Source organism: Lolium perenne, chromosome 2 (assembly GCF_019359855.2).
Source record: "Lolium perenne isolate Kyuss_39 chromosome 2, Kyuss_2.0, whole genome shotgun sequence".
Lineage (NCBI taxonomy): Eukaryota > Viridiplantae > Streptophyta > Magnoliopsida > Poales > Poaceae > Lolium > Lolium perenne.
The window spans coordinates 303,192,160-303,262,538 of record NC_067245.2 but is presented as its reverse complement, the minus strand read 5'-3'; the positions used below and the strand labels follow the sequence as shown (position 1 = coordinate 303,262,538).

Sequence of the window (70,379 nt, the reverse complement as noted above, 5' to 3'; positions counted from 1 at the left end):
TCCACTTAAGGGAAAACTTGCTGCTGTCCTACAAACCTCTGCTCTTGGAGGCCCAACACTGTCTAGAGGAAAAGGAGGGGGGCGTAGACATCAAGCTATTTTCTGGCGCCGTTGCCGGGAAGGAAAGGTAAAAGGTACTCACACTCCGGATCTCGGCTACTAAGCTATTTTCGCCGTTGTAAGTACTCGAAGCTATTTCCTTTAGATCCTGCAATTGCATCATTTTGTTTCTTGTTTACACTAGTAAGGCATAATGGAAAACATCTGTGAGCTTTTTATTCTATTTCCTGAGTCAAGACATGAATGGTTTAATGCGAAAATTAAAAAACCTATGGAATCTTATTTGCATGCTAGTAGCAATGATATTAGTATGAACGCTTTGAACACCATTGTTGCTAATGATATGGAAAATTCTAAGCTTGGGGAAGCTGGCTTTGATGAGCATGATCTTTTTAGTCCCCCAAGCATTGAGGAGAAAATTTACTTTGATGATACTTTGCCTCCTATTTATGATGATTATAATGATATTGGTCTTTTAGTACCGCCTGTTATGGAGGATAAATTTGATTATGATTACAATATGCCTCCTATATTTGATGATGAGAATAATAATGATAGCTACTTTGTTGAATTTGCTCCCACTACAACTAATAAAATTGATTATGCCTATGTGGAGAGTAATAATTTTATGCATGAGACTCATGATAAGAATGCTTTATGTGATAGTTATATTGTTGAGTTTGCTCATGTTGCTACTGAAAGTTATTATGAGAGAGGAAAATATGGTTGTAGAAATTTTCATGTTACTAAAACACCTCTCTATGTGCTGAAATTTTTGAAGCTACACTTGTTTTATCTTCCTATGCTTGTTACTTTGCTCTTCATGAACTTGTTTATTTACAAGATTCCTATGCATAGGAAGCATGTTAGACTTAAATGTGTTTTGAATTTGCCTCTTGATGCTCTCTTTTGCTTCAAATATTATTTCTTGAGTGCATCATCAAAACTGCTGAGCCCATCTTAATGGCTATAAAGAAAAGAACTTCTTGGGAGATAACCCATGTGTTTATTTTGCTACAATACCTTTGTTTTATATTTGAGTCTTGGAAGTTGTTACTACTGTAGCAACCTCTCCTTATCTTATTTTATTGCATTGTTGTGCCAAGTAAAGTCTTTGATAGCAAGGTTGATACTAGATTTGGATTACTGCGCAGAAACAGATTTCTTGCTGTAATGAATCTGGGCCTAATTCTCTGTAGGTAACTTAGAAAATTATGCCAATTTACATGAGTGATCCTCAGATATGTACGCAACTTTCATTCAATTTGGGCATTTTCATCTGAGCAAGTCTGGTGCCATTTTAAAATTCGTCTTTACGGACTGTTCTGTTCTGACAGATTCTGCCTTTTATTTCGCATTGCTTCTTTCGCTGTGTTGGGTGGATTTCTTTGTTCCATTACCTTCCAGTAGCTTTGGGCAATGTCCAGAAGTGTTAAGAATGATTGTGTCACCTCTGAACATGTGAGTTTTTGATTATGCACTAACCCTCTAATGAGTTTGCTTTGAGTTTGGTGTGGAGGAAGTTTTCAAGGGTCAAGAGAGGAGGATGATATACTATGATCAAGAAGAGTGAAAGCTCTAAGCTTGGGGATGCCCCGGTGGTTCACCCCTGCATATTTCAAGAAGACTCAAGCATTTAAGCTTGGGGATGCCCAAGGCATCCCCTTCTTCATCGACAAATTATCAGGTTCCTCCCCTGAAACTATATTTTTATTCGGTCACATCTTATGTACTTTACTTGGAGCGTCTGTTTGTTTTTGTTTTTGTTTGAATAAATGCTTGAGTGGGAGAGAGACACGCTCCGCTGGTTCGTATGAACACATGTGTTCTTAGCTTTTAGTATTCATGGCGAAGTTTCTTCTTCGTTAAATTGTTATATGGTTGGAATTGGAAAATGATACATGTAGTAATTGCTATAATGTCTTGGGTAATGTGATACTTGGCAATTGTTGTGCTCATGTTTAAGCTCTTGCATCATATACTTTGCACCTATTAATGAAGAAATACATAGAGCATGCTAAAATTTGGTTTTCATATTTGGTCTCTCTAAGGTCTAGATAATTTCTAGTATTGAGTTTGAACAACAAGGAAGACAGTGTAGAGTCTTATAATGTTTTCAATATGTCTTTTATGTGAGCTTTGCTGCACCGGTTCATCCTTGTGTTTGTTTCAAATAACCTTGCTAGCCTAAAACTTGTATCGAGAGGGAATACTTCTCATGCATCCAAATACTTGAGCCAACCACTATGCCATTTGTGTCCACCATACCTACCTACTACATGGTATTTCTCCGCCATTCCAAAGTAAATTGCTTGAGTGCTACCTTTAAATTTCCATTCTTCACCTTTACAATATATAGCTCATGGGACAAATAGCCTAAAAACTATTGTGGTATTGAATATGTACTTACATGATTGAGATTCATATGATGATGCTTGTAATCTAGATGTCGTTATGCTAGTCAAGTGAATTTTACTTATGTGATCTCCGGAGACTCCTTGTCCCACGTGTGTAAAGGTGACAGTGTGTGCACCGTGTGGGTCTCTTAGGCTATATTTCACAGAATACTTATTCACTGTTATGAGTGGCATAGTGAAGTGCTTATTTATATCTCTTTATGATTGCAATGTGTTTTGTATCACAATTTATCTATGTGCTACTCTAGTGATGTTATTAAAGTTTATTCCTCCTGCACGGTGTAATGGTGACAGTGTGTGCATCCGTGTTAGTACTTAGCGTAGGCTATGATTATGATCTCTTGTAGATTATGAAGTTAACTATTGCTATGATGGTATTGATGTGATCTATTCCTCCTACATAGTGTGAAGGTGACAGTGTGCATGCTATGTTAGTACTTGGTTTAGTCGTATTGATCTTTCATGCACTCTAAGGTTATTTAAATATGAACATTAAATTGTGGAGCTTGTTAACTCCGGCATTGAGGGTTCGTGTAATCCTACGCAATGGTGTTCATCATCCAACAAAAGGGTGTAGAGTATGCATTTATCTATTTTGTTATGTGATCAAAGTTGAGAGTGTCCACTAGTGAAAGTGTAATCCCTAGGCCTTGTTCCTAAATACTGCTATCGCTGCTTGTTTACTGTTTTACTGCGTTACTACTGCTGCGTTACTACTGCTTGTTTACTGTCCTGGGCAAAGCATTTTTCTGGTGCCGTTGCCACTTTGCTCATATATATTTATACCACCTGTATTTCACTATCTCTTCGCCGAACTAGTGCACCTATTAGGTGTGTTGGGGACACAAGAGACTTCTTGCTTTGTGGTTGCGGGGTTGCATGAGAGGGATATCTTTGACCTCTTCCTCCCCGAGTTCAATAAACCTTGGGTGATCCACTTAAGGGAAAACTTGCTTTGTCCTACAAACCTCTGCTCTTGGAGGCCCAACACTGTCTACAGGAAAAGGAGGGGGGCGTAGACATCAGTCACCACAGCAAATTGTCAATGAATCTCATCAGAAAGTTGAAGTAAACTTGGAGGATGCTTCTTTAGATAGGCGAAAGAATTGTAATGTCGTGAGTGATATAACGAAAAGTGAGAGAGTGAATTCCTTAGTCTCTTTAGCCACCAAAGAAGACATGAGAGAATTTAGTGAGGATCCTTCGGCCATGCCTCTTGTGCTTTTGTACAGGGGTACGATTTTGGTTTCTAACGACATGACCCCTCTTCCTCTTGGTGTTTCTAATGTTTTGCAAGAATTTGGCGACGTGTTCCCGGATGAGGTACCCGCAGGACTTCCACCATTGCAAGGTATTGAGCATCAAATCGACTTGATTCCCGGAGCTTCGCTACCCAATCGGGCACCATATAGAACGAACCCCGAAGAGACGAAGGAGATACAGAAGCAAGTACAAGCGCTACTCGACAAAGGTTATATCCGCATAAGCCTTAGTCCTTGTGCTGTTCCTGTTATTCTTGTTCCTAAGAAAGATGGTACATGGCGTATGTGCGTAGATTGTAGAGCTATAAACAACATTACTATTCGATATCGTCATCCTAGCTATTCCCCGCTTAGAGGATATGCTAGATGAATTGAGTGGTGCTGCTGTGAAAATTGATTTGCGTAGTGGTTATCATCAAATTAGGATGAAAGAAGGGGATGAATGGAAAATAGCCTTTAAAACAAAATTTGGTTTATATGAGTGGTTAGTAATGCCTTTTGGTTTGACTAATGCACCTAGCACTTTCATGATACTGATGAACCATGTTTTGCGTGAATTTATTGGCAAGTTTGTGGTTGTGTACTTTGATGACATATTAATCTACAGCCGCAATGAATCTGATCATACTATACATATTCGACATGTTTTGCAAGTGTTGCGTGATAATAAACTCTATGGTAATCTTGCGAAGTGCACATTTTGCAAAGATAAGGTCATATTTCTGGGTTATGTTGTCTCTCAGGATGGAGTAGAAGTAGATGTGTCTAAAATTGAAGCTATTCAAAATTGGCCTACTCCCATGAATGTGAGTCAAGTTAGAAGTTTTCATGGTCTAGCTGGGTTTTATAGAAGATTTGTGCCCAACTTTAGTACTATTGCTGCACCTTTAAATGACTTAACTAAAAAGGGTGTAATATTTGAGTGGGGCGCAGCTCAAGATCATGCTTTTGATGAACTGAAGAGATTGTTAACTTCTGCACCATTGCTTGCACTTCCTGATTTCAATAAACAAGTTGAGATTGAATGTGATGCTAGTGGTATTGGAATTGGTGGTGTGTTGATCCAAGAGGGTCGCCCAATTGCATATTTTTCTGAGAAACTGTCTGGTGCTAAGTTGAACTATCCTATCTATGATAAAGAATTGTATGCTTTAATTAGAGTTCTTGAGGTTTGGCAACATTACTTGTGGCCAAAAGAATTTATCATACATTCTGATCATGAAGCTTTAAAATACCTGAAAGCTCAGTCTACTTTGCATAAGCGTCTTGCTAAGTGGGTTGAGTTCATTGAGTCTTTTCCATACATTATTAAGCATGAGAAGGGAAAAGATAATATTGTTGCTGATGCTCTATCTAGGAAGAATATGCTATTAACTCAACTTGATGTTAAAATTCCTGGATTAGAAGTACTAGGTGATTTGTATGCCACTGATCATGATTTTGCTGAACCATATCGCTTATGTGCTATTGGTAAAGCATGGGAAAAATATCACATACATGATGGGTTCTTGTTTAGAGCTAACAAACTATGTGTTCCAGAATCGTACGTGCGTTTGCTCTTATTGCAGGAATCACATGCTGGAGGTTTGATGGGTTACTTTGGGCGTGAGAATATGCTACTCATGCTCGTTGATCATTTATATTGGCCGGGATGTGGACAGGTTTGTGAAGAGGTGCATTACTTGCAACAAGTCCAAGTCCAAGTCGAAGCCTCACGGTTTGTATACTCCTTTACCGGCACCTACTACACCTTGGGAGGATATTAGTATGGATTTTGTGTTGGGTTTGCCGCGTACTAAGAGAGGCCATGATTCTATATTTGTGGTAGTGGACAGATTCTCTAAAATGTCACAGTTTATTGCCCGCCACAAGAGCGACGATGCGTCACATATTGCTAACCTGTTTTTCAGGGAGGTTGTGCGACTACATGGACTCCCGAAGACTATTGTTTCTGATCGTGACGTGAAGTTTATGAGCTACTTCTGGAAGACGCTGTGGAGAAAGCTAGGGACGAAGCTACTTTTCAGTACTACTTGTCATCCCCAAACTGATGGACAAACTGAAGTGGTGAATAGAACATTGTCACAACTGTTGAGATCCATGATCAAGAAGAACCTGAAGGAGTGGGAAGATTGTTTGCCGCATGTGGAGTTTGCTTACAACAGGGAGGTACATTCTACCACGGAGCTGTGTCCTTTTGAGGTGGTGTATGGTTTCAAACCCATTACTGCACTTGACTTGTTGCCTTTGCCCATACACGAGAGAGTTAATATGGAGGCATCCAAGAGGGCAGATTTTGTGCGAAAGATCCATGTGAAGACTAAAGAGTTGATAGAGAAGAAAGGCAAGAGCAATGCTGCAAGGATGAACAAGAAGCGCAAGGAGATGTTGTTCAAGCCTGGTGATATGGTCTGGGTACATTTTCGCAAGGATAGGTTTCCGAAGCTACGAAAGTCCAAGTTGCTTCCTTGCGGTGCTAGTCCTTACAAAGTGCTTGCCAAGATCAATGATAATGCATACTCGATAGATCTTCCACTTGATGAGTTTGGTGTCAGTAATTCTTTCAATGTTGCTGATTTGATACCATATGACGGAGAAGACCTTGGAGCGTCAAGGTTGACGCCTTTTGAAGGGGGGGGAGATGATGAGGACATCCCTACCTCACTACCACCTCCGTCATTACCAATCAAGATGAACCTGTGAAGCTCAAGACCAATGAAGTTCGGATTGGACCTATTACAAGAGCTCGTGCGAAGCTACTTAAACAATAGGTGAACTTGTTCCAAAACGATACTTTGATTGATCAGAACTTTATACTACCTAAGTCCTATTATTTATGTATCATCAGGTATGAAGAGGAGACAAGCATCGCACGAGGAGGAGAGGAGCAGCTGGACGTGAAGATGGACGTGGAGCTGGATAAGGAGCTGGACATGAAGATATCTCATGGACGCGCGAGGAAGGAGCGGGAGGCATGCGCGAGAGGAGAAGATGAAGTCCAGGGCGGCCCCGGCACCGGTCGGACCGGCCGCCATGCCGGCGCGCCCGGTCCCGGGCCCGCTCCGACCAGGCGGGAGGCCGGATCCACCCCGGTGCCCCCCGGGCGCCACGCTGATCCAACCCGGACGGATTACTGCGCCACACCGCCCGCCCCCGGAGGGAACCCGGGCCCTGGCCCGGTTTGAACCGGCTAGCCCGGTCCCGAGCCCGGTCGACCGGCCCCAGACCGGCCGTGTCCGAGTCTGTCTCGACCGGATCTATTCGGGTCGGTTATTTTCGTGCTTTTTCGACTGAGGTCGTCCCGGACGCCTATATAAGTGCCCGTGACGCCCTCTTAGCTGCTTTAGACCACGTTTAAGATAAACCCTAGTTCTTAGTTGTTTGCTCTGCCAAAACTATTGAATCCCCTACACCATATTGCTTGATATTGTGTAGATCTGAAAAGTCTTGTGTGATCTGCTGTTCCATTGGGAATTAGACGGTTGCAACTTACCGCTTCGTGGTCGGCGGCTACGTGCGCAAGTGTGTGGAGTTGCGAATATCTTGCAGGGTTGAGAGCTGTTGCATTGGCGACAGGGACCAATCGAGAGATCTCGTTGCGTCATACAAGTTATAAACCACTTCATCCAAGTTACCTCCGCTGCAATCACCCCGTGATCATCATCACCACCGTTGCTTCGAGAAGATCGGGCCACCCCTTATCATGCCCTCTACTTCCATGAAAACCCTAGTCTACAATGTAGGCATTGACAAGTCGATACCTTGTCAATTGGCGCCGACCGTGGGGATTAGAGGTGTCAAGGAGCTGATCTCGATGGCACGTTCAACATCGTCGACATCTTCGGTGGCAAGCAATGCGATGGATGGAGGTAAACAGATCAAAACTGGTCCCGTTGATTTTGTTCCTCACCCTCCCGCCCGTTTGGATGCATATGCCTATCTGGAAGAGCCAATGGAGATGAAGTTCGGGAGCTTCTACTTTTGCGTCGGGAAAGAGGGATCACATCGTATGGCAGAACCGATTCGTTCGGGACCGCTACCGTGTGGTTCCGATTCCTCGAGATCATCATCCTCAACTAAGTCGAGCGACGGGGAAACTTTGTCCACAAGCAGCATCAAGCCCGCCGCCGGCGGAGATCTCGCCGATCTGTTCGGTGGGATGTCTTTCGGGTCGTTCACGGATTCCGATCTGGACAACGACTCGGAAAGTATTGACAACCTAAGCTTCATCGACAAATCTACCCTTATTCAGAAGGTCTTCGCCGATCTTTACGACGGTGTCACCGACCCAGAGGACGATCAATCAAAGCCAACGTACCATCAAGTCTACGTGATTGGCGAGTCAAGTCACCCGAGGATCAAACATTAGAGGCTTTCCATGATTTTGGAAATCCATACATCGATCCCGCTGATCTTACGCGAGGTTTAGGCAGCAAATATGTCGGGCCTACACCGCGTCACAGGGTGCAACTCTCGCAAGCAGCATGGGATAGAGCGACAATAGCCTTGAACGGTACAGATCCGTTGTCCACCGCCGCGACGGTGGAGGAGTTGCAAGCATTCCAATACAGGCTCGCGCGTGCTCGCCGAGAAATAGAGAAAGAAAGGGAGATACCTGAAAAGAGAAAAGTGGCAGCCTCCGAGTCGAGCAGGCGAAGAGCGGAGCTGAGTCGGCAATCAGGTACTTCGGGAGGAGATAGTCACAGAGCAGCTCGCAATAGGGCAAAGTCGCGGATGCAGCATATACCTGAAGGCGAGAGGGAGAATCTGGTCCAAAACCTCGACATGTCCTTTATGTCGATAGACACAAGGGGAAATATTATTCCCAAGACACCAGAAGTTGGATATATGGTGACCCAGGCTTTCATCCTGGCATCCAGGCCACCTCCCGGAGATCCACGAGAAGCATTGTACAATATGACCATGGCAGGAGTCGAAGCCATGGGAACAACGTTCGCGGGTACAAGTACACCTCCCGAAGGCACTCCAAGGCAAAATAGTCCACGACTTACTATAGTAGTGCAAGATCCTCCGAGAACGAGTGGTGCGAGAGATACAGCGACACAAGCAAGGGTCAACAGAGCGCGGCAAGAAAGAAGAGAACATCGACACTCACCAGAGGTCGATGAGGAGGATATGTGCAGGCTCCCCTGTTTCACCCGACGAGTTCGTAAAACTTGGGTCCCATCTGGGTTTAAATTACCAGACAACTACAAGAAGTTCGACGGCCTGCAAGATCCTGAGGACTGGTTAGTCGATTACTGCTGGCGTGTAGTTGACGTGGGAGTTAGAAATCTTTGTGGTGTAGCTTTTCTTCAGTTCCCCGGCAACGGCGCCAGAAAAAATGCTTGATGGCGTGTACAGCACACGTCCGTTGGGAACCCCGAGAGGAAGGTATGATGCGCACAGTAGCAAGTTTTCCCTCAGAAAGAAACCAAGGTTTATCGAACCAGGAGGAGCCAAGAAGCACGTTGAAGGTTGTTGGTGGCGGGATGTAGTGCGGCGCAACACCAGAGATTCCGGCGCCAACGTGGAACCTGCACAACACAACCAAAGTACTTTGCCCCAACGAAACAGTGAGGTTGTCAATCTCACCGGCTTGCTGTAACAAAGGATTAACCGTATTGTGTGGAAGATGGTTGTTTGCAGAAAACAGTAAAACAAGTATTGCAGTAGATTGTATGCGATGTAAAGAATAGGACCGGGGTCCACAGTTCACTAGAGGTGTCTCTCCCATAAGATAAATAGCATGTTGGGTGAACAAATTACAGTCGGGCAATTGACAAATAGAGAGGGCATGACAATGCACATACATGATATGATAAATATAGTGAGATTTAATTGGGCATTACGACAAAGTACATAGACCGCTATCCAGCATGCATCTATGCCTAAAAAGTCCACCTTCAGGTTATCATCCGAACCCCTTCCGGTATTAAGTTGCAAACAACAGACAATTGCATTAAGTATGGTGCGTAATGTAATCAATAACTACATCCTCGGACATAGCATCAATGTTTTATCCCTAGTGGCAACAGCACATCCACAACCTTAGAACTTTCTGTCACTGTCCCAGATTTAATGGAGGCATGAACCCACTATCGAGCATAAATACTCCCTCTTGGAGTTAAGAGTAAAAACTTGGCCAGAGCCTCTACTAATAACGGAGAGCATGAAAGATCATAAACAACACATAGGTAATAGATTGATAATTAACATAACATAGTATTCTCTATCCATCGGATCCCGACAAACACAACATATAGCATTACAGATAGATGATCTTGATCATGTTAGGCAGCTCACAAGATCCAACAATGAAGCACATAAGGAGAAGACGACCATCTAGCTACTGCTATGGACCCATAGTCCAGGGGTGAACTACTCACTCATCACTCCGGAGGCGACCATGGCGGTGAAGAGTCCTCCGGGAGATGATTCCCCTCTCCGGCAGGGTGCCGGAGGCGATCTCCAGAATCCCCCGAGATGGGATTGGCGGCGGCGGCGTCTCAGTAAGGTTTTCCGTATCGTGGCTCTCGGTACTGGGGGTTTCACGACGAAGGCTTTAAGTAGGCGGAAGGGCAACGCGGGGGGCCACACGAGGGCGCCACACGCTAGGGCCGCGCGGCCAAGACCTGGGCCGCGCCGCCCTAGTGTGGCGGCGCGTCGTGGCCCCACTTCCTTTCCCCCTCGGTCTTCTGGAAGCTTCGTGCAAAAATAGGACCCTGGGCGTTGATTTCGTCCAATTCCGAGAATATTTCCTTTGTAGGATTTCTGAAACCAAAAACAGCAGAAAACAGCAACTGGCTCTTCGGCATCTCGTTAATAGGTTAGTGCCGGAAAATGCATAAATACGACATATAATGTGTATAAAACATGTATATATCATCAATAATGTGGCATGGAACATAAGAAATTATCGATACGTCGGAGACGTATCAGCATCCCCAAGCTTAGTTCCTGCTCGTCCCGAGCAGGTAAACGATAACAAAGATAATTTCTGGAGTGACATGCCATCAGAACCTTGATCATACTATTGTAAGCATATGTAATGAATGGAGTGATCAAAACAATGGTAATGACATGAGTAAACAAATGAATCATAAAGCAAAGACTTTTCATGAATAGTACTTCAAGACAAGCATCAATAAGTCTTGCATAAGAGTTAACTCATAAAGCAATAAATCAAAGTAAAGGTATTGAAGCAACACAAAGGAAGATTAAGTTTCAGCGGTTGCTTTCAACTTATAACATGTATATCTCATGGATAGTGTCAACATAGAGTAATATAACAAGTGCAATATGCAAGTATGTAGGAATCAATGCACAGTTCACACAAGTGTTTGCTTCTTAAGGTGGAGAGAGATAGGTGAACTGACTCAACATAAAAGTAAAAGAAAGGTCCTTCAAAGAGGAAAGCATCGATTGCTATATTTGGGCTAGAGCTTTGGTTTTGAAAACATGAAACAATTTTGTCAACGGTAGTAATAAAGCATATGTATCATGTAAATTATATCTTACAAGTTGCAAGCCTCATGCATAGTGTACTAATAGTGCCCGCACCTTGTCCTAATTAGCTTGGGTTAACACATATTATCATTGCATAACATATGTTTCAACCAAGTGTCACAAAGGGGTACCTCTATGCCGCCTGTACAAGGGTCTAAGGAGAAAGTTCGCATTGGATTTCTCGCTTTTGATCATTCTTCAACTTAGACACCCATACCGGAACAACATAGACAACAGATAATGGACTCCTCTTTTAATGCTTAAGCATTCAACAACAGTTAATATTCTCATAAGAGATTGAGGTTTTATGTCCAAACTGAAACTTCCACCATGATTCATGGCTTTAGTTAGCGGCCCAATGTTCTTCTCTAACAGTATGCATACTCAAACCATTTGATTGTGAAAACCGCCCTTACTTCAAACAAGACGAACATGCATAGCAACTCACATGATATTCAACAAAGAGTTGATGGCGTCCCCAGAAAACATGGTTATCGCACAACAAGCAACTTAATAAGAGATAAAGTGCATAAGTACATATTCAATACCACAATAGTTTTTAAGGCTATTTTGTCCCATGAGCTATATATTGTAAAGGCGAATGATGGAAATTTAAAGGTAGCACTCAAGCAATTTACTTTGGAATGGCGGAGAAATACCATGTAGTAGGTAGGTATGGTGGACACGAATGGCATAGTGGTTGGCTCAAGGATTTTGAATGCAAGAGAAGTATTCCCTCTCGATACAAGGTTTAGGCTAGCAAGGTTTATTTGAAACAAACACAAGGATGAACCGGTGCAGCAAAACTCACATAAAAGACATATTGTAAACATTATAAGACTCTACACCGTCTTCCTTGTTGTTCAAAACTCAATACTAGAAATTATCTAGACTTTAGAGAGACCAAATATGCAAACCAAATTTTAGCAAGCTCTATGTATTTCTTCATTAATGGGTGCAAAGTATATCATGCAAGAGCTTAAACATGAGCACAACAATTGCCAAGTATCAAATTATTCAAGACATTTTAGAATTACTACATGTAACATTTCCCGATTCCAACCATATAACAATTTAACGAAGAAGATTCAACCTTCGCCATGAATACTATGAGTAAAGCCTAAGGACATATTTGTCCATATGCAACAATGAGCGTGTCTCTCTCCCACACAGTGAATGCTAGGATCCATTTTATTCAAACAAAAACAAAAACAAAAACAAACAGATGCTCCAAGCAAAGTACATAAGATGTGACTGAATAAAAATATAGTTTCAGGGGAGGAACTTGATGATGTTGTCGATGAAGAAGGGGATGCCTTGGGCATCCCCAAGCTTAGACGCTTGATTCTTCTTAAAATATGCAGGGGTGAACCACCGGGGCATCCCCAAGCTTAGAGCTTTCACTCCTCTTGATCATAGTATATCATACTCCTCTCTTGACCCTTGAAAACTTCCTTCACACCAAACTTCAAGCAAACTCATTAGAGGGTTAGTGCACAATCAAAAATTCACATGTTCAGAGGTGACACAATCATTCTTAACACTTCTGGACATTGCACAAAGCTACTGGACATTAATGGATCAAAGAAATTCATCCAACATAGCAAAAGAGGCAATGCGAAATAAAAGGCAGAATCTGTCAAAAATAGAACAGTCCGTAAAGACGAACCTGGAAGGGGCACTTAACTTGCTCAAACGGAAAAACTCAAAACTAATGAAAGTTGCGTACATATCTGAGGATCACGCACGTAAATTTGCAGATTTTTTTGATTTTTTTACAGAGACTTCTGCGCGAATTCGTGACAGACAGCAATGCTGTTTCTGTGCAGCAATCCAAATCTAGCATCAACTTTACCATAGAGACTTTACTTGGCACAAAAACATGATAAGGAGAGGTTGCTACAGTAGTAAACAACTTCCAAGACTCAAATATAAAACAAAGTACTATAGTAAAAACATGGGTTGTCTCCCATAAGCGCTTTTCTTTAACGCCTTTCAGCTAGGCGCAGAAAGTGTGAATCAAGTAACATCAAGAGACGAAGCATCAACAGCATAGCTTGTTCTAATAATAGAATCATAAGGTAACTTCATTCTCTTTCTAGGGAAGTGTTCTATACCTTTCTTGAGAGGAAATTGATATTTAATATTACCTTCCTTCATATCAATAGTAGCACCAACGGTTCGAAGAAAAGGTCTTCCCAATATAATGGGACAAGATGCATTGCATTCAATATCCAAGACAACAAAATCAACGGGGACAAGGTTATTGTTAACCATAATACGAACATTATCAACTCTCCCCAAAGGTTTCTTTTTAGCATTATCAGCAAGATTAACATCCAAATAACAATTTTTCAATGGTGGCAAGTCAAGCATATCATAGACTTTCTTAGGCATAACAGAAATACTTGCACCAAGATCACATAAAGCATTACAATCAAAATCATTGACCCTCATCTTAATGATAGGCTCCCAACCATCTTATAACTTTCTAGGAATAGAGGTTTCAAGTTTTAGTTTCTCCTCTCTAGCTTTTATGAGAGCATTTGTAATATGTTTTGTAAAGGCCAAATTTATAGCACTAGCGTTGGGACTCTTAGCAAGTTTTTGTAAGAACTTTATAACTTCAGAGATGTGACAATCATCAAAATCTAAATCATTATGAGCTACAGCAATGGGATCATCATCCCCAATGTTGGAAAAAATTTCAGCAGTTTTATCACGAGCGGTTTCGTAGTTTTAGCAATTTCAGGCAGGTTTGTACGCTTTGCACTAGGAGTAGAAACATTGCCAACACCAATTATTTTACCATTGATAGTAGGAGGTGTAGCAACATGTGAATCATTATCATTACTAGTGGTGGTAATAGTCTAAACTTTAGCTACATTATTCTCTTTAGCTAGTTTTTCATTTTCTTCTCTATCCCACCTAGCACGCAATTCAGCCATTAATCTTATATTCTCATTAATTCTAACTTGGATGGCATTTGCTGTACTAACAATTTTATTTTCAATATCCTTATTAGGCATAACTTTCAATTTTAAAAGATCAACATCAGAGGCAAGTCTATCAACCTTAGAAGCAAGAATATCAATTTTATCAAGCTTTTCCTCAACAGATTTGTTAAAAGCAGTTTGTGTACTAATAAATTCTTTAAGCATGGCTTCAAGACCAGGGGGTACACTCCTATTATTGTTGTAAGAATTCCCATAAGAATTACCATAACCATTACCATTAGCAGAAGGATATGGCCTATAGTTATTACCAGAATTGTTCCTATAAGCATTGTTGTTGAAATTATTATTTTTAATGAAATTCACATCAACATTTTCTTCTTGAGCAACCAATGAAGCTAAAGGAACATTATTAGGATCAACATTAGATCTACCATTCACAAGCATAGACATAATAGCATCAATCTTATCACTCAAGGAGGAGGTTTCTTCGAGAGAATTTACCTTCTTACCTTGTGGAGCTCTTTCCGTGTGCCATTCAGAGTAATTTATCATCATATTATCAACAAGCTTTGTAGCCGCCCCCAAAGTGATGGACATAAAGGTACCTCCAGCAGCTGAATCCAATAGGTTCCGCGAAGAAAAATTTAGTCCTGCATAGAAGGTTTGGATGATCATCCAAGTAGTCAGTCCATGGGTTGGGCAATTCTTTACCAAAGATTTCATTCTCTCCCATGCTTGAGCAACATGTTCATTATCTAATTGCTTCAAATTCATTATGCTACTTCTCAAAGATATAATTTTAGCAGGGGGATAATATCTACCAATAAAAGCATCCTTACATTTAGTCCATGAATCAATACTATTCTTAGGCAAAGATAGCAACCAATCTTTAGCTCTTCCTCTTAATGAGAAAGGAAACAATTTCAATTTTATAATATCACCATCTACATCCTTATACTTTTGCATTTCACATAGTTCAACAAAATTATTAAGATGGGCAGCAGCATCATCAGAACTAACACCAGAAAATTGTTCTCTCATAACAAGATTCAGTAAAGCAGGTTTAATTTCAAAGAATTCTGCTGTAGTAGCAGGTGGAGCAATGGGTGTGCATAAGAAATCATTATTATTTGTGGTTGTGAAGTCACACAACTTAGTATTTTCAGGGGTATTCATTTTAGCAGTAGTAAATAAAACAAACTAGATAAAGTAAATGCAAGTAACTAATTTTTTTGTGTTTTTGATATAGAATGCAAGACAGTAAATAAAGCAAGACAAAACCAAAGTAAAGAGATTGGATTGTGGAGACTCCCCTTGCAGCGTGTCTTGATCTCCCCAGCAACGGCGCCAGAAAAAATGCTGCTGGCGTGTAGTTGACGTGGGAGTTAGAAATCTTTGTGGTGTAGCTTTTCTTCAGTTCCCCGGCAACGGCGCCAGAAAAAATGCTTGATGGCGTGTACAGCACACGTCCGTTGGGAACCCCAAGAGGAAGGTATGATGCGCACAGTAGCAAGTTTTCCCTCAGAAAGAAACCAAGGTTTATCGAACCAGGAGGAGCCAAGAAGCACGTTGAAGGTTGTTGGTGGCGGGATGTAGTGCGGCGCAACACCAGAGATTCCGGCGCCAACGTGGAACCTGCACAACACAACCAAAGTACTTTGCCCCAACGAAACAGTGAGGTTGTCAATCTCACCGGCTTGCTGTAACAAAGGATTAACCGTATTGTGTGGAAGATGATTGTTTGCAGAAAACAGTAAAACAAGTATTGCAGTAGATTGTATGCGATGTAAAGAATAGGACCGGGGTCCACAGTTCACTAGAGGTGTCTCTCCCATAAGATAAATAACATGTTGGGTGAACAAATTACAGTCGGGCAATTGACAAATAGAGAGGGCATGACAATGCACATACATGATATGATAAATATAGTGAGATTTAATTGGGCATTACGATAAAGTACATAGACCGCTATCCAGCATGCATCTATGCCTAAAAAGTCCACCTTCAGGTTATCATCTGAACCCCTTCCGGTATTAAGTTGCAAACAACAGACAATTGCATTAAGTATGGTGCGTAATGTAATCAATAACTACATCCTCGGACATAGCATCAATGTTTTATCCCTAGTGGCAACAGCACATCCACAACCTTAGAACTTTCTATCACTGCCCCAGATTTAATGGAGGCATGAACCCACTATCGAGCATAAATACTCCCTCTTGGAGTTAAGAGTAAAAACTTGGCCAGAACCTCTACTAATAACGGAGAGCATGCAAGATCATAAACAACGCATAGGTAATAGATTGATAATTAACATAACATAGTATTCTCTATCCATCGGATCCTGACAAACACAACATATAGCATTACAGATAGATGATCTTGATCATGTTAGGCAGCTCACAAGATCCAACAATGAAGCACATAAGGAGAAGACGACCATCTAGCTACTGCTATGGACCCATAGTCCAGGGGTGAACTACTCACTCATCACTCCGGAGGCGACCATGGCGGTGAAGAGTCCTCCGGGAGATGATTCCCCTCTCCGGCAGGGTGCCGGAGGCGATCTCCAGAATCCCCCGAGATGGGATTGGCGGCGGCGGCGTCTCAGTAAGGTTTTCCGTATCGTGGCTCTCGGTACTGGGGGTTTCGCGACGAAGGCTTTAAGTAGGCGGAAGGGCAACGCGGGGGGCTACACGAGGGCCCCACACGCTAGGGCCGCGCGGCCAAGACCTGGGCCGCGCCGCCCTAGTGTGGCGGCGCCTCGTGGCCCCACTTCCTTTCCCCCTCGGTCTTCTGGAAGCTTCGTGCAAAAATAGGACCCTGGGCGTTGATTTCGTCCAATTCCGAGAATATTTCCTTTGTAGGATTTCTGAAACCAAAAACAGCAGAAAACAGCAACTGGCTCTTCGGCATCTCGTTAATAGGTTAGTGCCGGAAAATGCATAAATACGACATATAATGTGTATAAAACATGTAGATATCATCAATAATGTGGCATGGAACATAAGAAATTATCGATACGTCGGAGACGTATCAATTACCTGGAGACGGTGAAATTGACGGGTGGAACTAAAGCAACGGCCATGCAGATCATACAGGTGCACTTGAGTGGAGCGGCACGGTCATGGATAAAAAAGCTACCACCTGGATCCATCGACAGCTGGGAAACTTTCGAGGACATATTTGTGAAGAATTTCCTATCCACATGTAAGAAACCCGCGTCATTAGAGCAACTGAGGGCCTGCAGACAAAAGTATGATGAACCAATGATCACGTATATCTAGAGGTGGAACATCATCAAAAACTCGGCAGAAAACATATTTGACGAAAGAGCAATAAATACGTTTGTTGCTGGAATCTGAAGAATGGACTTAGTCGAGGATTTAGGAAGGACCAATCCGAAGACAATAGCAGCACTTATGGAAATAGCGAATCGCTGGGCAGATGGAGAAGATGTTGTTCACAACAAGCAATATAGGTCGCCTGAGGACGAGCGCAGCCGAAATAATCAAAATAGACGACGATTCTCTCGAAAATTTTCCGATTACGACGGTCCTGGCCAAGTATCGGCTGGCTTCCGAGCGACTGGTGGAAATAATAATCGAGACGATTACCAGAGAAGCAACGAGAAGCGGAGCGATCAACGGGACGCTCCCCGTCCAAGCAGGCAAAATAATGGGCCTAGGTTCCAGAGGCCATATGTATCACCCAAGGATCTCCTAAACGGACCATGCCAAATGCATTTTTTCCTCGACAATAATGGGAAAAGGCAGTCGGGGCACTTGCAGAAGGAGTGTTGAACTTTCCTAGCACTGCACAGATACGCAGGGCATACCAACACGCATGCAGTAAACAGGAACCCCCAGGGGCCAAGGAGTGAGATTCACCTTCCACCTCCACCCGCAATTACGGACGAAAACCGACACCAGTTGCAATTGGCGGAACCTCCAAGCAATGGTCCTTATATCGATACCAATGGTGCGGTCTCGATGATTCAGAAGGGCATGCCCTCCAATAGAGCTCAGAAAGTGATTTCGCGACAAGTCTTTATGGCAGAAAAGATGCCTCCACCAACAATCGAGTACCTGAATTGGTCGGGGCAGGACATCGGATTGACCAGAGCGAACCACCCGCAGCAAGTTCCACGACTAGGGAAATCTGCCTTGATCTTACCAGCAGTAATCGCAGGATTCGATGTTTCACGAGTGTTCATAGATGGAGGCAGCAGTTTAAACCTCATGTATGCAGACACATTGAGAAAGATGCACATATCATTGGAAAATCTAATACCAACTGATACGCATTTCCATGGTATCACACCAGATAAGCCGAGTTACCCACTGGGAAAGATCAATCTCGACGTTCAGTTTGGAACCCGAGAAAACTACAGAAGAGAGAAGCTGGAGTTTGAAGTCGTGGATTTCCCGTCACAGTATCATGCTTTGTTAGGGCGACCCGCTTATGCCAGGTTTATGGCAGTGCCACACTACACATATCTATTGTGGAGACTCCCTGGACCCAAGGGCCCAATCACAGTAAAAGGCAGTTTTGCGTTAGCTGATAAATGCGACAAGTATTTTCATCGGCTGTCAGAAACCTTCGGGATGCAAGCAGAATATATGGCGTCAAGGCTAACAACTGATTATGATGTGTTGCCTGACGGAGGAAGACCACTGAAGGAGCCAACCTTTGATACCACCAAAAACTCAAAGGAAGTACAGATCCACCCGGCAGATCCTAAGAAGACAACAGCCATCGCAACAAACATGGACCTCGCATAGAAAAGCGCGCTCGTCGAGTTCCTCCGTGAGCGCTGGAAAATCTTCGCTTGGTTTCCAACTGACATGCCAGGAGTACCCAGGGAACTTGCCGAGCACCCTCTCAACTTGGATCCAATGGCTAGACCAATCAAGCAACCTTTGCGGCGTTTTTCAGAACGAAACCGCAAAGCTATGCTGTCAGAAATTAATCGACTCAGAGAAGCAGGATTTATCAAAAAGTTACACACAGAAGCCACATGGGTAGGTAACCCAGTGTTGGTCCCGAAGAAAAACACAGAGGTCCTTCGCATGTGCGTCGACTTCACGTGTCTCAACAAACACTGTCCAAAGGATCACTTTCCCCTCCCGAGGATCGATCAAATTATCGACTCCACGACAGGTTGTGAACGTCTTTCCTTCCTGGACTCATACTCTGGTTATAACCAGATCCGACTAAAAGAAGAAGATGAAGTCAAAACAGCTATCATAACACCCTATGGCGTGTTCTGCTATAGAACGATGCCTTTTGGGTTGAAAAACGCGGGAGCAACATATCAGCGGATGATGCAGAAGTGCCTTGCCACACAGATTGGCAAGAACGTTCAAGTGTATATCGACGATGTCATCATAACAACAAAGCAGGGATCAACCTTGATTGAGGATCTGAAGGAAACTTTCGACAACCTCGACAAATTCTGCCTCAAACTGAACCCGACGAAGTGCTCTTTTGGCGTCCCTGCAGGGGAACTTCTCGGGTTTCTGGTGTCAGCAAGAGAAATCGAGGCTAATCCAGAGAAAATTCAAGCCATCGTAACAATGTGGAAGCCAACCAAGCTAAAGGAAATACAACAGCTAACTGGGCGAGTCGTGGCTTTGAGAATATTCGCGCCAGGCTGGGAGAAAAGGCGTTGCCATTTTATGGCTTGATCAAGCAAGGGGAAAAGTTCGAGTGGAACGAAGAAGCAGACAGAGCCTTTGAGGACCTCAAGCGCACAATCTCGACACCACCGATACTGATGGCGCCTAAAGAAAAGGAACCTCTCATGTTGTATATTGCAGCCACGCCTCAGGTGGTTAGCACGATATATACTTGTGGTCGAAAGAGAAGAAGAAGGAAAACTTCATGGAGTACAGAGGCCGGTATATTTCATTAGTGAAGTTTTATCACCTTCCAAACAGCGGTACCCGCAGTATCAGAAGTTAGCATATGGAGTGTTCACAGCCGCAAGAAAATTGCGACACTATTTTTCGGCGCATCCGATAATAGTGGTCAATTAGGCGCCTTTATCAAATATATTAAACAACCCAGAGGCTACGGCTCGTGTATCCCTTTGGGGAATAGAACTTTCCCCTCGGGACATCACGTACGAGAAAAGAAAAGCAATAAAGTCGCAGATCTTACCAGACTTTGTCGCAGAGTGGATGGAGCTGCAAAATACGGGACCCCCAGATTTATCGAGAACCTGGACCATGAACTTCGACGGGTCCAAAAGGCTAGAAGGAGCTGGAGCAGGCGTGATATTGGTATCACCTCAAGGAGACAAGTTGAAATACGTGCTACGGATGACGTTTCCCAACGCATCCAATAACGAGGCGGAGTATGAAGCACTCATACATGGGATGAAGATGGCAAAGGCCTGCGGAGCAACTCGATTAAAAAATTTCGGTGATTCACAACTGGTGGCTCAACAGGTGATGAACCAGTGCGACACAGTCAATGACAGTATGATAGCATACAAAGAGGTATACAATGAACTCGAGAAACTCTTTGACGGGTGTGAAATAAATCATATCAGCGGACTCAACAACGATGAAGCCGATGTTTTGGCAAACATCGGGTCGCAATGTTTAGCAATACCACCCGGCGTATTTTGGGAAGAAATAACTGAAAGGTCAACCAAGGCGAAGAAACAGCCAAAGAAGAAGGAAAAGCCTGAGAAAGACTCGGGGGCTCCAGCAGGATCAGAAGTAAATACATCGGGAGATGAGGAAGAATCACATGAGGTAATGGTAGTGCAAATTCCTTGGATGCAGGCTTACGTAGCATATATCCTAAGGAAAGAACTACCTGAAGACCCGGTAGAAGCCAGGCGAGTTATTCGACGATCCAAAGCTTTTACTGTGGTAAAAGGAGAGCAGTATAAGCGAAGTATATCTGGAGTATTGCAGAGATGTGTTACACCCGAAGAAGGAAGAGTTATTCTGAAATATGTACACGAGGGAGTATGCGGACACCACGCAAGCAGTCGAGCAATAGCAGCCAAGGTTTTTAGAGTGGGATTTTACTGGTTAACGACAATAGAAGATGCAAAGGACATAGTACGCACTTGCGATGCGTGCCAAAGATTTGCGGCGAAACCTAATTCTCCGGCAGCAGAGCTGATGCCAATACCCTTGTCATGGCCTTTCGCTCAATGGGGTCTCGATATGGTGGAAAACTACATAAGGCGTGGCCAGGAGGGTACGAATATATGCTCGTGACTGTCGACAAGTTTACCAAGTGGATTGAGGCAAAACCAATAAATTCGCCAGATGCAGCATCGGCGGTAAGCTTCGTCAAAGGTATCGTTTTTCGATTTGGCGTCCCTCATAGCATTGTCACGGACAACGGCAACAATTTCACCTCCAAGGAATTCAAAGCATATTGCGCAGAGGTAGGCATCAAACTACACTTTGCGTCGGTTGCGCATCCGCAAACCAATGGTCAAGTCGAAAAAGCAAACGGTGTCATTTGCAATGGCATCAAGAAACAATTGATAATACCTCTGGAGAAAGCTCGACACACTTGGCCAGAAGAGTTTCCTAGCGTCTTATGGAGTATACAGACAACACCCATTACAGCAACACAGGAAACCCTGTTCTTCTTGGTACATGGAGCCGAGGCAGTGCTCCCGATAGAAATAGAACACAATTCTCCAAGAGTGGCGGAATATGATGAAGAAACTTCGAGAAAAGCACTAGAAGACGATGTCGACGCACTCGATGATGCTAGAGATGAGGTGCTGTCAAGAGTCACTAAGTACCAGCAAGACCTGAAAAAATACCATAGTCGACGTTTGCGTCCAAGGTCTTTTCAAGTTGGCGACCAAGTTCTTCGGCTTACCCATGACAGCCATGAAAAGTTCGACTCGCCATGGGTAGGACCATACATTGTCACAGAGGTGATCGCAGGAGGAGCGTACAGAATAAAGAACAAAAAGATAGGGGTCGCAGAGCCAAATCCATGGAACGTGGCGCAACTTCGGCGTTTCTACGAGTAGAAGTCAAAATAGAAATATGCATGTAAACATACATAGTACTAAAAAAAGCTCGCGAGTTTTCAGACGCACTCTTTTCCTTTCAGGGCATCGAGTGGGGCTGAAAGGTTTTTAATGAGGCGGGCTCGCGACGCTACAATATAGTAAAGATATTGGTGATATACATATTTTTCTTCGACGGGCTTGGAGGTTTATAACTCATAAAATAGACAACATAAATTTGATCTTTACAATATACGAACACAAATTATTTGCCTTCGTTACAACACCGCGCGAGTAATAAGCGTACATACGCCTATCAAAATACTCGGGGCTAGAGAAGGAAGAAAAAATAAATACACATAGTTCTCGCAATATACATACTTCTCGCAATATATAAGATATTCCTTTGTTACAGGAAAAATCGGCAGAAGGAAAAATTTCATTCATCTCCTATAAGATCTATGTGTACCCTTTCGCCTCCCGCAGGAGCACCCATGGAATCAACATAATGGTTTTCGGAGAAGTATTCCGCATCCATCCGAAAAAGATCCTCAATCATATTTTCGTCTATAGGCGTCACCTCGTCGTTGATCCTGTTGACGTTTCTCCTTCGTTTCTTTAATCTGGCATTGCAAAGTTCAACAGTGTTGGACATGTCCAACTTCGGGTGGCATATTTGTAGCATGATCATAGCGAATCTAGCACCAGCAAGTAACTGGGCCTTCACAAAACCATGGATTCGATCCACACTTTTGAACTTATCCATCAAGTCAGGGAGAGTTTTTCGCTGAGCGTTCCGAGGAAACATGACATTATAAACCATGGCCAGTGTCTTTGTGCAGAAGTCGAGATATTCACGGACCTGACCAGCACGGTCCTGAAACCGCACGATTTGGCGGGTTCGATCTGGGGTAGCCCAAAAATTGGCATTGTTTTGCAGAGCAAGCCGAATGAGAACCTCGGATCTCGCGTCAACACGCCGATCTTCGGCAGCAGCATCCAAAAAAGAGCCTAACCATGTGGAGAGATAGTAAGTTTTGCAAAAAGTTGGCTATGGATAGCAATAGAGGAATATAAGAGGTGAAACTTACCCGTCATATCCAGGCTTGCGTCATTCAGTAGTTCAAGCATATAATTTTCTTGGGAAGTAGCTTGTAAAGCTTCAGCAACTGCGGAATCTTTTAAGGCTAAGGCTTCCTGAACCTGTTGAAGAGCTATTTTTCTCGTTCGAAAGATTTGCGGGATGAGTCCATGACAATGAGGGACTGTTTCTTCATGGCTTGGAGTTGCTGCCGAAGTTCAGACAATTCCAGGAGTTCAGAATTAACGCACGAGGAGTCATCTAATAAAATGTTGTCAGCTATCCGTTTGGAGCGGGCCGTAGCAGGGGAAGCAGGTGATGGTCCAGTATTCTTAGAATAATTATGAAACACCAACTGGAAGGGAAAAAAAGAGTCGACATCAATTACCACATTGGCTCATTACTTTTCATTGATAAATCGGGATATTTACAAAAGTAGGGGTCCAACACAAAACATCGACTTCTAGTAAGTCGACAAAAGCAGTCGCACATCATAAGGATGTCGACATCTACCAAAAGAGAAAAAAGTGGAGGAGTAAGTTGGTCTACTTGACCTCCGGCTTGGCAGTACTGGAGGAGGCAGCTGGTTTGTATCCGAGGAAGGAGAGAATTTTCTTTGAGTGCGGCTTGGCGGCCTTAATCAAACACTTCCACTTCTCCTTGTTTCTCCCCTTCGTCTCAGCAGCTTTCTCCCAGTCGACGTTTTGCTGGCTTTCGGTAACCAGGGCTATGGTACCTTCAACTCCAATCTTCAAGTTTTCCTGCCGAAAAGTCAACCCAAGATCCTCCTCAGGAATGAAGTGCTTGGCAAGATCAGAGAAGGTATCTGGTTGATTTTGCTTTGGGAAGAAGTAGGGGAAGAAGCGCGTAAATGCGGTCCGCGCATCAAAAATACTGCAGCGCGTCAGATCCCCATGAATTTCAAGGAGGGAGAGGGCGTCGAGAAGACGATCCTCTTCAGCTTCCTGAAGCACAAAATCTTGACCCATTTTTCCTGCTGAAACAAAGTTCGGGTTATCAACAAGTATGAGGAGAGCTAATCTTAAAAGAGACTCGAGCAAAGTGATCAACGAACTTACTGACAAAACGCCGATTTTGCGATTCTAGGGGGCCTATGATGTCCTCTTCACGTGCAATCTGTTGGGTTGTCTTCTCGCTTAAAGCAGTTTCAGCTTGATGGAGTCTCTTTCGAAGATCTCCAACAGAGGCAGCGTCTTGTTCAGCTTTCTCACGAGCCTTTTCGCTTTGCTCAAGATTGACGGCGAGATCATCGGCGCGTTAGTTGGCTTTGGCGAGAGCCTCTAACAGAAGGAAACAAGGCAGGAGCGTCAAGTCTAAAACTGCAATATAGTCTACTCGATGAAGCGTAAAAATATCTCATCTGTAGGAAGGTTTACCTTTCAAATCTTCGACAGTATTACGGTACCCAATAAATTGTGTACCGAGACTGATGAAGTGCTTCATCAGAGGCCGAAGAAAGAGAGGAGATAGAAATGTTGAGAGGGGAAAAACTCGACAAATGATACAAAATAGCTGTAAGGGTTCTTACATCATCCAAGGAAGGAGTCCCTAAACTCCCGGCCAAGAAGTTTTGTTCCTCGCCAAGTTCAATCCTCGCCCTTTTTGGTGAGGAGGCTCGGGGGCTGACGACAGGAGTCGACATTTCCAAGTCTTGTTGAGGAGGAGGCGAGGTTTCCTCCGTTGCACGACGAGCTTCCGAAAGAACTAAAGTTTGCGACGTGCTCATTGGAGCAGTCACATTGGCAGCGGGTTCTTCTTCTTCTTCGCCACTGGCCGCAAAGATAACATGAGAATATTTACAAGCAATATATAAAAAGAAAAAGAAGGCATGATAGCTTACGAGCTAATGATGGCATCCTCGTAAGGACAGAAGACCCTCTTCCTCGGGAGCAGCTTCCTCGGCAGGTGACCTGCTGGGTTTGGAGGTGCCGGAATCTTCAACTTCACCCCTCTTCCTTTTGTTCTTTGGAGAAGCAGCGGAAGGAGGAGAGCGCGCTGATTCGGAAGCTTCCGATTCTGTCTCTTTATCAAAGGAAGCCGCGGATTTGTGAGATCCTGCGACTTCACTCTCATGGCGAGAAGTGCCTTGAGAATCGTCGGTAACGACGGTTCGTTCGTCGACCTCCCCACCTTCAGGTAGGGGAGGCAGAGAAGATATGACTTGGTGGTTCTGCAGAAGAAAAATCAACATCAAGGGATAGCTAAGTAAGACAACGGTCGACAGCAAAACAGTAAGATAGCAAGATAGCAGTCGAAAATTAAAAGAAACTTGAGAAAGCAAGTTAAGCAAGATAGTAGTCGAAAAAATATAAACTCGAGAGACAAGTTAATTACTTTGGGGAGGGCGTTGGTGCCGCTGTATGGCTCCACGTGACAGGAGGTTGGAACTGTATCTTTTTTGCTGAGCGACGAAAAACGTCGGATAAGCTTCTCCAAATCCTTCACAAAAAGATCTTTGGATACGCGGTCGACATCTTTCTCGTCAGCATACAGCCAGAGAGGGTTTTTGCGAGCATGTAGAGGCTGCACCCTGATCCTAAGGAAGTGCGCAGTAATTTGAACACCCGACAGTTCCTTACCGCGGGTGTTCTGGAGCTCATGGATGCGCTTCATCAGCGCATCTGTCGCCATCCTCTCTTTTTCGGTAGCTTCTACATCCCATGATCGGCGCCTAAGGATTTTTGCGCCACCATCAAAGGGCGCGATGTTGTAATCCTGCGAGTCAAGATACTCCTCGCGGATGTATAGCCATCTCCTACGCCACCCTTGGACGGAGTCGGGGAATTTGACGTCGAAATAATCGATGTCGGGATGGATACAGATAACAACACCACCTACATTGTAGTTGGTGTTGTGGGAGTTGTTGCGGCGAATGTAAAATATGCGTTTCCACAGGCCCCAGTTCGGATGGGTCCCGAGAAAGCACTCACACAAGGTTATGAAGATAGAGATGCGGAGGATGGAGTTGGGAGTCAGCTGGTGTAGCTGTAGCCCATAGACAAAAAGCAATCCACGGAGGAACTCGTGGATGGGGGTGGATTGGCCGCGGATGAGGTGGTCGACGAATGTTACCCGTTATTCGATGCGTGGTGTAGGGAAGATATCCTCCCCGGGAAAGAGCAGCCCCTCGTCCTTCTTCGTCAGCCCAAGCTTCTTGAGCATGTTCACGTCTTGGTTTGAGATCTTGGATCTCTCCCATCCAGAGATCTCAAATTCTTCCGTCGCCATGTTCGTTCCTGGAGCGGTGTGTCGGACGAGCTTGGTGCGCGGTGGCATTCAAATGAGTAGAGGAGGAGAGTGTAGATGACTAGCAGCGCGTTGAGTTTGGGGAAGGCACTGGAGTTTTTTGCAGAAGAGGGGAAAAGATGAGCGGCGCAGCGAAGGGAAAGAAGGAGGAAGAAGAAGATCATTTATACTTGGAAAGCGATTCGTCACGCCGTTGGATAAAAAGGAAATGAATCCGATGCCTTACACGTGTATCAAGGGTAAAATCGTATATTTGCTGGAAAGTTACTGGGCAGGCGCCGTAGCACGCGTGCTAGAAAAAGCGGAGGACGTGTGCCCCCACTTGCGTAACGTGTCAAATGACGCAGTGTCGGGTGTCCACATGTCAGTGCAAGAACAGAACCCACACCTTCCCAATACAACGATCGTGGCTATCGTCAGCATTGATGTCATCATATGGGAGATTTCGACTGAAGTTCTTCTAATATTGGCGACAAAGGAGTTCTTATGATATAGACAAAATAATTTCGGTAGCCTTTGACCAAATACAAGTTTTTGTTCAAATGCTCGGGGGCTACTTTTTGAAGGAAGTATGATATGGAGTTGATTCAAAAGATAGCAAAGGTGAGCCTACGGCCAAGTATAAAATACTCGACTGTAGCCTTGGGGGCTACTCCCATCGGGAGCGCTGGTCGCGCACCCGATAAAGATGGGAGATGTAAAAAATTGACAATATAGCGACAAGATGATAAAAAGGTGAGCCTACAACCAAGCACAAGCACTTGGCTGTAGCTCGGGGGCTACTCCCATCGGGAACGCTTGTTGCGTACCCGATGAAACTGAAGGAGTACGATAAGTATATTTCGAGTTATGATAATAACTCTTCATATACTCCCATCGGGAGGACAACATAATAAGTCATCATATGACTCGAATAAATGTGCCATTCCAACAACCGAAAAAAGCAGTCGACAAAATATTCTCAGAGCGTCTCAGTCGCGATTAAATCTCTGAATGCCGTAAAACTTTACGAAGGTAAGACCCCGGGATCCGTCCTATGAGGCGTGGTATCACACATGAATGCGCTCTGCTACTTTTTTTTTCCGTATCAACAGATGCGAAGAAAAATCCTAACGGGCGCGTTAGGTACCCGATAAAATATGACTGGAGTTCGGCATATGGTAAGACCTTAAGCGGCACATGTCGAACTACGCCAGTATACCGAGATCATGTCCAGGGACTTGATCTTGAAGTAGGTTTTTGCGGGATTGCCACGAGAGCAGTTAACTGGTACCTGATCCGTCAGATGAACCAGCCCCAAATACCATAATCCCTGCACAATATAAGATTATTTTATGAATGTTTAGTAACTCAAAGAAATCATGTGTTAATTGTAATGATGGAGATTTTCCTTTATTCTCCGATTAAAGCAAAATCTCGGGGGCTACTGACATAGGCATCCCCAGTGGGCCTGCCGAAGATGGTACCCGGAGTTTACTGAAGGCCCATGAGTCGACGAGTATGAAGCTCGGAAGCCCAATTAGCTGATGATATGGAAAGATAGAGTTGTATAAGGAATATAGATTTGTAACTTTACGGATCGAACTCAAAGAGTCTCCCGGAATATGTAAACTTGTGTAATACGAAACCCTCGGCTCCGCCTCCTATATAAGGGGAAGTCGAGGGACGAAGAGAGGATCGATTTCATTGTCAACACAACCCTAGTTTCTTAACAGTCGAGTACTTTTCCGGCTGAAACCCTCGAGATCTACTTGCCCTCTACTTCCACAAAAACCCTAGTCTATAATCCGTAGGCATTGACAAGCCGATACCTTGTCAGGGAGTGGAGAAGGGGGTAGAAATAGGCGATGGGCGCGGTGGGAGGTGACATAATCCTTCCCGCCCCCCTTTTCATTTTTCGCCGATGCGCACCGCAGCTCCCGCCATCTCCATCCTCATCTCCGCGCGTGCACCGATGATTCATTTTTGCATCATCCGCCTTGGAGATTTGCCTACACCGCTGGGAACTGCCGAACTGGGCGTTCCTCCAGGGCCTAGCCCGAGACTGTTTTGAGAACCGGTTCGTGTAACAACGCGACTCGGATTAGGCAACCAAACGGGCCACAAATTGCTAGCCCGATACGAGCCAAGTGCGCCCAGACTACCAAAGCCCACAGTGAACTCATTTGTTTAACGGAGTTGTGGCAGGTATTCGCAAGGGTGTAGCAAGAGCTGGTGCACTATGATTTGTTGTATTTGTTATATTGTGTTTGTTATACTATTTGGTTTATTGAAATAATACCAAATCTCGACAAACAATATCATAAATTTTCATATTTTGTGTAGTATTCTATTTTGACGAAAATTAGCCAAAAACTAGTATTTTTCTTTTGGCTGAACTCGTTCGGTCTAGGAAACGACCGTGGGTTCCCTGCTAAAAAACTAGGTCTCGTCAGGCTGAAAATTACATCTATCCAGTACTAACTAATGTTTGATTTTTTTTTTTGCGAAAAACAGTACAATCAAAGACGCTCACACATACGCGCACACACTCACCCATATGAGCGCACGCACTCACACCCTACCCCTATGCGCATCTCCAAAAAATTGCGTCGAAGAACTGATCCGACAGATTTTGAGATTAACGAAGTCACCACACACTCCTCGCTGTCAACAGAAACATCACCTCCTCCTGAAAAATATTCCACGTTTATGATACACCAAAATATCACATCTGAAATTTAAACTTTAGTAGGACGAGGATGCCAGTGCCCTCCACCATCGAACAACGGATTGGTTCTCACTAGTGTCCGATTTCGGGCTGGAAACAGATGCTCTTAGCTGTCCGACCGATTCTCATGATGAGATCAGATCGGGACTGGCTGAGACGTGTCCGTTCCCGTATTGCCTCTTAAATAGTACAAGCCTCAAGCCTGGGAGCCTAGTTTTCGGTTTGACTGATTCGCAGAAAAGAAAATCAGGTTTCATTGATTTCAATTTTCAATGGATCAAATCAAGAAGATGCGCGACGATGTTCATCTCGACGAGGGTCTCGTCGAGGAGATCCTCGTCCGCCTGCCGGCCAAATCCGTCCTCTGCTACCGCGCCGTCTGCAAGGAGTGGCTCCGCATCACCAAATGCCCGGCCTTCCTCGCCGAGCACGCGCGCCGCCGGCCGCTCGAGGTGCTCCTGTACACCCGAACGACCGCCGCCGTAGCAGACGGCGTCGGCCGGCAGGTGCTGGCCCTGGATGCCGTCGCCGTCTCCGGTGGGCCGCGCCGCCCTGTCGCGCGCCACCCCTTGATGGCCGAACCCCGGACCTACAGAAGTATACAGTACTGCCCCCTGCTGGCCTCGTGCGACGGCCTCCTCCTGCTCGGCGTCGGCGGCGTCGAGCCTGAGCAGTACCTCATCTGCAACCCTACGACGCGCCAGTGGAGCGACCTCCCGCGGCCGAGCGGCTACGCTGGACTGGAGGAGCACAGGGAGTCCGGCTTCTACTTCCACGAGCCCTCCGGCGAGTACCGGCTCCTCTACTATGTCAGCAAGAGGCATGGTACTACGGCGTACTACTGCGTGCTGTCGGTCGGCGCCAACGTGCCACGGAGGCTGGCCGTGCAAGCCACGCCCATAGAGCACACCGTCGCGGTCGCCTCTCACGGCGGCCATGAATTCGGAAGCTTGCACAACCTGATGACGCCGGCTGTTCTTCACGGCCACTTGCACTGGCTGCAGCACATGGAGGCCGGGCTCTCCGGCCAGATGGTGGCCTTCGACACCGTGGCCGAGACGTTCCGGCGGATGCCTCCTCCGCCCGTGACCCAGAAGAAGAACTCCAACCTGCTCGCCGCCGACGGGTCGCTCATGGCGTGTGAGCCGGGCCATCTCTTCATCGACCTCTGGGCGCTCGATGGCTACGCTGGCGCCGCCGCCACGGGAAAGGAGAGGTGGGAGCGGCGGCACCGCATCGAGGTGCCGTGGAAAGCCTACACACTGGTTCTCACCGCAGGTGACGACGAAGGGCATGTTGTCGTCGGCACGAAACTCGGCGTGCTGGCCTACAACGTGAGGAGCGGTGCGGTCAGACTGCTCACCGGCGTCGACGCTTCAGGAGGCCCCCAAGCTGTAGATCCGTCGCGGCATGTGTTGAGGGAGAGCCTAGTGCGGCACGACTTCTTCGAGAGGCGGCCGCATCCTGGCTTGCCGTTCTTCAGCTTCTGTACATGAGGTGATGTCCCATGCGCTTGCCACTCAAATCAGACGAAAATGCTGATGTTTTTTTTTTTTTGAACAAGGGAGGGCGTTGGAGGCGCCAAATTTTCATTCAGCTCATAAACAGTTTACATCATGCCATACAATACCCAGAGGTTGAAAGATAGAAAGAGAGGAAGCTACAGGACACGTATGAAGATTTAAGTGAGCTGAATTTGAACAACTAAAGATGGGCATAGACTGATCCTGTCTAATTGCCTGTTGAGCACAATCGTGAGCGATTCCATTAAGATCTCTTTTGATATGATATACTTCCGCTTCTATTTGTTTTGATGCCTTCTGGTACTCCGAGATCTGATTTCTTAAGTCCCAAGGAACTTGATTATCAGTGATCGTAGTTGCTGTCGCTGCCTTTGCTAGAGTTAAATTATCTGTCAAAAATGTGGCTCCATGAACATTCAGCTTGACAGCAATTTGGGAGGCAAGGACTAGACTCATTGCTTCAGCAAGAAGAGGAGAAGACACTGCCGTTGTAGTGGAAGCTTGAATGAGAATTTTTTCCTGGATTCCATTCCTCTGAAGATGACAGAATATGCCAATCCCAGTGGTAATCAAGTCCTGTGAACCTAGAGATTTCTTTGTTTTCCAGGCCGCATCCGAGTAAATCTTCTATCATTTTTTAAAGATTGACCTTGAGTCATCACTTGATTACCCTGGGTTGTAGCTGAGTTGTTGTATCCTCCTCCTATTCCTGATGCATCATCCCTGTCAAGTATTTCCTGCACAACATTGATTGTTTCTAAATTCTTATTAATAGCATTAGTCATGTGAATAATCTGGGATGGCTGATTCTCTTTTTTATTAAAAAGACAGTCATTTCTATTTTTCCAAATACACCAAAGAACGGTAAGAATGTTTTCTATGGATCCGAAAGGATGATTCATATTGATCAGATTCAGTATGACTTGAGATAGAGAGCTATTAGGCTGTAAAATTTGATCAGTTTTAATATACCAAGGATTAGAGAACCAGGCCGCTCTAGCAAAAGGACATAAGAAACAGAGATGATTGTCATTCTCTTCGTTTCCACACCTGCAACAAAGTTTGCTTATATATTTGGAGTATTTACCTGCTCTGGCTCCTGTTGGCATGGATTTTCTCAGTAACCTCCATCCAAAAGTTTGAACTCTAGGAGTGATATTTTTATTTTTCCATATAAGTTTGAGAAGCTGCGTTGTTTGGTGACTTACCTGGGCTGGTCTTGGCTCCCCCTTGTTCGTAAAGCCGCTGAATACAAGCTTTATAAGCTGACTTGGAGTTACATTTCCCATTTTGAGTTAATCTCCAGCAAAGTATGTCATCTTCCTGTGAATCAATAATGGTTGTTTGCTTTATGGAGGTTGCAATCGGTTCCTGAAAGAGTGAGTCTATTAAATTAGTATTCCAAATCTTCTGATTTGGGGACCAAAGATCTTTGACCTGCGCTGGATAAACAAAATTGTTGTCTTGAACTATTAGAGCATCATAAATATTATTCCAACCTTCACACCAAGGCGAGCTCCAAATAGAGATTTGACCTGTGGATATTTGGTAGAAAGCATTTTCTTTAAGAATAGGGAGGATTTTTAGAATAGAGGCCCAAAAGGCAGACTTAGGAGTATTAACATTTGGTCTCCAAATTGAGGAATCAGGAAAATATTTTGATTTTAGCACTGAGTAAAGAAAATTTTCCTTATTATCCGCAAGCCTCCAAGTGGTCATAAGTAGCAAACTTTGATTCATGGCCTGTAGGTTCCTAATACCAAGACCTCCTTCATTTTTCGGGCAGCAGATATCTTTCCAAGAACTGCTTTCTCCTCTAACACCCGTCCACCAGAAGTTTCTAATGATGGCTTTAATTTGAGCAAGAAACTTTTTAGAGAAGAGAATATTCGACATGTAATAGACAGGGATAGAAGAGAAGACTGATTTTATAAGCTCTAATCTTGCTGCATGCGAGAGTTGATCAGCTTTATAAGTTGAAAGTTTTAGCTTAAACTTATCTATAACAAATTTATAAGCAGCATTTCTATTTTTCCCTGGTATGATAAGGGGGTGACCCAAATGGATGAAATTATTGTCAATGTTAGGCACTTGGAAAATATTTTTTATGACAGTAATGTTGGACTTGCAGAGTAGCTCGCAATAAAATACCTTACGCTATAAAGAGCACGGGAAATTAGCTTTGCCAAAGTGCTAGATTTGTCAAAAATACCTTACGCTATACTGTACAGAGATCATGCCTGAAGTTTGAGCAATAAAATATGTTTCTATATTCATCATGTTTGTATGCCATACTTATTTGGTGCCTACTTATTTTCCCATTTTTTGGGTGAAAGGTGTGCAATGGTTCATCTAGAGATGATTTATGGTATATGTAGTGGCTATTTACGGCGATCCTACGATATGAAGGGATAATAATGTTATTTGTGATCGTCGCTGATGAAAAGAGTTAGTGAGGTGGATAAAGTGTGCTCACATCGATGTGCCCGCAGTAGTGTTCACCCTCAAGGATGATGCATTTGGTATCCTCGCATCACTGAGATCCGCTAAGATCGCGGAGCCTGCTAATGGTGATCCACCTCTGCCTCCACTTCCTGAGGTGGTTGTAAACCTGAGTGGAGCACACCGAGACACAATTGTTCATACATGCCCTTCGCCACAGCAGTTAGATGGACCTCCTTGAATCCGTTGTCCGTCCTAACTCCGATCTTGATCAAGTTTCACATCTTCTCCATGACGAAGGTGGACATGAATGGAAGCCATTTCATGGTGTCGGTCCCTTTCTGTGCGACCTTCAAGGCCATGTCCGCTTCCCTGCAGTTCTTGTTCTTCTTTATGGCGGCCAACGTAGCCACGACCCCTGCCGCTACCTGAGCCATCAGGTCAGCCACATGCCCATTAACGGCCGGCAGAGAGGTGACCGCCACCTTCGAGTCAAACAGGGGCTGTGAATCAGAAACTTGCGAAGGGATCTAAGAGTCCCCAACGCAGACAAGCGCCTGGCTAAAGTCATCACAGAAGGAGTCCTACATAGATCGTAGTACATGTAAAGTGAATCTAGTTGAGAGCAAAGACATGCCTAAAGTGGACAGGACAAACCATACCAACATCATCCTAAATCAGACAAGCAGTTCATTGCAACTGTGAACAACACAAACCCTACCAACATCATGGTAGCTCAGCACATTTGGGACAAACAAGCAACCGGAAATGACGAAACCTAGCAAGATCATGATAGCTCAGCACAATCCGGACTAACCCCGGCTACAAGACCAAACCCGAGCTAAGATCTGAGAACTGCTCACCGAGATCTAAACATAACCGTGTTGCCGGGATAAGGGATTCCTTATAGTCATCGCCAAAGGTGAAAATGTGATGCACCAAGAAGTGGATGTAGCCGCCAAGATGTAGTTGTCGTCGTCGCCGCCGCCGCTGGCACCATCGCCGACCAGAGATGCGTGCACCTCTTACCTACTTGCCGATGGGAGGAGGAGCTCAAAATTTGGCGGGGGGGGGGGGGGGGGGGTGGTGGGAGTGGAGAAGGGGGTAGAAATAGGCGATGTGCGCGGTTGGAGGTGGCATAATCCTTCTCGCCCCCCTTTTCGCTTTTCGCCGATGCGCGCCGCAGCTCCCGCCATCTCCATCCCCGTCTCCGCGCGTGCATCGAAGATTCCTTTTTGTATCATCCACCTTGGAGATTTTCCTACACCGCTGGAAACTGCCGAACTGGGCGTTCCTCCAGGGCCTAGCCCGAGACTGTTTTGAGAACCGGTTCGTGCAACAACGCGACTCGGACTAGGCAACCAAACGGGCCAAAAATTGCTAGCCCGATGCGAGCCAAGCGCGGCCAGACTACCAAACGCGCCCACAGTGAACTCATTCGTTTAACGGAGTCATGGCAGGTATTCGCAAGGGTGTAGCAAGAGCTAGTGCACCATGATTTGTTGTACTTGTTATATTGTGTTTGTTATACTATTTGGTTTATTGAAATAATGCCAAATCTCGACAAACAATATCATAATTTTTCATATTTTGTGTTGTATTCTATTTTGACGAAAATTAGCCGAAAACTAGTGTTTTTCTTTTGGCTGAACTCGTTCTAGGAAACGACCGTGGGTTCTCTGCTAAAAAACTAGGTCTCGTCAGGCTGAAAATAACATCTATCAAGTGCTAACTAGTGTTTGATTTTTTTTTGCGAAACACAGTACAATCAAAGACGTTCATACATACGCGCACACACTCACCCATACGAACGCACGCACGTACACCCTACCCCTATACGCACCTCCAAGAAACTGCGTCGAAAAACTGATCCGACGGATCTTGAGATTAACGAAGTCACCAAGACACCTCGCTGTCAATGAAAACATCACCTCCCACTAAAGAATATTTCGCCTTTATGAAACATTAAAATATTAAATCTGAAATTTAAACTCTAGTAGGATGAGTATTGCACTGCCCTCCTAACCATCGACAACGGGCTGGTTCTCACTAGTGTCCGATTTCGGGCTGGAAACAGATGCTCTTAGCTGTCCGACCGATTCTCACGACGAGATCAGATCGGTACTGGTTGAGACGTGTCCGTTCCCGTGTATGATACGTACAATCATAGCAGTGCCTCTTAAATAGTAGTACAAGCCTGGCAGCCTAGTTTTAGGTTTGTTTGATGGGTCGTGCTGAGCGTCCCCCGGGGGATCGGAAACCCCGATCCCCCGTCTCCTACGGCTGACACGTGTCCACGACCCCAGGCATTCGACACGATTAATCCCGCATCCCACTTACATCAAACCGCAAAATTTTTTTCTGGCTCTGTCTCGCAGCATCGCTCTCTCGCTCGCACACAGGTCCGCCGTGACCCTCGTAGTCTCGTCGAGCTAAGATCGCCGCCGGCGATGAATCTCTGCGAGGAATCTCCGCCGCCGTGAGTACGGCATCGTCGACCACCGTCGGTCAACGCGGCAGCCGCGGCACCACCGTCGACCAGCCCGTGGTAGAAGCGCCGGTCACCCGCGGCGACAAAGCTAGCAACACTGAATCGCTGGCGACAGCGCCCAACGACTTGCGGCAAAGAACGGGGCAGCCATGGCGGAGGGCTTGTAGAAGATGTGGCCATCTCCCGAAGCAATACCGTCCAACTGTCTGTGGCAAGCTGGGCAAAGACGCCGCCCGGCCAAGGCAAAGCGGCAGACCGAGGCCCAAAGTAGCAAAGAGGACGCCCAAGGTAGCGGCCGCAGTGTGCACTTGCGCATCACAACGCCGACCAACAATGACAGCAGCGCGGTCGCCCGTGGTAGCAGTGCCGGAGGCCCAAGGTAGCGGCGCGGCGTGCGCTCGCAGATCACGCCGCCGACCACACATGGCAGCGGCGTCGGCCGTTCGTGGCGCAGCACCCGCCGCCGTGGTAGCAGCCGGAGGCCCAAAGTAGCAAAGCCGGGACGCCCAAAGTAGCGGCGGCGGTGTGCGCTCGCAAGATCACAACGCCGACCACCCATGGCAGCAGCGCCGCCGCCCGTGGCGCAGCCTTCGGTCGCCAAAGGTAGCGGCGTTGGTGAGCGCTGCGGCAACATCCCGTCGCCAAGTCCCGCATGCGAGCGAGGGCCGCAAGAAAGGGAGGGCGGCGTCCGGCCGCCGAGATGGGGAGCAGCGGGCGACGACGAACCCTCACCGCCTCCTCTTGCAACGCCGGCGACGGTGTGTCCGAGCAGGGCGCGCGCGTGACGGGAGATCTGGCCATGTTGAAGCTTGTCGCAGCAGGCTTAGAGGGAGAGGGATATGTGGAGCATGTAGTGGCGGGGGCGAAGTCAACGCCGGCCGTGTTTCCGGCGGCGGCGATAATCCCTCTCTGCGTGGATTCGTGGAGGTAGAGGTCAGAGAGCACAAGGCGAGTACCTCTCATGGAGTTCATCGGAAAGGACAGAAATAAGAAAAGGGGAATGGCAGGAGATGGGGAAGAGAAAAGATAAGAGAGAGACGTGCGGAGAAGAAACAAGGTGGCCCCCACACACGTTGCTCCCGCTTGCTTTCCACCAGGAGGACGCGTGGCGCGCTCAGGATGCGGAGGATGAGAGCGTTCGTTTCCCCGGGGGATATACAGCGTTTTCCTTGTTTGATTCGCAAAAAGAAAAAGTTTCAAGTTTCATTGATTTCAATGGATCAACTGAAGAAGATGCGCGACGACTTTCATCTCGACGAGGGTCTCATGGCGGAGATCCTCGTCCGCCTGCCGGCCAAGTCCGTCCTCCGCTACCGCGCCGTCTGCAAGGAGTGGCTCCGCATCACCAAATGCCCGGCCTTCCTCGCCGAGCACGCGCGCCGCCGGCCGCTCGAGGTGCTCCTGTACACCCGAACGACCGCCGCCGTAACAGACGGCGTCGGCCGGCAGGTGCTGGCCCTGGATGCCGTCGCCGTCTCCGGTGGGCCGCGCCGTCCTGTCGCGCGCCACCCCTTGATGGCCGAACCCCGGACCTACAGAAGTACTCCCTCCGTGCAGAAATGTAAGACGTCGGCGGTTTCACGGCAAAATTTCGTTACGCTACGTAATCTTTGGACTTTCCCATTTTACCCCTCCGCACTCGCACTGCGCTGTCGCTTCACTCGCTCCTCCCATGGCCACCGACCGCACACAGCGCAGCCGCAGTCGCTCTCCACACGCCGCTGCCAGGCACCCACACGGCGCGCTCTATGCCGCCGCCGTGCCGTCCCCGCCCACGCCGCCTCGCTCAATCTCCGCCTCTCCCTAAAGGGCTGGAGGATTCCGTCCGCTCAAGATCGTATTTTTCGTCGGTGCCCCAAGATCTGTGAGCAGTGGTGCCCGATCTGTCGATGCTGGAGGCTGTGGCCACGAGATCCGGCCAACCGCCGGCGCTGGAACTCCTCCACACTTCTCTGCGTCGAGCTACAAAGCCCAGGAGGTGACGAGGTGACGAGGTGGAGGGCGGCATGGTGGTGTGGAGGTAGCCGGGGCCGGGGGGTCACGGTCGGCCCCGCCAAGCTCGAGGGCCTGCCGGCCGCCTGGTCCGCGCCCGCCGTCGCCGCCGTCAAGGTCAAGTCACCGCTTCTGCGTCACCGGAGAGCCAAACGACAAACCCGCCCGCGCCGCGCCACCAACTCCTCCGGCCATGTCGGTGGAGACGGAGCGGAGCTCCACGGAGTCCTCCGCCGCCTCGGGGCTCGACTTCGAGGACACCGCGCTCACCCTGCGCCTCCCGGGCTCCGACCCCGACCGCAAGCGCGCATCCACATCCGACCCCGACTGCCCCTCCCCCACCGCCGCCGACTCGCCGCCTTCACCCAAGTATGTTCCTCGCTCCGTCAGAAATCCGCCTTGCTCGTTTTCAGGAGCTGACACCACTCGGTTGGTTAATCTCGCTGTGCAGGGCGCAGGTGGTGACCTGGCGCCGGTGGCGCGCTCTCGCAGATGCTCACTGGGAGGTGCGGCGGACGCGGGGTCACCGCCGTCGTGCCCGTCGGCAGGGACGGCAGGCCCGACCGCGGCGTCTTCTTCTCCATCCTATACGTGAGTGCTCATGCTTCTTGCTTCTAGCTTGATGCAGAAAGCTGCCGTTTTATGCATGATTTCGTTCCCATACGATTGCTGCCGATTTCCCAAGAAACAATTTTAACACTGCGTCCAAATTAACTCTCTAATCTTATGTAAGTTGTTCAATTAAGTTGATCCATGCTCTGTAAACATGCTTAGCCAGTGGTTCCAAATTAATGTTCTAATATCAGTGATAGCGTTGATGAGCTATATTATTACATCGGGTCGGGGTAAGGCCTGGACAGAATTTCTTGTAAATTGCAAGACTGCGACCGTCTTTTCCATCCTACTAGAACGATTCAGGTCAATGCATAGCTTTTGGCCAACTAGCGGTCAGCAATCCAGCATTTCTTTGCCCTTTGAAGGACATACTCCTGATGGAGAATAGCTCCATCTTTTGCATGTCCTGTCATTGCGTCTTGCTGCATTTTACCTGTTTCTGATTTTGTAGCACTGCCAGGTTTCTGACTTTTTATTATTCAGTTCTATCAGGCTGCAATTACTTTTATTCCTTGTTTGTCTCTGCACTTATTTAACTCAATGATTTGCTGTGGGATGCACCTTCCATGGGATGCTATAGTTTGCAAGTAACTTTTATCCATGCAAATTTTAATAAATAAAATCAAAATAATAACCAGGGAAAAGATACTGAAAACGTTTGCATCCTGTGGTCAATTTGTGTATTATTACTATGATCATGTTTTGGCGAATACTCCAAGTACAGTAGATTTTATACTCCTTTTCATGGAACTTATTTTTCCCTGAAACTCATTTTCGTTTGGCTGCTGTTTCAGAACAGTATTCTCTTTAGGGAGAGTAGCTACTCCTGCACAGTAGGAGTGTACCAATACTTGATCCTTAAAAAACATTACAACAATAGTTAACTGAATTAACAAACATTACTCCTTGATTGCTTGGTGTCATTGTCACTAAGAATAACCCTGGCTGAGGTTCCTCAATTATTTCAAGTTTACAATCTGACAACACCAATAAGTAGAAGTAGTTTGTGTAACAACAACAACAGTACAGTAGCATGAGCAGTAGTTTGTGTAACAACAACAATACAGTAGCATTACAGTAATGTACTCCAGTAGCTTGCATTTTCTGGTGTCAATGGTTGAAGATCAATAGGTACAAATTCCAGTAGCGTTCCACTGCTTGCTTGCAACAAATTCAGTTAACAAATTCCTGTAGCTTGCTTCCACTTCTGATGTAGCTACTTGTGCTTGTGCTTGTTTGTTCTTGTGTTGCTTACGCTTTTTGCTTGTGCTTGCTTCTGCTGTAGGTATTTCTTCTTGATCTCCTTCTGCATGATTTCCTTCTTTTCTCTTGCGCTTGCTAGATTGATTGCTTGCTTCTTCTCTTGCTTTCTTTGCTCTTGCTTTTTTTGCTTCTTCTTTTTTTCGAGCTTCTTCTTACTTTTCTTCTTCTCTTGCTTTCTTTGCTTCTTCTCTTGCTTTTTTTGCTTCTTCTTTTTTTCGAGCTTCTTCTTGCTTTTCTTCTTCTCTTGCTTTCTTCGATTCTTCTCTTGCTTTCTTTGCTTCTTCTTTCTTTCGAGCTTCCTCTTGCTTTCTTTGCTTCTTCTTTTTCATTAAAATATCACCCTGACAAGAATAAAGACGGGTGCTCAGCAGAAATTCGAAGAGATAAATAATGGTAAGACACACACAACTATGTCCATATCAAGTACTTATACTGGTATTAGAATCTCGATCTATTTGCTGCATTTTCAATCCATTATCTGTGACGCAGGTCAGCGGCTCGCTATATGGTGCTTTGATCGGATCTGCCACGGCATTTACCATTGCAAAAATTTGAGGGTCCTATGCATGTAAGCAATGAACATGTGCTGCTATACATAGAATAGATACAACTGTTGCTAGATCATGTTGTACTGTAGAATATTGCTCATCATTTCCACTTATTTTACTGATGCTTGTTATGACAGAATTGCTAGAAATTCATTGACGTGTGCTGATCAGTAGTTCAGTACCTGGTTGATTGACATCCTCATCTTGTTCTTCAGGTGGACTAAAATTGAGATCTGGAAGCACCATTGTCTACAGGCGCGACCTCGCCGACCTTTGTACGCAGCGATGAGCGAGAAGTAGTGCTTTGCCCGCAATCGGGGTCCTTGTGACCTCCGTGCCCCGGCGTCCTTGTGACCTCCGTGCCCCGGCGTCCTTGTGACCTCCGTGCCCTGGTGCCTCTTGGTTACCTCCGTGCTCGACCCTAGCGCCCCCAAGGGAAGCCCCGGACGAGCTTCGGCTAGGGACGGCGGCGAGCTTCCGGAACCGCAACAATCGGCGAGCCGGGCGACGAGCCGATGGATGATTGGAGCTAGACTGGAGTACACTGGGCGACGAGATAGGGGATCGATCGGTACCGGTCGGAGCCGGACGCGAAGGCCTGGATCGTTTGCGATGAAACAGGGGATCGATCGGAGCTGGGCCACGCGCGCTTGGTGGATCGGAGCTGGGCCACGCGCGCCTGGTGGAGAGGATCGATTCCTCCTGGGGGAGGAGCTGGAGGAGCTGCCTGGGGGAGAAGATGGCCGGGGAGGATCGATTCCGGTGGGGGAGGAGCTGCCTGGAGGAGAAGATGGCCGGGGAGGATCGATTCCGGTGGGAGACGACGGGAGAATCGAGATCGGGATTCAAAATTTTGATAGGGGTATCGATGTCTTTTTGCTACTTTTTCACCTGGTCGGAAAACGTCCCCGACGTCTTACATTTCTGCACGGAGGGAGTATACAGTACTGCCCTCTGCTGGCCTCGTGCGACGGCCTCCTCCTGCTCGGCGTCGGCGGCGTGGAGCCTGAGCAGTACCTCATCTGCAACCCTACGACGCGTCAGTGGAGCGACCTCCCGCGGCCGAGCGGCTACGCTGGACAGGAGGAGCACAGGGAGTCCGGCTTCTACTTCCACGAGCCCTCCGGCGAGCACCGGGTCCTGTACTATGTCAGCGAGAGGCGTAGTACTACGGCGTACTACTGCGTGCTGTCGGCCGGCGCCGACGTGCCACGGAGGCTGGGCGTGCAAGCCACGCCCATAGAGCACACCGTCGCGGTCGCCTCTCACGGCGGCCATGAATTCGGAAGCTTGCACAACCTGATGACGCCGGCTGTTCTTCACGGGCACTTGCACTGGCTGCAGCACATGGAGGCCGGGCTCTCTGGCCAGATGGTGGCCTTCGACACCGTGGCCGAGACGTTCCGGCGGATGCCTCCTCCGCCCGTGACCCAGAAGAAGAACTCCAACCTGCTCGCCGCTGATGGGTCGCTCATGGCGTGTGAGCCGGGCCATCTCTTCATCGACCTCTGGGCGCTCGACGGCTACGCTGGCGCCGCCGCCACGGGAAAGGAGAGGTGGGAACGGCGGCACCGCATCGAGGTGCCATGGAAAGCCTACAGACTGGTGCTCGCGGCAGGTGACGACGAAGGACATGTTGTCGTCGGCATGCAACGCGGCGTGGTGGCCTACAACGTGAGGAGCGGCACGGTCAGACTGGTCGCCGGCGTCGGCGCTTCAGGAGGCGGCCAAGCTGTAGATCCGTCGCGGCATGTGTTGAGGGAGAGCCTGGTGCGGCACGGCTTCTTCGAGAGGCGGCCGCATCCTGGCTTGCCGTTCTTCAGTTTCTGCACATGAGGTGATGTCCCATGCGCTTGCCACTCAAATCAGACGAAAATGCTGATGTTTGAGCAGTTGGACTTGCAGAGTAGCTCGCAGTAAAATAGTTTTGACGGGATCAGATGGGAAGTTAGCTTTGCCAAAGTGCTAGATTTGTCAAAAATACCTGAGAGCATGCCTGAAGTTTGAGCAATAAAATATGTTTCTATATTCATCATGTTTGTATGCCATACTTATTTGGTGCCTACTTATTTTCCCATTTCTTGGGTGAAAGATGTGCTGGTTCATCTAGAGATGGTGTATGGTATATGTAGTGGCTACATGTAGAAGGAATTCAAAACAAAATGCAGATGCAAAGCATTTTAATCTCTGATGAACAGGTTTAATATAATTCACTTTAATGTAATGGCTACATCTAGAAAAACTTACAGTTTCTGTAATGGCTACATGGTAACTTAGAGATATGAACTTAAGCACCAAGTGGCCTCATCTTTCTTTTAACCTCTAACACCATCCACTATGTTGAGCCGGTTCATATAAAATATGGCAGACTTTGAAATCCGTCTCATTTAGCTGCAATGTTTTCTTGGCCCACAATTAAGAAAAAAAGATTGAATGTACTTACTTTTGGTGACTAGAGCAATATCACTGTACCGTTTCTCCATGCCATGTTGGCCAACCTTTCATGTATAGATTCCTCTGAACCAGAGCAACAATGCGATTCGCTTTTCTCTCTGACACCCATGAATCAACTTGCTAATATGTGTTGAACTGGTTCGATGAAGCCAGTGAATCGGTTTTTCACCACATAGTGGATATCTTAGTAATATATAACAAAGTTGCTGATCACTACTGAGAATCTGCTCTAAGAGATCAGTTGACTGGGGTTTCCCCCAGGGGTATAGCATCTGGAGCGGGACAAATTTTTTTACTGATAATAGTCACATGCAATGTATGTATGTATGTTGTTTGGTGTTCTACTCATAGAGATGGAGACCGGAGAGTGGAGAGCCAGTGTCCAGCATTCCAGCAGACCAGCACCACAGGCCACCGCTTTTGTGATACACCGTTGCTTAGGGATCATGATTTTCAGTCTAGAGATATACTCTCGCTTTCTCTTTTCTTTGAAGAAAATGCAGTCAATCTCATGAATCACCATCATTGGTGCTATGATAGCAGGCATTTCTCAGTAGTTCATGAGACTCGTGTACCAAGTAATTTTATTTCCTTTCGGTTGTTCAAAACTGGCAAGTTTTAAGCTCCCTGCCTCCTGAAAAATGCCAACAAATTCCCCATGGCCAGGGGAGGCTTTCCAGAACATAGTCCAGAACGTGGTCAATGTATCCCATGATTTGTCTTCTCACATTCAGTAAATCTTCGGCACATCTTGATGACTCCATATCTTCAAAACTTTGAGGAAAACCATCTGCAGCTCATACAAACAGCGTCTGAAATTTCACTCTTCTCTTGATGCTGCCAGATCGTTCATACCCAATGCCTATCTTACTGTGCACCAGTTTGACAGCCAGATCGGTATTCCCTGCTTTCCTGAGCGCATTGATCATCATCGTTCGGACCCTCCCAGGTATCTCACGGCCCTTTGATACGATGCCATCTGCCAATTTGCAGGCCTGCTTGAATCTGCCAGCCTTGCACAGAGCATTGATCATATCTTCATGGGCAGTCTCAGGAATCACCCCCATAGGAGCCAGTTCATCCAGTATCCTGCACGCCCTGCTGAATTTTCCGGAAAGACATAGCCCATTTGCAAGGGCCCTGAAGGCCGCAGCTGTGGGGGTGATCCCCTTGTCGATCATCGCATCCCAGAACTTCAGCGCCTCTTCGTTCTTGTGTTCCTTGAACAAACCATCAATTAGTATGGTATACGTGTAAACGGTCTGATCGCAGCCATCAGCTTCCATTCTCTTGTACAAGGCACAAGCATCATCCGTTCTTCCTGCTTTAGCTAACCCGTCAATCAGAACATTGTAACAATGTGAGTCAGGCACAAAACCTTTGACTCTCATCTCCTCGAAGAGCTCCTGTGCTTGGTCGACCATTCCAGCTTTCCCGAAGCCATCAATCAGGCTGGTATAGAAGATGGCGTTCACCGCAACACCCTTCTCTACGCAATTCCTGAAACATAGAAGTGCGTCGTCCAGCCTCCCAAACCGGCACAAGCAGTTAACAATCACTCCATATGTGACGGTATCGAGCTCAAGCCCGCTAGCCTTCATCCTCTCAAAGAGCGACATTGCCTCGGTCTCCCTACCGAATTTTCCCAACGAATCAATTAGCGCGGTATACATGGCCGCTTTTGCTGGGCACCCGCGCTTGAGCATTCTCTCGAACACGGCCATACCCTCAAACGGCTTCCCGTCCTTGCACAACGCGCCGATCACCAGCACGTAGGCATGCTGCGGAATGTCCTTCCCCATCCCCCTCTCTTCCATCTCTTGGAACAATGCCACGCACTGCGAAAACGTGCCCTCGCCGTGATGGCACTGCATCAGCGTGAGGTATGTCACCTTGTCCGGCGAGAGCTCCCCCGCCCGTTCCCTCATGTGATCGAGCCGCGCTATCGCGTCCTGCGCCCTCCCTCCGCGGCAGTACCCCTTGATGAGAATGTTGTAGGAGACGACGTCGGGACGGACTCGGTCCTCCGTGGACATTGCGTCGAACACGTTGATGGCGGTGTCCAGGAGGCCCGCGTTGACGAGGCCGTCGAGGAGGCAGTTGTAGGTCAGCCTGGACGGCTCGACGCCGGCAGCGCGCATGGCGCTCCACGCCCAGAGCAGGTCGTCGGCGAGGCCGAGAGCCGCGAGGCTGCGGATGAGCGACGCGGACGACGCCGGCGCGAGGTGCTGTAGCACGGCGTCCCCGCGGGCGCGCAGCTCCGCGACGAGTTGCCGCGCGTGGTTGGCGGCGTCCGGGGTGGCCTCTCGGGACTGCGCGAAGGAGTGGAGGAGGGAGACGTAGCAGGCGAGGAGGTGGTCGGGGTGGGCGGCGAGGTCGGTGCCGTTTGGGAGGGAGCGGAAGAAGTGGAGCGACGGGAGCGGGTGCGGGAGCAGCTGCGGGGAGCGGAGCGCGGCGGCGACGAAGGCGGGGGAGAGGCGGAGGAGGAACGTGCTGCAGAAGGCGCGGAGGTCGGCGGCGAGCGTGGCGGGTGGGGCGCGGAGGACGAGGGAGACGACGCGCGGGAGCCAGGGAGACGGAGTGGGCGGCGCGGCCGAGGCGGCGGTGTACGGGCTCGGGTCCGCCAGGTCGGTGTATGGCTCGATCCACTCCGGCGGCGGGAGCGGCTGGTGGTGGCCGCCGTAGGGTGCCCCGGCGGCGGACGGCGAGGGTCGCCGCCCGCGCGGGATGGTGCAGAACCTACGCATTGCACGGAGCAGGTATTCGACGAAACGCTTGTGTGTGTGTGTTCTGAAGGCTGGTTTGGTTTTTTCTCCGTGTACTGCTTTTCATCTTTTGTCGAATTCACATTAGGACAGAATGTTGTGAAATTCTGATGAAACAGAAGAAGAGAAATTCATAGCTCAATGAAATCCATTATCCATCCAATGCAAGCGGCAAGCCTAACATGTACTCCCTCTATCCCAAAATGTAAGGCGTCTAAGGATTGGTCAAAAGTCAAACTTTACTAGCTTTGACCAAATATTTAGAAAAATATATTTACATCTAGAATGTCAAATGGACATAGTAAAAAAATATACTTTATGGTGAATCTATTCATGTTGATTCAGTATTGTAAATGTTTATATTTTTGTATATAAACTTGGTCAAACTTAAAAAACGTTGACTTTTAACTAAACCTTAGGCGCCTTATATTTTGGGACGGAGCAGATGTCCATCGAGTAGGGTGATGCAGTCGTGCAACTACATAGTTGTCCCTCTTGATCATCAAAACATTATCATACATGAGCATCATCTCGTCCGACTCTCAATCATTTCACAGAATTTTTTTTGTCAGTTATGGGAGGTATGTGCTGGGAACAGAACTGTCGGAAGGAGCACCAAGATGGTGGGGATGGCAGGGTCATCCCACACTACGAGCTGAGGTTTTGCTCCTGTCTGTCGTGTCCTGGTTGACCCCCCCCCCCCCCCCCCAACGCGGCACGGGCGATTCCACATGCTCACTGCGAGCCTCCCCATGCCCCCCTCTCCCGCAGTCATCGGCGAGAGCCGCCGGTCAAAGCCTGGACGGTCTCGTGGTATTGGCTGCGGGGGGCTACGCTGCTGAAGCTCGAAGATCTCGTCCCGATAGTTGGTTGCGAGTGGTGGTGAGGCTTGCCGGTGGTGGCGAAGGTGAAGAGCGGGGTAGCCTACGCGAGGGCGGCAGCAGTAGCCGGCAAGCTGCGGCCGCTAGGGTGGAGCGGCCCATAATATGTGAGTCCATCTAGGTATGCAATGCTCTATTGTGCACGATCTTGGCAGTGGTGTGGTTGGCGCCCACCCCCTAGCTGTCTGTGGCTAGGGCACCAGAGATCTAGGCCGCGCGGGCCTAGATCAGGTGACCTTCGACATGCTCTCCTGCCATGGCCGTCGTGTTCATCGCAACTCCACCTCCCAAGTTTCGGCTGGATCTAGACTAGGTGGGTCTGGATCTGATGCAGACCTCATCGTTTGTGTTCTTCGACTCTCTATGGTGGTGCCTGCCACTACGCGAGTGTGGGATCATTGATGTTAGACTACGCGAGTGTGAGATCATGGATGTCCAGGCAATGGCCCAGCGGGTGGATTGCGTGGTCTCTCTGACGAGCGATGTAGATGCGATGGTGCCTCTTCTCTTTGGGCATGTGGATGGTCACGAGCGGGTGGTGGAGAGTCCTGGTGTTGGTGGTGCTTAAGCATTGGCGGGATCCAGATCACGTCTTTTAGGTCAGGTTTTATGGCAGCGGGTGGTACGTGGGTCTGTGGTATGGCATGGAGGTTTTTTCGGGCGAAATCCCAACGCTTGTGCACCAATATGTCGATGTATGTGGGTGTTGTGACCCTCTTGGGGGTGTTGCTATGGTACCTACCCCATATGTAGGGGTGTAAACGGATCGGAACAGATTTTGCTTATACCATATCATTTACCATATATTGCTCGGATTCGGATCGGAGCGGATTTTGATAGGTTTCTGGTTCGAATGCGGGTATACCGGACTACGAATTCGAATCAGAAATGGGACGAACTCAGACCGGAAAAAAAGTCGGATATATGCTCTTATTGCTAGATAGTTATAGTTCTTGAAATCTTGAGAGAGATTTGAACTTTCAAGTCTTGTGCAGTTAAGAAAAAACGGACACAATACGCTAAAACTCAAGTATTGATAGAAATTTAGAGCTAAATTGCTCGCCAAATGAATCTGGTACTAACTTTGTGAGATTAGGTTTGGCTTTTGATTCAACAATCAGATTATCCGGTTTAAAGCCTTCAGATTATCTTAATTAAATTTCAGATAATCCATATTCACATGCCATACCATATCATATATCGTATTCGGAGCATCACTTCAAAATCAGATATCCTTATCAGCCGAATTCTTTAAAATCGGATGTGGATATTAACTTAAAACAGATTCAGGGTCGTCTATCCTTTTACACCCCTACCCATATGAGAGCTCTGGGTGATAACCTTGAACATATCGATCTCAGCAACATCACGCGTGGCGTCGTCACCATCTTGGGACATCGTTGTGGAGCTTTGGTCCCTTTCGGTACCATCGTGTTGGCAGCAGTGGACATGCTCGGATCCTTTCTCGGTGCACTCCGGCTTCCATGTGGGGGGTTCTCGGTGGCCTCCTATCCTTTACACACAACTTAGTTTTCTCCAATCTTGGTACTCATTGTCAGCTAGCGAGATCAGCGCTCCACGTTCAGAGTGAGAGGGCATGCAGCCCTTTCCAGCGATAGCTTGGTGGGCTCGGGGCGATAAAGTCTGGCGGTTTCACAAGGAGGCATATGTCTTGGGTGTGTTGTGGAGCTTGCGGCTTCTAGTCTGTTTTTTATCTTTCATCTTTGAATTGCTTTGTAGGAGGTCCCTCCATCACGATGTATCGGTTCGGCCATGTGACTTTATTTATAAAGCGAGCGGAAACCTGTTTCAGTGAGGAGCTTGTTCTTCAGGAAGCATTTTATTTAGCTCATCTTAGAGCATTCGTGTGCTATCATTTTCAGGAGCTAAGTTGCAACCTTAGGTATGTGTTGGGATAAATTTTGGCTTCAATTATTTCCATCCCTGAACATTGAGACCTCTGTGCGAGAGAAACGATATGCATAATCTTCTTTAGCAGAAATCTCTTATTAATCTTGTTTTGTCATGGCCGATTACAGCCCCACACGAAAGGAAACAAGCGAATGTCCAAACTGCTCCGAGCGCTCCTAATCAAGGAACGTCTGCAGAAACGCGAGCACCTTCTCAACATCTTCAGGCAGGACACCCTTGACGGCATCCGCCATCTTGAACCGCTCGGCCCACGCGGCCAGCTCCGGCGTCCTCGCCGCGTCCATGAGCTTGACGCCGATCATGGTCTCGATCACCAGGAACCACCCTAGGTAGCTGCCGAGCACAACATCGACGAACCCGATGCCGTCGCCGCCGAAGAAGGGCTTCCCCACGGCAACCGAGCAGTCCTTGAACGCGCCTTCCAGCGTCTCCATAGCCGAGATGGCCCGAGCCGCCGCCTCCATCTTCTCCTCAGTCTTGCGCGCGAACAGGATAGTGAACCACGGGGACCCAATCTGCAGTAGCAGTACATTCGTCGGTCGCTTTGAGCACACAGGATGACCAGAACAAAGAGCGCGAGGTGGTGATTACCTTGTCGTCGACGAAGGCGGCCCAGAACCGGGCGGTGGCGCGCTGGAGCGGGTCGGCCGGGAGGACGCTCGGGCCGGTGCCGGACCAGGCCTCGTCGATGTACTGCACGATGACCTGCGACTCCGGGATGGCCTTGCCGTCGTGGAGGAGGACGGGTACCTTCTTGTGGACGGGGTTGGAGGCGAGGAGGAGCTCGCCCTTGTTGTGGAGGTCCTCCTCCACGTACTCGTAGCAGATGCCCTTCAGGTTCAGCACGATCTGCACCCTGTTCACGAACGGGCTGTCCCACACACCCAACAACTTCACCTTCTCTCTTTCTCCGCCTCCCCCAGCCATTGACAAACCTTGGCTCACAGTTTCTTGGAGCTTTTGAGCTCTTCTTGGGACGTGCTAGCTAGGCTAGGGATGTGGGATTTTGGATGCCCAAGCCTTGAGGCAATTAACTGGTTATAAACGAGTGAAGCGCTGGAGTAGGGTCCTTGTTCAATTCAGAGGTTTTTGTTTTTGTTTGGTGTTCTGCAGATTGATGAATTATTTGGATCGTGTGAATCAAGCAAGTAGTTGATGACTGATGTGCCAGCTACCTAGCCCTGATCGCACATCGTGTCTCGCACTATCTTGAAAAACAAGAAGAAAAGTGCCCGGTTTGTGGGTGCCGTACTGAATCCGGCCGACAGCTGAATCATGTGGGAAAATGCGAATATTTATCAACAATTTCTGTGATGGATTGATGTGCATGTGCCCTCAATCGAGATTCCCCAACCAGTGGGTTTCAACAGAAGACTATTTATTTTGTCATGACACTCTGTGTCCAACCTAACTTAATTTAGAATTTTCCAACTCTGTTTATTTATTTATTTCAGCAACAGCCACTTTTTTCAGATGTTTGATTCTGCACGATCTGACTACCACCAAAGCACCATCCAGGGCATGTCTGTTGGTTTCTACTGGGTTTGCTAAGGGTTCTGTCTCTCACATTGGCAGTACCATAAGAGCAATAATAATCCTACATCTACGGACTAAATTTACGGACTAGAAATGGCAGCTTTGAAGCACTGAAATAGTGTTGTCTTCAACAGGGTAGATCCGTCGCCCTCTCACCTCCGAAAATGTTGTTAGGACGATGTCATGCTCTGGCGCGGCTTCCTGAAGGCATGTGTGGCGACGTGGACATCTGGCTTAGGAGCCCGTGTGTATTACTGTGTACAAAACACCGATCTAGCAACCTTGTGAAATTGCATATTCTAGCCATTTTAACCAAACAAATTGATCTTATGGAGGACAATAGAAAATTATATTCAATAGCTCCCCTCACATCTAGGCCGGTGGGCATTTTCTAGATCTCTCGTGGGCCTTAAACGTGTATCGTTGGATTTTTTAGGCAGGCCTCTAATATTTATTTTAAATACAGCCCATAATCTTATAGATTTGACCTTATAGGTTTGATACCATATGCTTAAGCGTCAGTTCAACCAAAAAACTAATCTTATAGAAGAGACTAGACAATTATGTTCAATAAACCTCATATGGGTCTTTGATCATGCACCCTTGCGATGTGCGTGTCTCTCTTTCCTCTATTTGTATTTACCTTGGAGTTATCACCCTTTGCTTTGATAAAATAAAAAGTTCAAGTGGAGGCCCTTGTGCCTTTCATGGTGAAAAAGGGTTTTGCTAGTTGGGAACTAACTAGGTTTTCAATTAAGTCCTACATCGTCAGATTTACATCGTAGTTCGTGCACTTGAGTTGCAAGTTGAGTTATAACTTATTTTCCAGTTCCAAGTTAGGTTACAACTTATTTTTTTTAGTTCTAAGTAAGACTGAAACTAGGAAAAATGCCTCCAGAACGTTAAATTTGCTTTATGATTTGTGATAATAATGAGTTGCAATATGGGTTGCAACCGGATTTGATGACATTATTTAACTTAGAACTAAGTTAGTTCTCATTTGACTGAGAATTGATCACACCTAAACAAAAAAATTATTGTACTAGACCTACGGATAAAATGTGGCCAATTGTCATTGGATAAATACCGGAATTAATTATTCTTCTTGCAAATCATGTCAGCATTACTCATGATACAGTAGCATGTAGTGCCACCTAAGCAAAAGGATGACGTGCCAATCAAATTAAGGACGTGGGACTCTAATTCTAATGAACCAAAAGAAAATAAATCCTCAACTTAGTTCTAAATGCGGAATGGAAACATGCCAAGGAAATACTGAAAAGGTGTTTGAATAGTTGGAAAGGTAAACTACTATCTCTGTTAGAAATATTGGTTCTTATTAATTCAATTTTAAAAAATATGGTACTGTATATGATTTCTTTCTTCCAGTTACCCAAAAGAGTTTGTGCATCGATTGGATTATTTTCGATCAAGATTATTTTGGCAAAGAGATAGTGAGGAGAAGAAATACCGACCCACTAAATGGAGTGTTGTTTGTCGCCCAAGAGATCAAGGAGGGCATGGTGTTCATGACCTTAACGTTAAGAACATGGCCTTTATGGGTAAATTGTGTTCCAGACTACTTACCGAAGATGGGGTATGACAAACCATCCCAAGGAAAAAGTATGTTGGCTCAAGTGTGATATCTCGAGTATGTTGAAAATATGGGGATTCACAATTTTGGGCCAGCCTTATGACAATGAAGAGACACTTTTCCCACATGATTTTTTTTTCTATTAAGGTTTCAGGAGGATAAATGGTTAGAAAATACCATGCTCCTGGAATATTGTTCAGCTCTATACAACATTGTTGATCACAAATGTGATACTTTAGCTAAGGCATTAGAATCTTTTCCACGGAATGGGACATTCAGAAGAGATCTTATTTGGCCTAGGCTTGCATCTTGACATTCATTGCTTTAACATTTGGCTTTCATCCAATTAACGCAAGGGTTCGATGAGTTTCATTAGAACCTAAATGAGAATAAAAAAAATCTTAGTGGGTTCTACGTAAAGATCGCTAATCCAGCCTATTGAGCTGGTCGTTAGTAATAAGAAGATCTGGAAAGTGAAGATACCGCTGAAAACAAAGATTTTTATATGGTATCTTCGTAGAGGGTTTATACTCACTAAGGACAACCTTGCAAAACATAACTTGCTTGAAGTAAAATAGTGTGTTTTTTTTATCATGATGGGATGGTAAAACACTTATTCTTCCAAATGCCAGTTCGCAAGATCTACATGGCCAATAATCCAAATAGGTTCTACCTTATACACGCCACGTAGCGTTGCCAATATTTTTGACAATTGGCTAAGTGGGATGGATCATAGGTTCAAAGCACTTATTAAGGCGGGAGTGCTTGCCATAATTTGGTTGTTTTGGCTATATAGAAATGATAAGGTGTCAACATTTTTTTTGCAGGTTATCTACCGGTGCACCACTTTGCTCCGTTTATGACCTCTCTTTAGCGTGTAGAGAACCATGACCTATCATATTTACGGAGGTGTCTACACGGTAGGAGGACACGACGAAGAAATTTATTCCTCAACATGAGTGACAACATAATCTCAGGATTGAACCTCCACCTATTTAGGCGGCGATTCAGTTTCACACATGTTTACTTGTATTGTGGCATTGTATTCTGTTGTTTATTTAGCACTTTGGATGTTGTATGGCTGGGTACATTTTTGTTGTGCAAAGGCGAGGTGTAAAGCTTAAAACTTTGTACGTAATAAATGGTCCTTATTGAAGAAATGAGTGCAATCCACCAAAAGGCAATGAACCATGTATGCATTATATTTGTGGGAAGTACAATGTTACAGAGCCAAAAACTAGATGCTAATCATGCGCGGCAATGCAAATCGCGTATACAGCTGTCTCGCATAGATGATTAATTAGATGAACCTGTCATCGCGCGCATTGCCCCCGATGCAACCTCGATCATCTAGTAGTTTTCTTTTCCTGTTGCGGGAGGCTGGGGGTTTATACATGTGTGGATGAAGTGCCGGAAAGAGCAGCAAGATTGAACCGAGATGGTGGGCGGAGTTAGACGGCGGGGTCATCCCACTGCAGGACAGCGGAGCCGATGTTCTGCTCCTGCTTGAGCTTGTCCTTGAGGAACCAGTCGCACACGCGGCCAGCGTTGAGGTCCTCGATCGGCATCCCCTCCTGCTCCGAGATCACCCTCAGCAGATTCAACGACGATATCTGGGGAATCATATGAGTATATACGTACTTGTCATTTATCAAGGAGGATTGAAATCGCAGCAAACGTGAGTGGCATGTTTGTAATAACCGGAAAAACATGTTGAGCTTCAGCTTGACGACTGACTGCATGCTTACAGACTTACAGTGAGTCGGCAGAGGAAGCGCTCGTGGGTGCTGAGGCCGGACATCTCCACTAGCCCGGCCTCCTCCAGGCTAAGGAAGGTCCTCTTCTCCGGCTTGCCGCCGCCGCCGCCACTCTGCTGCTTCTCTTCTTGGCATCTCCTCCTGACCACCAGCCGCGACGCCGCCCCCAATTTCCTCTGCCCCACTTCCGCTATCGCTGCACGAGTGGGTTAATTACTACTTGCAGGCTTGCAGCGATGAAACTATAAGCTGATGATATTATTGTAGAGAGCAATGGATCAACCTGCGGGGGTGCAGGGGAAAGCTCGTGCGAGCGAAGGCCTCGGGAGAAGGAGCGCCGCCGGCCGCTGGGCGCAGGGCTTGCACGCGGTGAGCATGCCCTGCTGCATAGCTCGCGAGAATTCAGGCGAGCCGGACACGGAAGAGATGATGATCGGGTTGTGTTACGTGCGAGCGGATAACGTTCCGTTTGGCACGTCCTGGACGGAAAGGGCTTGATCCATAACACACGGCTAGCAGCCTAGCAGGCAATTGCTTCTTCCACACTTTCTTGGGCTCTCAATTCCATCACAGCAGGCCACTGGCCGGCCCTTAAGAGAAGGACAGTGCTAGGAATCCCACGGGGGATTTGATTTTCCAGACCCCTGGTTTTCGTGCTGACACGTGTCCTTTTTACTGTCGGGTAGTAAAAAAAATTCCGTTTTTTGCTTCAGTGTGCAAAAAACGGTTCACCCACGAAATAGAAGAAAGAGGCTGAGCTCGCCGGACAGACCACCGGAGACTCGCTGGAGACCTCGCCGGAGACCTCGCCGGAGAGCGCGTAGCAAAAAAATTATGTTATTGTAGCAAAAATGGATATCGTCGGAGACATCGACGCGGAACTCGCCGGAGAACTCACCAGAGATCTCGCCGGAGACCTCAGTAGCAAACATTTTTTCCATTTGTAGCGAAACCATAAAAATTATGTAGCAAAAAAATTATTTATATATTGCAAATCCTCGAATACATCAAATGGAGACCTCGCCCGGGCATCAGCACCGTCCAATGTTGAAGCAACTCCATCCACCCAAGACAACAACACCTAGAACCGCCAATAGCAACACCTGACGTCTAAGGCCTTAGGTAGCAAAGCAATCGTATACCAATAGCAAAATGGTGTCCTCAGCCGGTAGCAAGGAGGATTAAGTTAGCAAAACCAGCCTCCATCAATAGCAACACTGGAGGCCTAAGGTAGCAACCATCTAGAAACGCATTGGGTTAGCGCACGGAGGTGCTCGTAGCACCAGCAACACCTCTGCACGGAGTTACCTCGCCAGCCAAGCCGACCTCGTTAGAGGCCATGGTGCTAGGCAGGGGGTTGACCTCGGAGCATTGTACGTGCAGGGCGTCAGGGGAACCGACGACCGCGCCTAGGGGAGGCTCGCCCATCGGTGGAGTTGCCTCGAGCCGCCACTCCATGAGGGCGGACGAGGGAGTTGTGGCGTCGGTCGTCGTCCTTGGGGGCGGGGAGGGACCAATGGCGGCTGTCGGGTGCAGGTGGCGTCCCGTGCGGAGGAGGCCGAGGCGGAGCTCGACTCGGTGACGGGAGCAGTGCTTGGAGGAGCTCGCGCGGGGGCAGACGAGGGCGCGGCAGCACCGGCGAGGGAGGGGAGAGGCTGGAGGGGGAGGGGGAGGTGAGGAGCAAGGCCGGCGGCCATGGGGAGGAAGCGTTGTTTGTTTCTCCCGTGGTCAACGGAAACAGGAGAAGAGGATAAGAAGTATACGGTGAGGGAGGAGGACGCGCGGAAAACAGCAACTGGCTGATGATGATTGATCCGACGCAGCGCGTCCGGAGGCTGCAGTGAGCCCGATCCCCCAGGGGAATACAATCGTTTTCCTTAGGGCATCTCCAGCGGGCCGACGCATTTCGGACGTCCGAAATGTCCGTTTGCGTCTGGGGTACCTCCAACGGTGCGGACGCATATTTTATCCGGGGACATCGTCAAGCTCGCTAATGGCGTTTCACGTCCCGTCGAGGACTGCCACCGGCGATTAACTGTTCCCGCGCGATGACGATCGTTCCCGCGCGTGCCCAATACATTGGCAAGTTTCACCGGTGTTTCACGCGCGCGGGAAATGCCCTGTGCGCCAACGCCGTTTCCCGCCCCGCCGTGGCTATATATGGTGGACACTGGCGGGGGCGACGGGCACTGATGACTCGTAAAGCACACGCTCGTTGGGAACCCCAAGTGGAAGGTGTGATGCGTACAGCAGCAAGTTTCCCTCAGTAAGAAACCAAGGTTTATCGAACCAGTAGGAGTCAAGAAGCACGTCGAAGGTTGATGGCGGCGGGATGTAGTGCGGCGCAACACCAGGGATTCCGGCGCCAACGTGGAACCTGCACAACACAACCAAAGTACTTTGTCCCAACGAAACATTGAGGTTGTCAATCTCACCGGCTTGCTGTAACAAAGGATTAACCGTATTGTGTGGAAGATGATTGTTTGCAGAAAACAGTAGAACAAGTATTGCAGTAGATTGTATTTCAGTAAAGAGAATTGGACCGGGGTCCACAGTTCACTAGAGGTGTCTCTCCCATAAGATAAACAGCATGGTGGGTGAACAAATTACAGTTGGGCAATTGACAAATAAAGAGGGCATGACCATGCACATACATATCATGATGAGTATAGTGAGATTTAATTGGGCATTACGACAAAGTACATAGACCGCCATCCAACTGCATCTATGCCTAAAAAGTCCACCTTCAGGTTATCATCCGAACCCCCTCCAGTATTAAGTTGCAAAGCAAAAGACAATTGCATTAAGTATGGTGCGTAATGTAATCAACAACTACATCCTTAGACATAGCATCAATGTTTTATCCCTAGTGGCAACAGCACAACACAACCTTAGAACTTTCTGTCACTGTCCCAGGTGTCAATGCAGGCATGAACCCACTATCGAGCATAAATACTCCCTCTTGGAGTTACAAGCATCTACTTGGCTAGAGCATCTACTAGTAACGGAGAGCATGCAAGATCATAAACAACACATAGATATAACTTTGATAATCAACATAACAAGTATTCTCTATTCATCGGATCCCAACAAACGCAACATATAGAATTACAGATAGATGATCTTGATCATGTTAGGCAGCTCACAAGATCCGACAATGATAGCACAATGGGGAGAAGACAACCATCTAGCTACTGCTATGGACCCATAGTCCAGGGGGTAGACTACTCACACATCACACCGGAGGCGACCATGGCGGCGTAGAGTCCTCCGGGAGATGATTCCCCTCTCCGGCAGGTGCCGGAGGCGATCTCTGGATCCCCGAGATGGGATCGGTGTTGGCGGCGTCTCGGAAGGTTTTCCGTATCGTGGCTCTCGGTGCACCGGGGGTTTCGTCACGGAGGCTTTAAGTAGGTGGAAGGGTAGGTCAAGAGGCGGCGCGAGGGGCCCGGACCATAGGGCCGCGCGGCCAGGCGGGGGCCGCGCCGCCCTATGCTCCGGCTGCCTCGTGGCCCCTCTTCGTTTCGTCTTCGGACTTCCGGAAGCTTCGTGGAAAAATAGGCCCCTGGGCGTTGATTTCGTCCAATTCCGAGAATATTTCCTTACTAGGATTTCTGAAACCAAAAACAGCAGAAAAACAAGAATCGGCACTTCGGCATCTTGTTAATAGGTTAGTTCCAGAAAATGCACGAATATGACATAAAGTGTGCATAAAACATGTAGATAACATCAATAATGTGGCATGGAACATAAGAAATTTCTGGAGTGACATGCCATCATAATCTTGATCATACTATTTGTAAAGCATATGTAGTGAATGCAGCGATCAAAACAATGTATATGACATGAGTAAACAAGTGAATCATAAAGCAAAGACTTTTCATGAATAGCACTTCAAGACAAGCATCAATTAAGTCTTGCATAAGAGTTAACTCATAAAGCAATAATTCAAAGTAAAGGCATTGAAGCAACACAAAAGAAGATTAAGTTTCAGCGGTTGCTTTCAACTTGTAACATGTATATCTCATGGATATTGTCAACATAGAGTAATATAATAAGTGCAATAAGCAAGTATGTAGGAATCAATGCACAGTTCACACAAGTGTTTGCTTCTTGAGGTGGAGAGAAATAGGTGAACTGACTCAACATTGAAAGTAAAAGAATGGTCCTCCATAGAGGAAAGGCATCGATTGCTATATTTGTGCTAGAGCTTTGATTTTGAAAACATGAAACAATTTTGTCAACGGTAGTAATAAAGCATATGCATCATGTAAATTATATCTTATAAGTTGCAAGCCTCATGCATAGTGTACTAATAGTGCCCGCTGACGAGGGAATACCTCGGCAATGCCTACGTATTGTAGACTAGGGTTTCGGGAAAGCGACGATGGAGATTCCGGGAGCGAGATTAGGCACACGACGTACCCAGCTTCGGGTCCCCTCGGTGGAGGATCCCTACGTGCTGCTAGCAATCCAGTATATGATCATAGATGTGTTTACAGGGTGCCGCCATATGCGGAGCTATGTTGTCTATATTCTGTCTACCTGTTGTTCTCCCCCTATTTCGGGTGCCCTGGCTAGCTTTATATATGCAACCAGCCTAGGGTTTTACAAGAGTCCTAGTCGACTACTTCTTTGGGTTGCCTTGTTGGGCCTTCTCCATATTGGGCCGAGCCGATCCAGGTATACCAATAATGGGTACCCGAAGGGTATGCCCATGTCAGTAGCCCCCGAGTTTATAGGGAAGTCGAAGACTTGCGTAGAAACTCCAAGCATAACCATCTCCGAAGTCGAAGAAAATACAAGGCGAGGTCCATGTCGTAGATCATGTGTAGCATAGATGATGTCGATGATTCTTGAAATTATCGGGTGCGCGGCAGCACTCCCGATGGGAGTAGCCCCCGAGTCTATGGGCAGGTGCTTGCACTTGGGCATAGACTCAAGTTGTACTACTCGATAAAGAACTTAACTATACTTCTGGAGGATTTGATGAAATCCATGTGCTCCCGATGGGAGTAGGCTCCACTCGAGTCGTAGAATCGAGTTGAGTCTACAAACCTTAATTGCCGTAGATGCTGTCGAAATTATCTTTCTATCGGGTGCGCGACCAGCGCTCCCGATGGGAGTAGCCCCCGAGGCTACAGCCAAGTGTTTGCACTTGGGTGTAGGCTCAACTTGCATTTAATCGACTCCACAATTTTTCCTCTTTCTTGTATCTTATCGGGAGAGTAAACAATGCTCTTGATAAGAGTAGCCCCCGAGCCTATGGGCAGGTGCTTGCACCTGGCATAGGCTCAAGTTGTACTACTCAATAAAGAACTTGGCGCAGCCCCTCTTTTTATCAACTCCAGGCTGTTGCTATTTTTATTTGACATCGATATCTATATTGTACAGGGATAATGGTAGTTGGGGCTAGTTCATCTGACGGATCAGGTACTAGTTAACTGCTCTAGTGGCAATCCGCAAAAACCTACTTCAAGATCACGTCCCTGGACATGATCTCGGGATACTGGTGTTAACTCGACAGGTGCCGCTTAAGGTCTTACCATTCTGTCGAGTCCCAGTCATATTTTATCGAGTACCTAACGCGTCCGTTAGGATTTTTCTTCGTATCTGTTGATACGGATAAAAGTAGCAGAGCGCAGTCTTCGGTGATGCCACGCCCAGCAGAACGGATCTGGGGTCTTACCTTCGCAAATTTGCGGCATTCAGAAATTGATCGCTACTTTGGCGTTCTGAGAATATATTGTCGAGTGCTTTGTTCGGCTAATGCAATGACCCATTTTGCGGGTTCTTCTATATTTTTCTCGGGCGTGATGAGATAGCCGCATATATTGGGTTCTTCTATATTGTCGGCAGGCACATCGCTGATACTCTTGTTCGGAACAAATGACGAGTCAATGGACCCGAAGATTTGTCTGTCCTCTTTTCTCTCTCTTTTTTTTTTGGTTCCTCCTTGATGATAATTTCGTCGAGTTCCTCCTTCAGGAAAATTTCTTCGGGTCCTCCCTAATTCTTCGGGTCCTCCCTAATTCTTCGGGTCCTTCCTGAGGACATTTTTTCGGGACCTCTTTGAAGATAATTCTTCGGGACCTCCTTGAAGATAATTTGTCGAGACCTCCATGAAGATAATTCTTCGAGACCTCCTTGAACATAATTCTTTGGGTCCTCCATGAAGATAATTCTTCGGGACCTCCTTGAAGATAATTTGTCGAGTTCTCCTTGAATAAAATTTCGTCGGGTTCTCTCAAGATTTCGTTGGGTACTCTTTTGATTTCGTCGGGTTCCTCCCTGAAGAAGATTTTGTCGAGTGCTTTTTTGAATTCGTCGGGTTCCTCCCTGAAGAAGATTTTGTCGGGTGCTTTTTTGAATTCGTCGGGTTCTCTTTTATATACTTTGAAATTTGCTTTCTCATGCACAAATGAACAAACTTTTTCTATCTTTTCTTTGATTCTCTTTTTCGCATGCGGTGTCAGATGCTCAGATTCGATGATATGTAACGTGAATATATGTCGCGCAGCCCCCGAGCATCGGGTACGACGAAAGTAGATGATAATCAACTTTGTATAAGATAAAGGAACACTTAGCTTTATTGGGTACGATGGAGTTGACGCGTGATGAAGTTTTCGACTGCATAGAGGAAGTCGAACCAAAGTAAAAACACCAAATAGCGATAATAGATGCCGCCAAATTGTTGATGAAGAAATAGCCGAGCCCCCGAGCGTTGCTGAGGTAATGTCATGATTGTTGTGTCGCAGTCGTGACCCGAGGCGAAATCATGGTCGAGCCCCCGAGTGTTAGCCATGATGTCGAAAAAAATTGACGTAGTCGCGGCGTTATATAAGGTGAAGCCATTTAGGATGAAGCCATTGTCAATAATATAATATGAGTCCATGAAGATGAATCCAAGATGAAGTATTTGAGATGAATCCATATTGAATATAACGCCATTAAATATAGAGCATATATTGAAGAGAAATCCGCCGATATCACAGAGGATAAATCCATTGACCCGAAGAATCCAGTAATAACCATAGAAGATGAATCTGCTGATATCATAGAGGATGAATCCATTGATCTGAAGAAAATAGTTTCAGTGATAACCATAGAAGATGAATCCATTGACCCGGAAACACATCGGGTAATATTGTATAAATAACCCAAAGGAAATCAATCCACTAATCCGAAGAAAATAAATCCACTGAACCGAAGAAAATAACGCCACTAAGTCGAAGAAAATGATTCCACTGAGCCGAAGAAAATAATTTCACTGAGCCGGAGAAGATATATCCAGAGCCGAAGAAAAGAAATTCACCAAGTAACCGAGTATATTTGTGGTAACGAAATAATAGCGTAATCCCAGTATTGGGTGAATTTGCTGTAATAATGTAATGGTGCAACACCCGAGTATTCGAGTATTCGGGTGTGGCAAAAGTAAATAACAATTGACTCTCGGAAGAGAAACACTTAACTTTTTTATCGGCTGCGGTGGAGCCGATGTGGAAGTAAGTCATGTAGCGGACATAGTTGATTGTAGTCGCGCGGCACCTGGTCAGAAGTAGTCGATGAAGAGGATGCAATCGATGTGGAGGATCCATGACGGGTGAACACCCGAATATGTTGTGTCCGCGATAGGCGAACCCCCCAATATGACGAGTGCGCGATAGCGGGCGCGGTCGACCGGGCAAAGTAGTCGAAAGTTTATTTTAATCTGCAATTATATTGTAGTGCACAAATTCGCGTGCAAATAATAGTATAGACAAAATATATGGTCAAAATAAATTTTGCTAGTAGTAATTAATTGGAAGTATAACACCTGATATTTTTGTATCGGATGACGAGTTCGCGACGAAGCACGACGCAGAAGAAGTGGAACAGCGTTCAGCCAGAAATAGTTGTCGAAGCAGATGATGAATTCATGACGACGATGACGTGCTGATCGGCCGTGTAGTGAGGAGCAGTCGACATGATTTTGGCCGTCTATCTTGCAAGTTGCAACTCGTTGTTCTCATTCATCAGCGCACACGTAGCTTTTTTCCTCTTCTTCTATAAACATTGACAAATCTGCTTGGTTCTTGTCTTGGCTGGCCATATCAAGAGGTGGACGTCGTGGAACACGAAATATTCCCTATTCGATCGGTCTTCTTTGTGCTGTACAGCGACCATCTGACGGATTTTGTCTTCGATTTTTCCACTTCCACTTGCTAGTTCGATTGATGTATGCGTCTTCTCGCCGAACGGCCGCAGCAGCCGTAAGATTGAATCTGCCTTCTTCAAATATGCAGTGGCCTGCACAGCCAAGTGAAAATCCACCCGATTGATCTTGCTATTTCTTTTTGTCTTTGATCTCATTGATGATGTTGATGATGAGCTTGTCGGATCCCGCCCGGATAACGAAATCCAGTCGCCGCGATTCCCACAGACGGCGTCAATTGACGAGGGAATACCTCGGCAATGCCTACGTATTGTAGACTAGGGTTTCGGGAAAGCGACGATGGAGATTCCGGGAGCGAGATTAGGCACACGACGTACCCAGCTTCGGGTCCCCTCGGTGGAGGATCCCTACGTGCTGCTAGCAATCCAGTATATGATCATAGATGTGTTTACAGGGTGCCGCCATATGCGGAGCTATGTTGTCTATATTCCGTCTACCTGTTGTTCTCCCCCTATTTCGGGTGCCCTGGCTAGCTTTATATATGCAACCAGCTTAGGGTTTTACAAGAGTCCTAGTCGACTACTTCTTCGGGTTGCCTTGTTGGGCCTTCTCCATATTGGGCCGAGCCGATCCAGGTATAATAATGGGTACCCGAAGGGTATGCCCATGTCACCCGCACCTTGTCCTAATTAGCTTGGACTACCGGATCATCACAATGCACATGTTTTGACCAAGTGTCACAAAGGGGTACCTCTATGCCGCATGTACAAAGGTCTAAGGAGAAAGCTCGCATTGGATTTCTCGCTATTGATTATTCTTCAACTTAGACATCCATACCGGGACAACATAGACAACAGATAATGGACTCCTCTTTTATGCAAAAGCATGTAGCAACAATTAATAATTTTCTCATTTGAGATTGAGGATATATGTCCAAAACTGAAACTTCCACCGTGGATCATGGCTTTAGTTAGCGGCCCAATGTTCTTCTCTAACAATATGCATGCTTAACCATAGGGTGGTAAATCGCTCTTACTTCAGACAAGACGAACATGCATAGCAACTCACATGAAATTCAACAATGAATAGTTGATGGCGTCCCCAGTGAACATGGTTATCGCACAACAAGCAACTTAATAAGAGATAAAGTGCATAATTACATATTCAATACCACAATAGTTTTTAAGCTATTTGTCCCATGAGCTATATATTGCAAAGGTGAATGATGAAATTTTAAAGGTAGCACTCAAGCAATATACTTTGGAATGGAGGAAAATACCATGTAGTAGGTAGGTATGGTGGACACAAATGGCATAGTGGTTGGCTCAAGTATTTTGGATGCATGAGAAGTATTCCCTCTCGATACAAGGTTTAGGCTAGCAAGGCTTATTTGAAACAAACACAAGGATGAACCGGTGCAGCAAAACTCACATAAAAGACATATTGAAAACATTATAAGACTCTACACCGTCTTCCTTGTTGTTCAAACTCAATACTAGAAATTATCTAGACCTTAGAGAAAGAAAATATGCAAACCAAATTTCAGCATGCTCTATGTATTTCTTCATTAATGGGTGCAAAGCATATGATGCAAGAGCTTAATCATGAGCACAACAATTGCCAAGTATCACATTACCCAAGACATTAATAGCAATTAATACATGTATCATTTTCCAATTCCAACCATATAACAATTTAACGAAGAAGAAACTTCGCCATGAATACTATGAGTAGAAACCAAGGACATACTTGTCCATATGCTACAGCGGAGCGTGTCTCTCTCCCATAAAGTGAATGCTAGGATCCATTTTATTCAAACAAAACAAAAACAAAAACAAACCGACGCTCCAAGAAAAAGCACATAAGATGTGATGGAATAAAAATATAGTTTCAGGGGAGGAACCTGATAATGTTGTCGATGAAGAAGGGGATGCCTTGGGCATCCCCAAGCTTAGACGCTTGAGTATTCTTAATATATGCAGGGGTGAACCACCGGGGCATCCCCAAGCTTAGAGCTTTCACTCTCCTTGATCATGTTGCATCATACTCCTCTCTTGATCCTTGAAAACTTCCTCCACACCAAACTCGAAACAACTCATTAGAGGGTTAGTGCACAATAAAAATTAACATATTCAGAGGTGACACAATCATTCTTAACACTTCTGGACATTGCATAATGCTACTGGACATTAGTGGATCAAAGAAATTCATCCAACATAGCAAAAGAGGCAATACGAAATAAAAGGCAGAATCTGTCAAAACAGAACAGTTCGTATTGACGAATTTTAAAATGGCACCAGACTTGCTCAAATGAAAATGCTCAAATTGAATGAAAGTTGCGTACATATCTGAGGATCATGCACGTAAATTGGCTTAATTTTCTGAGCTACCTACAGGGAGGTGGACCCAGATTCGTGACAGCAAAGAAATCTGGAACTGCGCAGTAATCCAAATCTAGTACTTACTTTTCTATCAACGGCTTAACTTGGCACAACAAAACACTAAACTAAGATAAGGAGAGGTTGCTACAGTAGTAAACAACTTCCAAGACACAAAATAAAAACAAAGTACTGTAGGTAAAAACATGGGTTGTCTCCCATAAGCGCTTTTCTTTAACGCCTTTCAGCTAGGCGCAGAAAGTGTGTATCAAGTATTATCAAGAGACGAAGTGTCAACATCATAATTTGTTCTCATAATAGAATCAAAAGGTACCTTCATTCTCTTTCTAGGGAAGTGTTCCATACCTTTCTTGAGAGGAAATTGATATTTTATATTACCTTCCTTCATATCAATAATAGCACCAACAGTTCGAAGAAAAGGTCTTCCCAATATAATGGGACAAGATGCATTGCATTCAATATCCAAGACAACAAAATCAACGGGGACAAGGTTATTGTTAACGGTAATGCGAACATTATCAACTTTCCCCAAAGGTTTCTTTGTAGAATGATCAGCAAGATTAACATCCAAATAACAATTTTTCAGCGGTGGCAAGTCAAGCATATCATAAATTTTCTTAGGCATAACAGAAATACTTGCACCAAGATCACATAAAGCATTACAATCAAAATCTTTAACCTTCATCTTAATGATGGGCTCCCAACCATCCTCTAGCTTTTTAGAAATAGAGGCTTCGCGCTCTAGTTTCTCTTCTCTAGCTTTTATGAGAGCATTTGTAATATGATGTGTAAAGGCCAAATTTATAGCACTAGCATTAGGACTTTTAGCAAGATTTTGCAAGAACTTTATAACTTCAGAGATGTGGCAATCATCAAAATTCAAACCATTATAATCTAAAGAAATGGGATCATCATCCCCAATGTTGGAAAAAATTTCAGCAGCTTTATCACAGGCAGTTTCAGCAGTTTTAGCAGTTTCAGGCAGTTTCTCGCGCTTTGCATTAGAAGTGGAAACATTGCTAACACCAATTCTTTTATTATTATTAGTAGGAGGTGCAGCAACATGTGTAGCATTAGCATTACAAGTGGAGGTAATAGTCCAAACTTTAGCTACATTCTTCTCTTTAGCTAGTTTTTCATTTTCTTCTCTATCCCACCTAGCACGCAGTTCAGCCATTAATCTTATATTCTCATTAATTCTAACTTGGATTGCATTTGCTGTAGTAACAATTTTACTATGATGATTTTCATTAGGCAAAACTTTTGATTTCAAAAGATCAACATCAACAGCAAGACTATCGACTTTAGAAGCAAGTATATCAATTTTCCCAAGCTTTTCTTCAACAGATTTGTTAAAAGCAGTTTGTGTACTAATAAATTCTTTAAGCATGGCTTCAAGTCCAGGGGGTGAACTCCTATTATTGTTGTAAGAATTCCCATAAGAATTACCATAGCCGTTGCCATTACTATAAGGATATGGCCTATAGTTGTTACTAGAATTGTTCCGGTAAGCATTGTTGTTGAAATTATTATTTTTAATGAAGTTTACATCAACATGTTCTTCTTGTGCAACTAATGAAGCTAATGGAACATTATTAGGATCAATATTAGTCCTATCATTCACAAGCATAGACATAATAGCATCAATCTTATCACTCAAGGAAGAGGTTTCTTCGACAGAATTTACCTTCTTACCTTGTGGAGCTCTTTCCGTGTGCCATTCAGAGTAGTTGATCATCATATTATCAAGAAGCTTTGTTGCTTCACCAAGAGTGATGGACATAAAGGTACCTCCAGCAGCTGAATCCAATAAATTCCGCGAAGAAAAATTTAGTCCTGCATAGAAGGTTTGGATGATCATCCAAGTAGTCAGTCCATGGGTTGGGCAATTTTTAACCAGAGATTTCATTCTTTCCCAAGCTTGAGCAACATGTTCAGTATCTAATTGTTTAAAATTCATTATGCTACTCCTCAAAGATATAATTTTAGTAGGGGGATAATATCTACCAATAAAAGCATCCTTGCATTTAGTCCATGAATCAATACTATTCTTAGGCAGAGATAGCAACCAATCTTTGGCTCTTCCTCTTAATGAGAAAGGGAACAATTTTAGTTTAATAATATCACCATCTACATCTTTATATTTTTGCATTTCACATAGTTCAACAAAATTATTAAGATGGGCAGCAGCATCATCAGAACTAACACCAGAAAATTGCTCTCGCATAACAAGATTCGATAAAGCGAGGTTTAATTTCAAAGAATTCTGCTGTAGTAGCAGGTGGAGCAATAGGTGTGCATAAGAAATCATTATTATTTGTGGTTGTGAAGTCACACAACTTAGTATTTTCAGGGTTGGCCATTTTAGCAACAGTAAATAAAGCAAACTAGATAAAGTAAATGCAAGTAACTAATTTTTTTGTGTTTTTGATATAGCAAACAAGATAGCAAGTAAAGTAAAACTAGCAACTAATTTTTTTGTATTTTGATTTAGTGCAGCAAACAAAGTAGTAAATAAAACTAAGCAAGACAAAAACAAAGTAAAGAGATTGAGAAGTGGAGACTCCCCTTGCAACGTGTCTTGATCTCCCCGGCAACGGCGTCAGAAATTTAGCTTGATGACGCGTAAAGCACACGCTCGTTGGGAACCCCAAGTGGAAGGTGTGATGCGTACAGCAGCAAGTTTCCCTCAGTAAGAAACCAAGGTTTATCGAACCAGTAGGAGTCAAGAAGCACGTCGAAGGTTGATGGCGGCGGGATGTAGTGCGGCGCAACACCAGGGATTCCGGCGCCAACGTGGAACCTGCACAACACAACCAAAGTACTTTGTCCCAACGAAACAGTGAGGTTGTCAATCTCACCGGCTTGCTGTAACAAAGGATTAACCGTATTGTGTGGAAGATGATTGTTTGCAGAAAACAGTAGAACAAGTATTGCAGTAGATTGTATTTCAGTAAAGAGAATTGGACCGGGGTCCACAGTTCACTAGAGGTGTCTCTCCCATAAGATAAACAGCATGTTGGGTGAACAAATTACAGTTGGGCAATTGACAAATAAAGAGGGCATGACCATGCACATACATATCATGATGAGTATAGTGAGATTTAATTGGGCATTACGACAAAGTACATAGACCGCCATCCAACTGCATCTATGCCTAAAAAGTCCACCTTCAGGTTATCATCCGAACCCCCTCCAGTATTAAGTTGCAAAGCAACAGACAATTGCATTAAGTATGGTGCGTAATGTAATCAACAACTACATCCTTAGACATAGCATCAATGTTTTATCCCTAGTGGCAACAGCACAACACAACCTTAGAACTTTTCATCGTCCTGTCCCGGTGTCAATGCGAGGCATGAACCCACTATCGACCATAAATACACCCTCGTGGAGTTAAAAGCATCTAATTGGACCGAGCAACTACTAGTAACGGAGAGCATGCAAGATCATAAACAACACATAGATATAACTTTGATAATCAACATAACAAGTATTCTCTATTCATCGGATCCCAACAAACGCAACATATAGAATTACAGATAGATGATCTTGATCATGTTAGGCAGCTCACAAGATCCGACAATGATAGCACAATGGGGAGAAGACAACCATCTAGCTACTGCTATGGACCCATAGTCCAGGGGTAGACTACTCACACATCACACCGAAGGCGACCATGGCGGCGTAGAGTCCTCCGGGAGATGATTCCCCTCTCCGGCAGGGTGCCGGAGGCGATCTCCTGGATCCCTCGAGATGGGATCGGCGTTGGCGGCGTCTCTGGAAGGTTTTCCGTATCGTGGCTCTCGGTACTGGGGGTTTCGTCACGGAGGCTTTAAGTAGGCGGAAGGGTAGGTCAAGAGGCGGCGCGAGGGCCTGCACCATAGGGCCGCGCGGCCAGGGCGGGGGCCGCGCCGCCCTATGCTCTGGCTGCCTCGTGGCCCCTCTTCGTTTCGTCTTCGGACTTCTGGAAGCTTCGTGGAAAAATAGGCCCCGGGCGTTGATTTCGTCCAATTCGAGAATATTTCCTTACTAGGATTTACGAAACCAAAACAAGAGAAACAAAGAATCGGCACTTCGGCATCTTGTTAATAGGTTAGTTCCAAAATGCACGAATATGACATAAAGTGTGCATAAAACATGTAGATAACATCAATAATGTGGCATGGAACATAAGAAATTATCGATACGTCGGAGACGTATCAGGCACACCTCAAGCTAACCCTACCATCGATCCATGGCCGACCACATGAGTTGGGAGCACGTTGTTCACATGTGCCGCCAGCTCCACCCGGAGGAGGAGGAGGTAGCCGCCGCCGGCGTTGAGGCCGAGCAGCTGGACCTGGAGGCGGCGGCGGCGGAGGCGGAGGTCGCGGAGGCAGAGGCGGAGGCGGCAGAGCGCGCGGAAGGGCGCCTCGTGGCGACCAGGGCGGAGATACCCAACGCCCTCGCTGAGCTCGCGGAGGCGCGGGCGGCCATCGCGGCCCCTCCGGCCGACACCGTCATCCACGACATCGCGGACGACGACCCCCCCGTGCCCAGGCGCTTCGACTGCGCCGGCGACCAGCGTGTTCTGCTCGCGTCCTTCGAGTCCCTGGCTGGGGACGCCCAGCGCCGCCAGGCTTGGGTGGCGGAGGAGGAAGCCGCCAGCTATGCGATGGCCATGGCTCCGGGGTTAATGTGCTCCGACCTGGACTCGCTCCAGCGTAGGGGCCCTTCTCCCGCGCTGGTCGAGCAGGAGAACCGGGAGCTGGAGGTCGCCATCGCCGCCAGGGACGAAGCTGTGGCGGCGGCTAGGGACAGGGCCCGCTTCATCACCGACGTGGCGGCGATCCAGGAGGCGGTCCAGACGAACAAGGACGCGGCGGCGGTCCAGGCGGCGGAGGAGGAGGAGGCCCGGGCGGCGGCGGAGGCGGTGGCTACCAAGGTGGCCATTGCCCAGGCGACGGCCCGGTGGGACAGCTCCCTGGCCGAGGCCCTCGAACGCCGCAGGCGGTAGGACGAGATGTCCGCTCGCCGGCGTGCGCGGCGCGCGGAGTGCAAGAAGCGCTCCCGCTTCGACGACGGCGCCGGCCCTTCCGGCGGCCAGTAGCAGGGCGCGCGACTGCGTGTAACCGAGGCCGGTGTAGGCCGCGCGACGACGAGTAGATGCGACTGTTGTAGTTTTAGGTTAACTCGACTAACCATCTCTGTAAAGATGGTCCTTTTGGCCAATCAATAGTAATGAAAAAATCTGCTTACCTACTCACTGCCGACTAGGCCCGGATGTACCCAACACAAACAGATTCCGCGATCGCCGAGCGTCCGCGGAGACGTAAACCTGACGCATATTTAGGTCAAGTTTGCGTCTCCATGGACGGCCGATCACTTTGCGTCGCCCCGTTGGAGCAGGACCCGGCGAAAACGGTCCGCTGGGATGCCCTTAAGAGAAGACGTAAGCCAGGATTCAGGCCCGTATAAGCTGGCATCTTCACCCGATCTGCCACTGCCGCTTCTGCGCCGCGTGGCATCTGCATCCCATCTGCCGTGGCACGATCCCTTGTCATCAGTTTGCTGACTCCCATCTTATCTCGCCCACATGGGCTAGTTGCAATTGCAACATACAAAAATCGCGTAGTACACAAGACGACACAAGCTGGGAAGGAGGAAAGCGATGGACAGGAAAGCACCCGGTTTACTGGGAAACCAACGTCCCCGCCCCACTGTTTTCCCCCGGCCTCCCGTATATATCGCCTACCTTGCTCACAATCTTCTCCCACCAACACAGCTACACAATCTTCAGCTTAGTCCTTCCACTACTACTAGCCAATCATCTACAGGCTACAGCGATCAGAGTTCACAGGTCAGTCTCCACACCAACGCAGCAAGAAAATGGCAGGTGCAGCGAAGGCGTCGTCGACGGTGGCGATGAGCGTGGGCGCGGTGGAGGCGCTCAAGGATCAGGCCGGCCTCTGCCGCTGGAACTACGCGCTCAGGTCCATCCACCGGGCCGCCAAGGCCAACGTCCGCGCCGGCGTCTCCCAGGGCAAGAAGCAGCTTCATGCCTCCGCGGCGGCGGCCGAGAAGCGGCGAGCGGAGAAGGCCGAGGAGGGGCTCAGGACCGTCATGTACCTCAGCTGCTGGGGTCTGTACTAGTTAGTAGCTTTGGCGTGTTGTCTGCAATATGCAATAACCATAGCATGCTGCTTGTCTAGCTACTTGGGTGGCTAGGCGCCTCCTGATTGTAAATATGTGTTGCAACGTTGATGAAAACGTTTGCTAATAGAGTACACATTTCAAAAAGGAAAATGTTCAAATTAGTCCATTCGCTTTGAATATTTGTTCTGAGATGTTATCTCTGAGTCCAACTATGTTTGTTGTTTTCTTTCCCTTTGCCACTCAGCCATCTATGTATGAGGTTTGTTTCATGTCCTTCAAGACGACCTCTAGTTGGAGCTATAAGATGAGAGCATATTTGATTCGTAGGATTCTTAGAACATAGGAATTGGAAAACCACAGAAGATTGGGAACCCACATGAAATATTTTGAAGTAAAGTTTGTTTGACGGGGGAAACCCCAGCGCGCCGCCGGCTCGATCTCCCTCGCTGTCTCTCCTCCGCCGCTGCCGCCGGCCTTGCCGCGGCGGCGGCCGCCCCGACCTCCAAAGGCGGTGCGGGGAGGGCTCGCGGTGGACGCGGGGATGGGCGGCTCTTCTCCCGCGGCGGCGTGGCGCCGGGCGACGGCGGGTCTTCGGCGGCGGCGAGCTGACGGGTTCCGGCGGAGCATGG

At 46.7% G+C, this 70,379-nt stretch overlaps 7 protein-coding genes across 7 annotated transcripts; 4 read left to right on the top strand and 3 right to left on the bottom strand.

Annotated features, from left to right (window-relative positions):
• The first annotated feature begins 29,495 nt into the window (after window positions 1-29,495).
• LOC127337013 (uncharacterized) lies at window positions 29,496-31,590 on the top strand. The gene is made up of 2 exons (XM_051363876.2): window positions 29,496-30,762; window positions 30,830-31,590. The coding sequence occupies exon 1, from the start codon at window positions 29,538-29,540 to the stop codon at window positions 30,759-30,761; it is 1,224 nt and encodes a 407-aa protein (XP_051219836.1). The 5' UTR covers window positions 29,496-29,537; the 3' UTR covers window position 30,762; window positions 30,830-31,590.
• Window positions 31,591-36,908: 5,318 nt separating this feature from the next.
• On the top strand, window positions 36,909-42,232 carry LOC139835863 (uncharacterized). The gene is made up of 2 exons (XM_071825748.1): window positions 36,909-37,835; window positions 40,565-42,232. The coding sequence occupies exons 1-2, from the start codon at window positions 36,937-36,939 to the stop codon at window positions 41,973-41,975; spliced, it is 2,310 nt and encodes a 769-aa protein (XP_071681849.1). The 5' UTR covers window positions 36,909-36,936; the 3' UTR covers window positions 41,976-42,232.
• LOC139836186 (auxin-responsive protein IAA1-like) lies at window positions 37,311-40,487 on the top strand. Its single transcript, XM_071826779.1, has 4 exons — window positions 37,311-38,082; window positions 38,165-39,984; window positions 40,081-40,159; window positions 40,355-40,487. Exons 1-2 carry the CDS (start codon window positions 37,907-37,909, stop codon window positions 38,334-38,336), a joined length of 348 nt encoding a protein of 115 aa, XP_071682880.1. The 5' UTR covers window positions 37,311-37,906; the 3' UTR covers window positions 38,337-39,984; window positions 40,081-40,159; window positions 40,355-40,487.
• Window positions 42,233-43,096: 864 nt separating the features above from the next.
• LOC127337012 (uncharacterized) lies at window positions 43,097-45,379 on the bottom strand. Its single transcript, XM_051363875.2, has one exon. It carries the CDS (start codon window positions 45,338-45,340, stop codon window positions 43,391-43,393), a length of 1,950 nt encoding a protein of 649 aa, XP_051219835.1. The 5' UTR covers window positions 45,341-45,379; the 3' UTR covers window positions 43,097-43,390.
• Window positions 45,380-48,218: 2,839 nt separating this feature from the next.
• LOC127337015 (probable glutathione S-transferase GSTU6) lies at window positions 48,219-49,286 on the bottom strand. The gene is made up of 2 exons (XM_051363878.2): window positions 48,763-49,286; window positions 48,219-48,686 (listed from the first exon to the last, which is right to left on the bottom strand). Exons 1-2 carry the CDS (start codon window positions 49,096-49,098, stop codon window positions 48,327-48,329), a joined length of 696 nt encoding a protein of 231 aa, XP_051219838.1. The 5' UTR covers window positions 49,099-49,286; the 3' UTR covers window positions 48,219-48,326.
• A 3,175-nt stretch (window positions 49,287-52,461) lies between these two features.
• On the bottom strand, window positions 52,462-53,566 carry LOC127337016 (uncharacterized). The gene is made up of 3 exons (XM_051363879.2): window positions 53,342-53,566; window positions 53,058-53,254; window positions 52,462-52,914 (listed from the first exon to the last, which is right to left on the bottom strand). Exons 1-3 carry the CDS (start codon window positions 53,445-53,447, stop codon window positions 52,753-52,755), a joined length of 465 nt encoding a protein of 154 aa, XP_051219839.1. The 5' UTR covers window positions 53,448-53,566; the 3' UTR covers window positions 52,462-52,752.
• A 15,799-nt stretch (window positions 53,567-69,365) lies between these two features.
• On the top strand, window positions 69,366-69,916 carry LOC127330849 (uncharacterized). The gene has a single exon (XM_051356925.2). The coding sequence runs from the start codon at window positions 69,484-69,486 to the stop codon at window positions 69,745-69,747; it is 264 nt and encodes an 87-aa protein (XP_051212885.1). The 5' UTR covers window positions 69,366-69,483; the 3' UTR covers window positions 69,748-69,916.
• Window positions 69,917-70,379: the final 463 nt, after the last annotated feature.

Bases quoted from the DNA above. Each gene is read 5' to 3' on its own strand.
- LOC127337013 (XM_051363876.2), top strand. From the start codon at position 29,538: ATGGATCAAATCAAGAAGATGCGCGACGATGTTCATCTCGACGAGGGT.
- LOC139835863 (XM_071825748.1), top strand. From the start codon at position 36,937: ATGGATCAACTGAAGAAGATGCGCGACGACTTTCATCTCGACGAGGGT. The intron at 37,836-40,564 runs GTCACCGCTTCT...GCTCGACCCTAG, and splicing joins GTCGCCGCCGTCAAGGTCAA to CGCCCCCAAGGGAAGCCCCG.
- LOC139836186 (XM_071826779.1), top strand. From the start codon at position 37,907: ATGTCGGTGGAGACGGAGCGGAGCTCCACGGAGTCCTCCGCCGCCTCG. The intron at 38,083-38,164 runs GTATGTTCCTCG...CTCGCTGTGCAG, and splicing joins GACTCGCCGCCTTCACCCAA to GGCGCAGGTGGTGACCTGGC.
- LOC127337012 (XM_051363875.2), bottom strand. From the start codon at position 45,340: ATGCGTAGGTTCTGCACCATCCCGCGCGGGCGGCGACCCTCGCCGTCC.
- LOC127337015 (XM_051363878.2), bottom strand. From the start codon at position 49,098: ATGGCTGGGGGAGGCGGAGAAAGAGAGAAGGTGAAGTTGTTGGGTGTG. The intron at 48,687-48,762 runs GTAATCACCACC...CTGCTACTGCAG, and splicing joins CCGCCTTCGTCGACGACAAG to ATTGGGTCCCCGTGGTTCAC.
- LOC127337016 (XM_051363879.2), bottom strand. From the start codon at position 53,447: ATGCAGCAGGGCATGCTCACCGCGTGCAAGCCCTGCGCCCAGCGGCCG. The intron at 53,255-53,341 runs GTTGATCCATTG...CCACTCGTGCAG, and splicing joins TTTCCCCTGCACCCCCGCAG to CGATAGCGGAAGTGGGGCAG. The intron at 52,915-53,057 runs GTAAGTCTGTAA...ATGATTCCCCAG, and splicing joins GCTTCCTCTGCCGACTCACT to ATATCGTCGTTGAATCTGCT.
- LOC127330849 (XM_051356925.2), top strand. From the start codon at position 69,484: ATGGCAGGTGCAGCGAAGGCGTCGTCGACGGTGGCGATGAGCGTGGGC.